The 72,089-nt window shown below is 49.0% G+C and overlaps 1 protein-coding gene across 1 annotated transcript; it reads left to right on the forward strand.

The window, feature by feature from the left end:
• The first annotated feature begins 10,199 nt into the window (after window positions 1–10,199).
• On the forward strand, window positions 10,200–43,644 carry LOC148431494 (U3 small nucleolar RNA-associated protein 14 homolog A-like). Its single transcript, XM_088465988.1, has 15 exons — window positions 10,200–10,377; window positions 12,589–12,671; window positions 17,196–17,269; window positions 17,375–17,439; window positions 19,523–19,665; window positions 20,051–20,209; window positions 21,315–21,434; window positions 24,309–24,403; window positions 24,763–24,886; window positions 24,971–25,048; window positions 26,995–27,370; window positions 27,496–27,959; window positions 28,563–28,756; window positions 42,408–42,507; window positions 42,618–43,644. Exons 2-15 carry the CDS (start codon window positions 12,612–12,614, stop codon window positions 42,909–42,911), a joined length of 2,346 nt encoding a protein of 781 aa, XP_088322114.1. The 5' UTR covers window positions 10,200–10,377; window positions 12,589–12,611; the 3' UTR covers window positions 42,912–43,644.
• The last annotated feature ends 28,445 nt before the right edge of the window (window positions 43,645–72,089 follow it).

Raw genomic sequence — 72,089 nt, forward strand, 5'->3', positions numbered from 1 at the left:
TCTTCTGCAGTTTCACTCTCCTTTTGCTTGATTGTGAAAATTTTGTTCCAGTTAACTACTACTGGAAAATATATACCCAATTGAGTTACAATGCGGGAAATGTTACCTTGGTTTACTTGGTCTGTTAAGGGAACGTCGCCATCCAATACACAATCCGTGATAAATTTTGTCACGTCGGTATTGCGTGGCAGACAGGCCCTTAACACCACACGCCAATCTTTATTAGTGGGCTCATGAGAACTACCCAAATTTCTCAAAAATCTTTGACATTTGGCTAGTTCCTTTTTTGGATCAGGAAATCATTTATGATGGAATTTAGTTCTGCTCTTGTCCAGGGACAATGCATTACTACTTCCATAATGGGCACTACACCGTTCGCGTCTGCATTTCCATTCGGAACAGTTATCGTCCGAATGGGATGCAGACCGGCAGCGCTGCTACCTTTGACCTGGTTACCTGGCTGGGGGTTTAATCTACTGCTGCTACGTGTGGTATGAACAACTTCATCTACGGGTGCAGAGGGTGTTAACACTTCCCTTGCTGTTACCGATGGAGATGGCGGCACCACCCGTGATTGTGGTGATGCAGATATCATTTGCACAGCATGGGAAATGGCAGACATTACAATAGGCTCATCATCCACAACATAAACATTTTCTTTATGGTTGCTTAAGAGAGGGTACAAGTTGCTTGTTACATTTTTATGGGTATTTTTGGTAACTGTACTTGCACCTCCATCCTCATAAGGTGGAGGAGGTGAGCGTGAACTGCTGGCAATACTCTCCACGACGCTACCGTGCCACACGTGCGCGCCATTTTGCGGCTCGCCCGTATTGCAATTTAGCGTCGCGGATGTATTCTCTGGCAATGTGCTCGCGACGCTAGTTTGCGTCGTTTGCACATTTTTAAGCCACGCATCCCCTTCATGCTGCCACAGTTTTAAACATTCATAATATTTAACCTTTTTCTCTCGGGAGCGCATCAAACTGATGTGATCCCGGACATTGTCTAACACATTTTTGTCAAAACTACCAATTCTGGGAAACGGTCTAACACTCTTCCCCGTCATATTAAACCATAAATCACAATACCTTATTGCATAAGTACCGTACTTAGTATGCATGATACGACGGGCCGATCCGATCGGCGCCTCCATTAGCAGCACATCATTGTCTAACATCTCTACTGTTTCCGCGGCTCCTATTCTGAGACAACTCCTACGCTTTTCAATAAAGATTTAAACTGGTGAAAGACAATCAAGATACTTTCACTTACCTGTGGACGATTTAAGTCGGCGGCGCCCACACACCTGGATAAGATATGAAAAAGGCAACTTCCACACCCGGATAAGATTTAGTAAGGCAACTTCCACACCTATGAGAGTTTATTTGTCGGCTACTCCCACGCACCTCTCTACAACAAAGACAACATGTACACCTGCTGTGTATAGAACGGTAAAGCTACTTACCGAGCGGCTAGACTAACCCTTGCACCTAGCCCTTAAGGATCATACGATACCCTTAACTTTGTTCAACAAATATTCACTGTTACACACTTTTTTCCTGAGCAGAAAAATAAACGTTAACCCAGACATTGGTAACAATTGAAAAAGGTAAACCTCAACGGCTTTGTTAAAACACGTGGCAGCAGAACCGGAAGTGCGTATACGCTATTGTGCGATCAGCCACATACACAATAATGCGACTACCACACAACCGTATAATGACTTTTTAGCTGCGTACACAAAGTGCGTCTTTGCTATGCGCAAACCTGCAACTTAGCCGCGTACTCAGTACTGCGGCACCCCTTTAAACGTAAGGTTCTATCAACAGAGGAAAACAAACTTTTTCCTCTCTTGTCCCTGGATTCTAGTCAGCTTCCTTAATTCACACGGAGATGGATAGCGATCTTTCAGCACAAAGCAGTTGCAGGCAAACCCTGCATGTGGCCACTCCACCCTTTGCTGAAATATCGATAGACGTATGTACCGTGTGAGCAGGTAAGTGACTTCACTACGAGCCCCCAACTAATGATATTAAAATGAACCTCTATATACCCCTGCCTGTACCTTCTAAAATCCTTCCTATAAACCTCTAAGGATGACGCTAATTTGCGTACGCAGTCATACTGTAAATAAAGACTTAGGCCTGGGATATGTGGTTCCAAAGCACAAGTGTTATTCAAGTAAAAGTTCAGACAGTTACACGCAATTGATCTAGACACAATTTAGGTGCAAAAGGAATTATACAGACCCAAGTACAGTATACATACGCAGCGCTTCCGAACCCGAAGATAGGCATCAGCAAGAGACCCCTCGTCATTCAGCACTCAGCACGAAGACTAAGAACCTAGCGTTTGAGCACACATATTTATACCCCCCCAGAATAGACAGGACAATAGAGAAGTTTGTTGTCGATGTCATTGGTTCCCAGGGGAGAAGAATCTGTTACAGAGCATTTAACAGGCTGGTTCAAATAGACTCTCCCTGCCTCTAACAGCTGGGGATCTTTCCCTTCCCACCCCTGCAACATTCTAACAGTTGTTCATGAAATATACATTTTGTTGTTTGTAGTCTCTGCGATCCATATCTCGAGAATGCATGATGCGATCTCCCCACCGATAACACCGGAATACTGTAAAAAGAGTACGCATCAGTATGAAACCAAACACGACTTGTTTAGCATGTGTAAAACCTTAGTTATCAAATATCTTTATTTCTCAGCATTTAAACTAACTGAACCAACTTAAATCATATACTTTAAAGCTTATTAAACCTTATGTGTGAATATGTAATGTGTGAGTATTCAGGGTTTGATATAAGGACGCTAGTTAACTTGAGGCAGATGCGTGCGCATAAAGCTAATAAAACAGCGGTTTCATACAAAGTCCTATGCATTCGCTAATATGTGACTAGTTAACAGCGCAATTGTGCATATTAATGTGTGTATGAGAAATGGTGAAAGATGCAATTGCATGGTGCTAATAGTTTTATCGCCACATGGACTAAAATGTGAGTTTATCTAAAATGGCGCTTAGGCGGCCATTCGCAAAATGGCGTCTTGCAATCTCATTTTCAAGATGGCGTCTTGTGGCCAATCGCAAGATGGCATCGTCACGATTAAATCTTAAACTGAACTTGTCTCAGCCAATTATTCAGCTTCGACACTTCTCTATCTATACATAGTATAAAATACAGTCCCTGGTAGGCGTCTGTCTGTGTGTTCGGGCTAATCTCGAGAACCACTGGTCGGATTTTGATGCAGCTGTCAGTACTATATAGAGAATTTGCGGAGGAAGGTTTAGGTGTATGATACATTAATAGGGAGCTGAGCAGTGATGATTGTAGTGAAGCAAGTAAAGGAAAAAACAGACATCTGATCACTTTCTTGGCTTACGCTGCCTAAATCGTTACATATATATCACAATGATGGACTTTATTTTATACCATGTAGAGATTGATACATATTATCTGGTTTCTCCAGAACAATTGATGTGAGCCCTGTTTACTGATACAAGATTTCAGTTGTTCCCTTGTTTTACGGTTCCTATTTCATATATGTGAGAAACGGTTCTTTAATTTTAAAAGAGTCCAATTCCCGGTAAGAGTCTTCTCTGGCATAACAATAAATAAAGCACAGGGACAGACACTTAACGTGGCTGGAGATGACCTACTATTACTGTTTTTCTTGTGTGCTCATTTATGTACTGTGTAAGGCGCTGCGGAACCTTTGTGGTGCCATATAAATAAAGAATAATAATAATAATAATAATAATAATAATAATGTTATGGTTTCCTAGGCTGATCCGTGTAAGCTTCCTAGAACTCAGGCTATCGAGGTCTTCTACCTTTAACAGCCACCCTCTGTTCCCTTAGAACTTGACACATTCACCGGTACTTAGATGGCCATCTAGTAGTAGTGGTTTGCACGGTTTACCTATGGGAACCAGAGGATAGTATGAGATATTAGACACTAGAAGAAAGTCAATGGTATGGCTAGGGCTGATACTACAACTTGGAGAGGTGGCAGAATGGCTTGAAAGCTGGTGGTGTGGCTTTGAGAGCTGGTGGTGTGGCTTGAGAGCCGGTAATGTGGCACAGAGCTGGTAGTAGAAATTGGTGAGGCTTGAGAGCCGGTGAAGTGGCTTTCAGAGCGAGTTGTGCGGCTTTGAGAGCCGGTGATGCGGCTTTGAAAGCCGGTGATGCGGCTTAGAGCCGGTAGTAGAAATTGGTGTGGCTTGAGAGCCAGTGATGTGGCTTTGAGAGCCAGTGATGCGGCTTTGAGAGCCAGTGATGAGGCTTGAGAGCTGGTGATGCAGCTTAGAGCTGGTAGTAGAAATTGTTGCAGCTTGAGAGCCGGTGATGCGGCTTAGAGCCGGTAGTAGAAATTGGTGCGGCTTGAGAGCCAATGCTGCTTGCGGCTTTGAAAGCCAGTGTGAGGCTTGAGAGCCAGTGATGAGGCTTAGAGGATAGTATGAGATATTGGACACTACAAGAAAGTCAATGGTATGGCTAGGGCTGATACTACAACTTGGAGAGGTGGCAGAAAGGCTTGAAAGCCGGTGGTGCGGCTTGAGAGCCGGTGATGTGGCCCAGAGCCAGTAGTAGAAATTGGTGAGGCTTGAGAGCCGGTGAAGTGGATTTGAGAGCCAGTGATGTGGCTTTGAGAGTCAGTGATGTGGCTTTGAGAGCCAGTGATGCGGCTTTGAGAGCCAGTGATGCGGCTTTGAGAGCCAGTGATGCGGCCCAGAGCCGGTAGTAGAAATTGGTGAGGCTTGAGAGTCAGTGAAGTGGCCTTGAGAGCCAGTGAAGCGGCTTGAGAGCCGGTAGTAGAAATTGGTGCGGCTTGAGAGCCGATGTTGCAGCTTGAGAGCTGGTGATGCGGCTTGAGAGCCAGTGTAACGGTTTAGAGACAGTAGTAGAAATCGGTGCCGCTTGAGAGCCGGTGAATCGGCTTGAGAGTCGGTGGTACTTTGCACGGTGGCGGAGTAGTTGGAGGGCCCATGGAACGACCAGAGAGCTTGTAGCAGCCTGCAAGCTGGCGGAGTGGCTAGGGAGCCGGAGAAAATGGAGTACGCTGTAAACTGGGGCAACAGATATACTGACCATGCAGCCAAGTCGAGGGATCCACAGGAAACGCTATAGTCGGCGAGGCAGCAAAAGGTCAGCATGCACAAATAGGGGAAGGAACCAATCATGCCGTGTTGTGGACAGCACGTGACATCCTGCGGCGTCCAGATCACTTAGCAACCAATGGAACTGGAACCATACTGCCAGAAGGAGGTACATTACTGGAAAGAGACAAGCCGTGATTGCGACTTTTAACACCTAAGTGGAGACTGTCACGTCAAAACTAAATCTTTTCTTGTTGACATCAAGGGGAAAAATAACTAACGTCGTCTACAAGGCAATCTTATAAGAACTCGGTTAAAAAAGACTGTTGCCGTAAATTCAAAATTGCTCCCGTGAGAAGCCAGGGGGTCACTAGTTTTATTCATAAAAAAGCATTGAGATCGCCAGTGGGAAGGTGACGTTAATGTGTATTTGTTATATGATATAGAACATAGTACTGAGGCTGTAAAGCAGAGATAATTAACTTTATTGCATCATAAATGAGAGTCCAGGTCTGATCTATGTCACATATATGGGCACTATGATAAACTTGGATCCAGCTCGTGCCTTCCTCTCCTTGGGACCTATTTAGCAAATTACATCTGTCCTTTAAAACAAAATTAAGTATCCAGCCTATTTAACACAGCTATAAAACAGGAGATGTCTCCAGCTTTCTAAGCTTGCAGCAGACGTTCCCATAGTTCCCTATGGAGATGACATTACTGGGGCTATTTCACAAACTGCTTGTTGCCATTTGAAGATGGAGTTAATCCGCTTTACGCCTACCTAACAGCCCGACCGGAGAGGGATCTTCTGATCCTCCCAGAAAGAGATGTGTGGTTCGGCTTTACTCGTATTTTAAAAACGGCATCGTATTGACTATCCGACTGTCACGTGTTTTGGATAGCCAATAAGATAAAGCCGAACGTATCCGAACTTGCAGTAATGTGGCGAAAAGAACAGAGTAACTCTAAACCCGCACATCTCTACTCCCAGATGGTTGGAGCTCATTGCTATGCGCATCACAACTAGTCCACTTTGCACGTGCGCAATTTGAAGGCTATGCCCTCTTGTTCCTCCTTATCCAGGTCACTATCTGTGTTTGCATCGGGGGTTAATCCTCTGCATCGCCGCAGTAGCCGGAGCTAGTCAGGGGCTGCAGCACAACACAACTAAACAACACATTTGTACATGTCCTGGCGCCTGGCTGACTTTCCTGGGTACCGGAACTTTAACCATTAACCTGCCCCAGCCGCTAGAGGTGATCTGGGGCTGCGGCACATTGCATCACAAATAAAAAAAACATCTAATTTAATATACAATGATATGGCGCCCAGCACTAGCAGTCCATTTGAAACCGGCGCAGAAGCACGAGTGTTAACCCCTTCCGTGCTGTGGTCGCATCTTGGCCACATGGGGGGAGCCAGCAACAGGACAGGGACCCAGCCACTCCTGTCACATAACACCGTGGTACATCAGTGACTGCCATATAATACAGAGAGCACCAGTGACCGCCATATAATACAGAAGTGTGTGACCGCTATATAATACAAAGGAGTGTGACCACCATATAATACAAAGAGCACCAGTGACCGCCATATAATATAGAGGAGTATGACCACCATATAGTACAGAAGAGTGTGACCGCTAAATACTACAAAGGAGTGTGACCACCATATAATAAGGAGAGCATAAGTGGCCGCCATAAAATACAGAGAGCACCAGTGACAGCCTTAAAATACAAAGGACTGTGACCACCATATAGTACAGAAGAGTGTGACCGCTACACAGTATAATACAGAGGAGTGTGACAACCATATAATACAGAGGAGTGTGACCGCCATATAGTACAGAAAAGTGTGACCGCTATATAACACATAGGAGTGTGACCAACATATTCTACAGAGAGCATCAGTGACCACCATATAATAGAGAGCACCAGTGACCACCATAAAATACAGTGGAGTGTGACCGCCATATAGTACAGAAGAGTGTGACAGCTACACAGTTTAATACAGAGGAATGTGACCACCATAAAATACTGAGGAGTGTGACTGTCATATAATACAGAAGAGCGTAACCACTATGCAGATGAGTGTGACTGCGTGTGACTGCTATAAAATACAGAAGAGTGTGACCACTATATAATACAGAGGAATGTGACCACCTATAATACAGAAAGCATCAGTGACCACCATAAAATACAGAAGAGTGTGACCGCTATATAATACAGAGGAGTGTGACCGCTATATAATACAGAGGAGTGTGATCGCTATATAATACAGAAAGCATCAGTGACCACCATAAAATACAGAAGTGTGTGAGCGCCATACAATAATTATTTTTCGTTGCTTTATAATATATAATTACCCCTCCTGAAAATCACCTAACTACCTCAGTATCATACTAAGAACTCCATTAAATTAACCCCTTTACCATAATTACATTAATAATTCCAGTAAATAAAAAAGAAGACGACATAGAGCCACGCAGCTGACAAAACCAGTTTAATCATTTTTCAACTCACATTTTTTTACTTAACTTTGCACATTCAGGCCCTGATTGAGAGCCGCTTGCTCTGACAGAGCGCTCACTCTGAATCAGGGCCGGGCTTTTTGTTTTGAACGGCCTCCTGGCCGCTCGCATAGCTGTGGGTGACCACCTACAGCTATAGCGAGCGGCCAGGAAGTTGGTCGCGATGGTCAAGACCATCTTGGCCATCGGGCTTGCGACGAGACCCTTGTGGTAGGGTCTCGTTGCCGCAAGCCCCAGAGAGATTTCGGCTCTAACAGAGCCGGAATCTCTCCACTGACATCACTCGTGATGTCAGTGGGGCAGGCCCCAGACTGAGGCGTTCACATGGGAACGCCTCCGTTTGGGCAACCACTCCCCCAGCCCGCCCACCAAAGGAGGCGTGCTGTCATGCAACATCGACAGCACGCCCCGTTTGTTGTGAGACCAGGAGCAACGGAGTGCCTGTCGCTTTCCGGGTCTCGCGCATGCGCACTGGCCCACCATCGACGCGGTTGCGAGCGCACATCGCTTGCGACCGGGTCTGAATCAGGCCCTCTGTCTCTATTTAAAAAAATATATATATATTTTTAAATATATTTCACTGCGTATCGTGTGAATTAGCTAATTTTAATTCAATTAATAAAAGTTAAATGTCCTATATCAGTGTGCACCAGATACAGACTTCTTTTCTGAAACGTAACCATCGGTACGGATGCACAGTCGGATACATGACTGAAAACATCGTCCGTTTGCGTACGACATCGCCGCTGTGTGCACCTCTGAATCAGGGCATAAGTCTAAAAAAAAAAATCATCCTAATTAACCTCATTATATCATTCACGTCTTACCCCCTTATTTATTCAAATTAGCTACCAAAAACTATACCTCCCCCTCCTAAACCCTAACCCTCCTGTTGCAGCTCTGTGCTCAGGAAGCGTCAAGCAGTTGTCTGTCAGGCAGATCCCGCAGAGGCTGCCGCCATGAGGCGATGCACATTGGTAGAAGGTGCAAACACATGTCGGGCCGGCGCTCACCATCGGACCAGACACCGATTTTTTAAATACCATCGGTGGCATCCCATCGATGGTGGAAACACACTCATCATCACCATCAGACCATTGATTATTATTAACCATCGATGGTCGATACCCAGCAGCCATCAACTGCCACCCCTAGGCCGTGTAGCCCATGCACCCATGCTGCACAGATACAACTTGTAGCCACAACAGATCAGTCCGCTGTAGGGGGCTGGGGCAATTAATGTACGTTTAATTATTTCCTGTGGGGGCTGATGTGTATTTTTTTCCTGGGGAGGCCAATGTATTATTTCTTTTTTATGCAATGTGATTTTGTCTGCGCGTGTGTCTGAGTTACACCGCGCATATATCCTGACGGTATTCGTAAAGAGCAGGGCCGGCGCTAGGCAGCGCTGCGCCCAGTGGCGTCCTCTGTTGCCGCCCCTTCCCTCCTCCACTCCCTCCCCGCCGTGCTTAAATATATCCTATACCGCCGGGCAGGTGGTGGGCGTTTCCTGCGCCCCCCGGAAACAGTAGCGCTTCGGGCGACGGACCGGCTTGCCCATGCCTGGAGCCACTACTGGTAAAGAGGACCTGAGGGAAGAGTAGTAAGTAAACCCGATGGTTTGCTTACTATTCCAATGTTAGAAGATTGGCGCATGCGCAGGATCTTTTGCAGGTCCGCCAAAGCTGCATCAGCAGTTTAGGAGTAGGGTTGGGGTTGGGGCGGGTCTCCGTTCTAGAAAACGAGGGCGCGTTGTCCCTGTTTTTTGGGAGTGCCGAGGTCAGCATAATCCGAAGCACACTCCCAGGCCTAGACTATAGAGCTGCAGACCCGAGTGTTACTCAGATGGCCGATGGTACTCGCAGAAGATCCGATGCTGAGTCTTGGGATGCAGCACTCGGATCTGTGATGCTGTCAGGTGGCTTCTATATACACGAAGAAGCGTATTAGAAATGCGTTGGGCGCCCCTGGGCGGTTACAGGGGATTGGCTAATCAGACGCAGATGTAGCGTAGTACGGACGTGTTATTAACGTGACACGGGTGTGCGGCTGAAAGTGGTTGAGTACAGAGACGCCGAGTCGCTCACATTGGATGAGAAGACTCACCAGGCGGTAACGCAGCGTATATAAGCACTGACAGCGGGCGGCTCACTCCTCGCACATTGGGACACACAGATGTACACCAGGGAAGGGCTGCAGCAAAAGACGCAAGGAATGGTAATTATGTGCTGATAAACTGTTATTGGTCTATATGTTCACCCCGTACAGTACTGCGTACACTTTATGGCGCCTATTAAATACAAAATAATAATTATAAGTTATATATAGAATGAGTGTAGATATTTTTATTGTAAGGAATGTACTAGAAAAAATGACACACACACAAATTCTGTGGCTAATAATACACATTATTATATTTTCTTTTAAATAATAAATGTCAGGAAGTCTATGGATATTAGATATACCTGTCTGTGGGGTATTACCTGCAGCAGGTCGGTCACCTGAATACACCTGTATGACTGGCAATGAGCCGGTCTCGCCTAGTCCTGCTGTAGGCTCGGGCGCCATCGCGTGGTCAGATTAGAGTACAGCACCCTCCTACCGCTGAGCTGTGGGCGCTGGAAGCCGTAGTGCGACAGTACTGGCAGGAGAGGAAGCGCAGCGCTTTACGGTACTCCGTACCCACGTGTAGGGAAGCGAGTGAGGAGTGGGGAGAATACTCAGAGAAGCCGGTGAGTGAGGACTCTGAGTGCCGCTGCCTCTTTTAACCATTCTGGTTCAGCTGCTGTAGAACTAGAGGTCGCAGCATGTCCGGTCAGCCTGTTATATCAGAGTCTCTGGTGATCATGCTGGAACTTGTAGTTCCACAACATAATGAGGGGAGCATTAGATTGCATCACATGATACAATGTTACCACTGAGAGACAGAGGGGAATGTGGGGGAGGGTCACTGAGAGACAGAGGGGAATGTGTGTGGGGGTCACTGAGAGACAGAGGAATATGGGGAGGGGGGACACAGGGGAATGTAGGGGGGCTCACAGACAGGGGAATATGGGGGGGTCACTAAGTGATGGGAATGTGTGTGGGGGTCACTGAGAGACAGGGGAATGTGTGTGGGGGTCACAGAGACAGAGGGGAAGATGGGGGGGGTCACAGAGAGAGGGGAATGTGTGTGGGGGTCACAGAGACAAACGGGAATGTGGGGGGAGGTCACTGAGAGACAGTGGAATGTGTGTGGGGGTCACAGAGACAGAGGGGAAGATGGGGGGGGTCACAGAGAGAGGGGAATGTGTGTGGGGGTCACAGAGACAAACGGGAATGTGGGGGGAGGTCACTGAGAGACAGTGGAATGTGTGTGGGGGTCACAGAGACAGAGGGGAAGATGGGGGGGGTCACAGAGAGAGGGGAATGTGTGTGGGGGTCACAGAGACAAACGGGAATGTGGGGGGAGGTCACAGAGAGAGAGGAATATGGGGGGGTCACAGAGATAGAGAGGAATATGGGGAGGGGGTCACAGAGACAGGGAAATGTGGAAGGGGGGACACAGACAGGGGAATGTAGGGGGGTCACAGACAGAGGGGAATATGGGGGGGTCACTAAGAGACAGGAATGTGTGTGGGGGTCACTGAGACAGGAGAATGTGTGTGGGGGTCACAGAGACAGAGGGGAATATGGGGGGGTCACAGAGAGAGGGGAATGTGTGTGGGGGTCACTGAAAGACAAACTAATGTGGGAGTGGGGGGTCACAGAGACAGGGGAATGTAGGGGGTTCACAGACAGAGGGGAATGTGTGGGGAGGTCCCTGAGAGACAGCTGAATGGGGGGATCACTGAGAGACAGGGGAATGTGTGTGTGGGGGGGGTCACTGAGAAGGGAATGTGGAGGGGGGTCACAGAGACGGGAATGTGGAGGGGGGTCACAGAGACTGGAATGTGGGGAGGTTACTGAGAGATGGGAATGTGGGGGGGGGTCACAGAGACGGGAATGTGGAGGGGGGTCACTGAGATGGGAATGTGGGTGGGTCACTGAGATGGGAATGTGGGGGGGTCACAGAGATGGAGGGGAATGTGGGGGCATCACAGAGAGAGGGGATATGTGTGTGGGTCACAGACGGGAATGTGGAGGGTCACTGAGAACCGGGAATGTGGGGGGGGGATCACTGAGAGACAGGAATGTGGGGGGTCACTGAGACTGGAATGTGGGGGGGGTCAGTGAGAAATAGATGGGAGTGGTGGGGAGTCATTCAGAGGCAAAAGGCAGTGTGCGGGCCACGGTCACTGAGAGATGGGAATGTGGGGGGGAGTCACTGAGAGACAGAGGAATGTGGGGGGGTCACTGAAAGGGGAATATGTGACCCACAGAGACAGAGGGGAATGTGGGGGGGGATTAGTGTGAGACAGGGGAATGTGGGAGGGTCACTGAGAGACAGGGGAATGCAGGTGGGGTCACTAAAAGAGATGGGAATGTGGGGAGGGGGGTCACTAAGAGACAGAGGGGAAAGTAGGGGGTCACAGAGATGGGAATGTGGGGGGATGATTACTGAGACAGGTGAATGTGTGTGGGGGTTGTCACTGAGAAACAATGCGGAATGTGTGGGGTCACTGAGAGATGAGAATGTGGGGTGGTTACTGAGAGACATTCATTTATGTGAGATGGTCACTGAGAGACAGTAATGTGAGGTCAGAACGTTATGGGGGTGGTTCACGTAGAATTTAGAGGTTGATAACAGATTTATGGACAACTATGGGGGAAGCAATCACTGACTGTCAGATAAGAATTGTTTGGGTGGGGGTCACGGACTGACGGACAGGAAAAAGGGAGAAGGGTCTCAGACTGACGGACAGGAAACGGGGAGGAGGATCTCAGACTGATGGACAGGGAAGGGTCTCAGACTGACAGACAGGAGTGAGAGTTTTGAATTCTCGTTTCTCTGTCCTTTGCAGCAGCCTCCTGACCCAGAGACATTATGGACGTAGAGGAAGACATCTTTGTTACCGAGGCCCCAGTGAGCGCCAGCGACCATGAGGTAGGGGGCTTCGTCCATGTATACAGATGATAGAAGCGCATACGCTGTCACCCTGACCTGAGAGTCAGCAGAGTGTTAGCCGTTCCCAGTGTAGCGTTACGCACATAGCATCTCATAGCTGGCTGTGCACCCTGCTAATTCCATATGTCCGCTCTCCCCCGATTGGAGGACGTATTACCCGCTGTGATCCAGTAGACGGCAGAAGCTCCTCCAATATCTTTAGCATAGTGTCCTGATGGAATCCTGCTCACTGACCAGCCTCTACCCGTGTATAATTCAGCCAATCCCTGCAGTACCACATCTAAGTAACTGTAGTCGTGGGCAGCCACGGAAGCCATGATTAATACCTTCTGCTAATATGGTGGGGACTGTGGGTCTGATTCAGACCTGGTCGCATGCGCTGAGCGCTCGCAACCGGGTCGATGTTAAGGCCCTGCGCACGCGCAGCGGCCGCACTGCGTGTGCGCAAGCCCCGGAGCGAGAGAGAAATTCTCTCGCTCCGGAGCTCACTACAAAAGGGGCGGGGGGGTGGCTACACAAATGGAGGGTACACAAATGGAGGCTACACAAACGGAGGCGTTCCTTAAGGAACGCCTGCCGTTTTGTGGGCGGCCGCACTGACATCAGCAGTGATGTCAGTGGGGAGCTTCCTGCTCGATCAGAGCAGGAAGCTCCCTGGGGCTTGCGGTTGCCGAGACCCAACCTTAGGGTCTCGTTGCGAGACCCGATGGTCGAGATGGTCTTGACCGTTGCGAGACCCGATGGTCGAGATGGTCTTGACCATCGCGACCATCAACCTGGTCGGTCGCTAAAACTGTTGGTGGTAACCCACAGCTTAGCTAGCGACCAGGAGGCCGCACTAAAAAATACAAGCGGCCGCCCTCATTCAGAACGAGCGCTCGCTACTTGCGATTTTATATCGGCAACCGCAATCGTTGTCATTAATATCGGCAGCTGCACCAGCCCCAGTTTAGGTGTAAGAGATCTGTCAGACACAGGTCTCCCTTCCCCATACGCACAACTTAGAATCACGCAGCGCTTTAGATACGCGCCCACAACTCTGTAAAACGAACAAAGAGAAAAACCAGCACTAAAAAGTAAAATAATTCTTTGATGGACGGTTTCAAAAATAAAACCTTTAACTTTTATTAAGATCTCACATTCAAAGGATCATGTATATGAAGGTTAGTGACCGCAGGAGCTCATTCAGACCCGGACGCTAAGCTGCGCTCTCACGCAGCTAAAAGGGGCCGGGTATGCAAATGCCGCAATCGCACTGTCTGGTGTAAGGACGCCCTCTATGCCTTAGAGAGCGACAGCATAGCAAACGCACGCCGGTATAAAGCCGCCCACCTATCTCTCTTAGTACACGTCATCTCCAGGAAGTGTCTAAACAATCGAACCCATCGAGAGCCATCGGAGCTGCGCGCAGCGCTTGAATTAGACCCTACCCCTCCGCAAGCACTGCGATCACTGCAGGCTGAAAAACAACCAAGTGACGTCTACAATGATGCTACTAATTATACACACCCATAAAACGCCGTTTAGACGCCAAGACACGCCTACGTTTGCAGCACCACTCTCCCATTCACAAGCACCTTCCCCTGTTACCACCCCCAAACTGCGCTGTCCGTCACTCAAAATAGCGTCCAGTCTGTGTACTACGAGCGCACAATTCCCGGCCACAGTGACTGGTTCGCACATGTGTACTTTGACGCATACACTAACGTGCGTTCGCAGCTTAGCGAACGGGTCTGAATCAGGCCCACATTCTAAAAAATACACAATTCTGAAAAGCCTAATTAGCCCACATACTCCTGTGTAGTTGGTATAATACTTAAGGTGCATACACACACAACGATTTTTTGAACGATTATCGTTAACAATATTGTTCAATCGTTGAAAAAATCGTTCACTTTCCCCTGAAAAATTGAACGAAAATCGTTACTAAAATCGTTCATTTACTAAATGTAATGAACAATTTTTTTGAACTACAAACGATTTTTGCATATTCCCTTAAAGAAAATCGTTGAGTTGGTCAGTCTGACTAATCTACAAACGTGAATGCGTATGAACGATAATTATCGTTATCGATAATCGTTCAAAAAAAAGCTTTGGGGGTCATTCAGACCCACTCGCGAGCGGCTGTCCGCTCGCAAGTGGGTCGATGGTCCCCACTGCGCATGCGCACAATGGAGGGAGCTCCGTCATGCGCATGCGCGAGACCCGACGAGCGAAGGACTTTCCTTCGCTCGGAGTGTCTCATCAAAGGGGGCGTGCTGTTGATGGTGACTGACAGCACGCCCCCTTTGGTGGGCGTGCCGGGGGCGTGCCTGCTAGACGTAGGCGTTCCCAAGGGAACGCCTACCGTCTGAAGCCGGCCCCACTGACATCACTAGTGATGTCAGTGGGAGTGATTTTGGCTTTGATAGAAAGTGATGTCAGTGGGAGTGATTTTGGCTTTGATAGAGCCAAAATCACTCCTGGCCTTGCGGTTGAAAAACCCAACCGCAGGCTTTTGCTCGCAGTTTCGATGGTCGCGGTGGTCAAGACCATCGCGGCCATCATCCTGCACGCTCGTATATGCTGTGGGTGGTGACCCACAGCTATACGAGCGTCCAGGAGGACGCTCCATATTAATGGAGGTGGGCCCTGATGCAGAGCGAGCGCTCTGGTCAGAGCGTCCGGCTCTGAATCAGGGCCTTTGTGTGTGTATGTACCTTTAGGACGCTCCCTTTGTGTCCAAATAGAAAGAGTTTTTAGCAGCAGGCTGTTACCATTCCATGGAGATGTATGTCCCTAGCATCCAAGGTTCAATTTCACAGGCTGAAGGAAAGTCCACTAGGTGTCCATTAACGCTGCAGATCGTATTCAGGAGGGGTCATGGAGGAACTTGCTATTAATGTGCTCTCTGATTGGTCCAGTTTGGCTCATTACATGTGTGGGGGCAGAACCCTAATTACCTGTTCACCTGCACAATATTATCTTATTTCATTATTATTATTATCTTAAAAAAATAAAGGAATCCCTACTTTCCTGAGAGTCTGCCCCTGAGTTTATTGAAGCCAAATTGGGGGAGAGATCCCTCCATCCGTCCGTGGACTTTATAATGATTTCTGTAATGTTGGGGTTATTTTCTGGTGTTCCCATATGAACTGCAGAGAATAACTCTAATCAGGAGGGGTACTTCTAATGCTCTGCCCCCACCATCCCCTGCCTTCGGAAACCTTCTGTATTTAGTGCCTGGTGTGGGTGTAATACCATGTTACGCCCCTCAAAATTCCTGTATTCAAATATTGATACAAAAAGGGCTAAAGTCTAATGCTCCCCATCCACTACCAGACATGAAAATGACTGCAGGATTGCTACATTGTAATCGTTCAGTCGTTTGTCAGTCTGTGATGAGCCTGCACTGAGCGAGAGCAGTCTATCAGTGCAGGCTCATCAATCATCTGCAAACATGCTGAACCTGACGTTATCGTCATATTGTCCAGCATATTTGCCCGATGATAGATGTCTAAACGACCAGCGGGAGCGCGCATTGCTGGTCGTTTTAGACATTTTTGCAAACGATTGAACGATAACGATATCGTTCAATCGCTCAACTTAATCGCCTAGTGGATGGGAACCTTAACATACCATATTCTTCTTTTGGAAAGTGTTACCTCCCGATATAGACAGCTGATACTCCCCCCTGCACCTTTAGGACAGTGGGCCTGATTCAGCAGCGAGCGATTGTTAGCCAGTGCGCATGCGTATAAGCCACAATGCGCGCGCGCTGCAATCGGACTAAGATTACGCACGCACTGAGGAAGCCATCGTACGTTGAGTAACAGGCTGTGAGCATTTGAGGGTGGTGACGGGGGAGTGGTCGGAAAAAACGCTGGCGTGCCTCTCCGTTTGAATGCCGCTGCTTGGGCGTGCATAAATTAGCCGCATCGATTGCATATGCAGCTTGTCGATGGTACCAATGTTTACACAGGGGAAAGACAGAGGACGGATATGAGAAAGCAGAAGCGGGTGTCTTTATGTCGGCTGAGCCTTGGTGAGCATTAGCATATTTTTGCAGCTGCGAGTCAGGTCCTGTGTCAATAATGTGCACATTTCGGTCCATTGCACAGTATCCTTACGTTGGCTCTGTATGAATCCAACAATCTACGCAGTGCATCTCTGCAGGGAAAGTCCGCAAGATTGTCAGTCACACTTTGCCTGCTCAAATAAGTTCCTCCCTAATAACATGTAGGCCAGCGGCAGAGGAGTGAACCAGTGCACTAAGGAGGTAATTTACAAAATCTATATACGTGTGTGTATATATATTTCTTATCACTTCTTCTTAATTGAATTAATACTGTAGCTTTCATTCCTGTGATGGCTGCTTTCACTGTGTGTAGGGAAGAGCCCCGAAAGGTTAATGCACCATTGTTCAAGGCCTCCTCATCCTTCACTTGGCTCCGTGCAATATATTTTGGAAGGCTGCAGTAAAGTGTTCAGTGAGTCATTAATGCTGTTGCTTTCCTTACTCAGGAGGACAGTGACAATGAGGAAAAGCACCAGCAGCTGCTGGACACCATCTCCTCCCTGGATGGAAAGAAAAGAAGGTCTGTCCTATAATCTCAGTCGTTACAATTAGTGGCTCTGCTATTCTTTAGCAGCAACGGCTGTCCTCCTATCCGTCTTTAATTTGTCCTATTCTCCCCTCCCAGGCGGAAGTTGGCAGAACGGTCCGAGGCCAGTATCCAGGTGTCCGAGTTTGGCATCAGCTCCGAAGGTCGGGTCCATTTTTATTCCATTATTTTCCATTTATTATTTTCCATTCCTCCCGTGTTTCACAACCGGTGTTGTCAGGCATTGTTTATTGTCTGTTGCCCTGGGTAACGGCACAGCTCAGATGCGTTTTCTGCCTTGGATACAGTTGTATGGGCTTGCGATGATATAAAGTCATTTTTGAAAATCTCAGACAGGAATAAATAGTGTATTGAGTGAGAGTAGTGGTGGGGGGGGCTGTATGTAGATCAGTACATTTAATTAATTTGAATGGAAAATTCCATTTACAGGTAAAAACAGCAGCATATAAATAACCGGGTAACATTGAATTGTCCGACTGTCTTTTAGATTCAGCCCCTACAATTCTTCATACTTTAATGATTTTCTTATTTTATTTATCGCACTCTCCGCCCATAAAGCACCTAGACCTGTACAGATAGGAGTTACTTAGAGAGATTATTGTGCAGAAGTCATTGAGTTCTAGCCCATACTACATAATAAGGTATAAAACACTGTACCTGGCCCTATACCGGCATCAGGCTGAGTAAAGTAGTGATCATTCTAGCACCCTGCACCTGTCACAGCCCATGCAGTTCCTCTATTCTGCCTGGGGTGTCGCTCTCTGCTCTGGTGCTTCTAGCACACTCCGGTCTGTATCTCAGCTGTTTGCTGCATTAGCTGAGTGTGCTAGAAGCACCAGAACAAAGAGCGACACCCCAGGTAGGATAGAGGAACTGCACGGGTTGTGATAGGTGCAGGGTGCTGGGATGAACACTAGTACAGGACACGCGTGGTGTCGCCATATCTGGGAAAAGTGTCCGATTGCAATTTGGGATAAAGATTTCGGATCGCTATAATTGTGCCAAAGTAACAAAAAATGTATTTCAATATTCTTCCAAAAAAACCCCCAAAAAACAGAAGTAGAAAAAAAAAAAGTCAGCGCATAAATAAACCATCCGAAATGTTCCATTGGAAGTATTATAACAAAGGGTTGTACGTACCGCTTGGAGCCGATAACTATAACGCTTTGTGGGGCTGATTAAGAGATGTATCGGGTTTGCGTACATCTCCGCTGGTGGGGGGACTGTGCATGTAAGATCACACGCAATGCCCAGCAGCCGCAGCATGATTAACATGTTGTCACTGTTTGGAGACGTCACCACAGTTTTGTGGGCGTGTTGGGCTGTAACAGAAGCTTACTCAGATGGGCAATGACTGTGACCTACATGACCGGCGTCTCCTGCAGCATTAGAATATGTTAACATGGTTGCTGTGTCCTTGGGCGCAGTCGGGATGCTAGCAGCGTGCATCTCTGAATAAGGTCTTGTGATAGCAGCATATAGTCCTACATCAGATCACTGTATACTCGAAACTGGAGGATAGATGAGGTTCGGGCAAGCAACATTTAAATTTTTTACACTACAAGTCAGTCTCTCTAAAACCTGTAGACCAGCAGCCACTTGTAGGCCCATCCCAGAGAGTTGTTGGCCGCGCCTGACCTGGGGAACCATGTGCTGCCTCGCTTTGTGCTGTAGCCGTCACTTCCACAGCTGGTCATCAGGGTGGCACCAGGGGTGCGGAGGCTTCACCTGTACCGGATGGGGTGACTGTGATCAGGATGCAGCGTTATTGGTGTACGTGATATTGCGTTACTGCCGATCTCCCTCTACGTTCTTCTCTCATTATTATTTTTTTTACTTCTCTTTCTAAATGTTAATAATTATATTTAATTTATTCATGAGCACATGGGGGGCACAGATGTCTTGGGATTAAGTCGCATCCTCTTGAAGGCACAAAAGTTCGTCTTCCTCAGTTACCCCCCCCCACAAACCTGACGCCCCTATTAAACATGACACATTAGTTTACACTTATTCTGATTTAGAAATTAACTTTAAATGAGGGATTTTAATTAAGTAATTGACCATTACTACCACAAATGTCTTACCGTCTTTCAGTATGTTGTCTGCGTTCTGCTCTTTGCCCGTTCCCTAGCACGTCGTTCTTATTGCGCGGCACTGTGTCATATCGCGAGGTTTATGTTCCCCGGACTGGAAATTGCGCTGACCTTACTATTCTGCTTCACTCAGGTGCCGGGGAAAAGATCAACCTCTCCGACCTCATCGTACCCATCAAGAAAACCGCCTCGTTCTCAGCGGTGAAGAAGCAATTGAACAAGCTGAATGAGAAGAAGAGCGTGGAGCTGCCCCTCAGCAAGGAGGAGGCGCAGAAGGTGCGTGGAGGGTAGATTTATCTTCAGACAACATGTGGGGACGCTGGTGTTATCCCCGGGCCTTGGTGTAGGGTAACACTGACGATATATATGAAGCCGTTCCGGCGGCCAATAGTGGTCCTTTGAGTTTGTGAGCCTGAAATTGTCGCCAATTCCTAGCAACGTCTTCTCGTCCGATGTCTATCATCTGGACACGTGCGACCGCTGTCTGGCCGCACTCACTGGACATCAATACAAGTACTTGGACCTGGCGGCTGAATCGCCTAAGTACGGCTAATAAAGGATGGGGGGTCGATGTAAATGGGTGATGGGCATTAAATACAGGGAAAGACCATGTACAGTACCTGGATGTATAGAATTGTCTGGTTTGTCTTTATTCCAACAGATACAGAGAATCGTATCCTACAATAGCACCTCCGAAGAGGTGGCAAAGTGGGACCACATCGTAAAGCAGAACCGGAGGGCGGAGCAGCTGGTCTTTCCGCTTAACGACGAGACACTAAAGCCTGCTCCCATCGGGGAGCTGGTGACACGGTGGAGTAAAGTGAGTAACGCCGTTAATACCATGGCGCTGATTGCATGTTTGCGGTGTTACCTATGCCAGCCTATCAGACGTCTGTTTCATTAGACAAAATATGTTGTATTCTTTTCCTGCTGTTTGTCTGCAGTGTAATAGAATCTATCATTCGTGCCGCAGTCCGGAAGCTGTGTGTGCGTGCTAGTATCATTGTGTTCTGTTATAATTGTAATGTTGTCTCTTGGGGTTTGTATCATTTTGAGTATTCTGTGTTCTTGTGTCCGTATCCATTTGTGCAAGTGACTTAATCCTTCCATATGGCGGTGTGAGGGGTGGGGCTCCGTAACGCCACCAATGGCAGTGTGAGGGGTGGGGCTCCCTAACGCCACCAATGGCAGTGTGAGGGGTGGGGCTCGCCACCAATGGCGGTGTGAGGGGTGGGGCTCCCTAACGCCACCAATGGCGGTGTGGGGTGGGGCTCGCCACCAATGGCGGTGTGAGGGGTGGGGCTCGCCACCAATGGCGGTGTGAGGGGTGGGTCCCCCTAACACCACCAATGACAGTGTAAGGGGTGGGACTCGCCACCAATGGCAGTGTGAGGGATGGGGCTCCCTAACGCCACCAATGGCGGTGTGAGGGGTGGGGCTCCCTAACGCCACCAATGGCAGTGTGAGGGGTGGGGCTCCCTAACGCCACCAATGGTGGGGCCCCCTAACGCCACCAATGGCAGTGTGAGGGGTGGGGCCCCCTAACGCCACCAATGGCAGTGTGAGGGGCGGGGCCCCCTAACGCCACCAATGGCAGTGTGAGGGGCGGGGCCCCCTAATGCCACCAATGGCAGTGTGAGGGGTGGGGCCCCCTAATGCCACCAATGGCAGTGTGAGGGGTGGGGCTAATTGGATAGTCCCCCAGGGCATACATTAGGATACCGTCCTATGTATAGAAGCAGACCGGGCGTTATTATCCAAGGTCACGTTGGTCAGCGGCTGCCTTCTGCTCTTACTAAGCTTTCTGTAAAGTGTGACATTATTGGGGACGGTTACATTGTACAAGGTTCATGTCGCCCTATTTTATTGTGATAATATTGCGCCTATAAACGTTTATCCCTTTGCGCCTTCATGTCGCCGTGCAGGCAGCCACGCCGCTGGAGATGGAGATATTTGGCATCCTCCATAAAAACAAACAGCCGATAACGGACCCGCTGCTGACCCCCATGGAAGAGGCCTCGCTGAAGGCGATGAGCCTAGAGGAGGTGAGGCAGCGCTGATAGAGGGAACTAATATCCTGAGATAAATATTATTATTATTAGGATCGTATTGTTTTCTCCTGTATGAAACGTTACTTAGTGGTCTGTGCGTTTTCCTGTATGTGGGGCATAGGGGGCGCTGGCCGCAGGGTTGTGTGATTGGTGGAAGCCGGTGCCTGTGGGGGATCCTCTGCATGAAGGTGGCGGGAAGAAGACTTTAGTGATCTCTCTGGGGGAGATGAACTACCAGCCACTCAGCTCCTACCCGTCTTGTTACAGGCTGTGTTTGAAAAATGATAGTTAGGAGCTGATTGGTTGGTACTTTATCACTCTCCAGTTTATCACTTTCCAGAGTTTAGTACATCTGCCCCTCTTCTTTGTCAAAGTTAGGTATGAACTAATCCCCATAGTCATGGCAAAAAAACAATAGCCGTAATATGCTGACGCTCTATAAATGAATGTTAATAAAATAAATATGCCTCCTGGCTAATGGGTGATGACCCGCTGTTCCCCCGCAGCTGCTATGATAGTGTGCGATGGATAATAGCCCTGTGGCAATCCACTGCCAGAGCCATTGTAACTAGCTCCCAGTAATGATGGATCCTGAGTTTAGGCCTTCCAAGCACAGATCTTTAATACACTGTGTGGTATAGCACTGTACATGGGGTGGGGGTCTCCATTGTCCCTGGCTGATGCTTCAGGAGGATATTTGGGGGGGGCAAGTGGCTGGTATAGCGTGATCGGAAGACGCGCAGGAGGGGCGGGTACAATGTGATTAGAGGACACCCAGGAGGGGGCTGGTACAGTGTGACTGGAGGGTGCACAGGTTGGGCTGGGTACAGTGTGACTGGAGGGTGTGCAGGAGGGGCTGGGTACAATGTGACGGGAGGGTGCGCAGGAGGGCTGGCTACAGTGTGACGGGAGGGTGTGCAGGATGGGCTTGGTACAGTGTGACGGGAGGGTGTGCAGGAGGGGCTGGGTACAGTGTGACGGGAGGGTGTGCAGGAGGGGCTGGGTACTGTGTGACGGGAGGGTGTGCAGGAGGGGCTGGGTACTGTGTGACGGGAGGGTGTGCAGGAGGGGCTGGGTACAGTGTGACTGGAGGGTTTGCAGGATGGGCTGGTACAGTGTGACGGGAGGGTGTGCAGGAGGGGCTGGGTACAGTGTGACTGGAGGGTGCGCAGGATGGGCTGGGTACAGTGACTGGAGGGTGCGCAGGAGGGGCTGGGTACAGTGTGACTGGAGGGTGCGGAGGAGGGGCTGTGTACAGTGTGACTGGAGGGTGCGAAGGATGGGCTGGGTACAGTGTGAGTGGAAGGTGCGCAGGATGGGCTGGGTACAGTGTGACTGGAGGGTGCGCAGGAGGGGCTGGGTACAGTGTGACGGGAGGGTGCGCAGGATGGGCTGGGTACTGTGTGACTGGAGGGTGCGCAGGAGGGGTTGGGTACAGTGTGACTGGAGGGTGCGCAGAATGGGCTGGGTACAGTGTGACGGGAGGGTGCGCAGGATGGGCTGGGTACAGTGTGACTGGAGGGTGCGCAGAATGGGCTGGGTACAGTGTGACGGGAGGGTGCGCAGGATGGGCTATGTACTGTGTGACTGGAGGGTGCGCAGGATGGGCTGGGTACTGTGTGACTGGAGGGTGCGCAGGAGGGGCTGGGTACAGTGTGACGGGAGGGTGCGCAGGATGGGCTGGGTACTGTGTGACTGGAGGGTGCGCAGGATGGGCTGGGTACTGTGTGACTGGAGGGTGCGCAGGAGGGGCTGGGTACAGTGTGACGGGAGGGTGCGCAGGATGGGCTGGGTACTGTGTGACTGGAGGGTGCGCAGGATGGGCTGGGTACTGTGTGACGGGAGGGTGCGAAGGAGGGGCTGGGTACAGTGTGACTGGAGGGTGCGCAGAATGGGTTGGGTACAGTGTGACGGGAGGGTGCGCAGGATGGGCTGGGTACAGTGTGACTGGAGGGTGCGAAGGAGGGGCTGGGTACAGTGTGACTGGAGGGTGCGGAGGAGGAGCTGGGTACAGTGTGACTGGAAGGTGCGCAGGATGGGCTGGGTACAGTGTGACTGGAGGGTGCATAGGAAGGGGCTGGGTACAGTGTGACGGGAGGGGCGCTGTAGAGGTCTGGCTGCGGTGTGACGGGAGGGTGCGCAGGATGGGCTGGGTACAGTGTGACGGGAGGGTGCGCAGGATAGGCTGGGTACAGTGTGACGGGAGGGTGCGCAGGAGGGGCTGGGTACAGTGTGACGGGAGGGTGCGGAGGAGGGGCTGGGTACAGTGTGACTGGAGGATGTGCGGGAGGGTGCGCAGGATGGGCTGGGTACAGTGTGACGGGAGGGTGCGCAGGATGGGCTGGGTACAGTGTGATGGGAGGGTGCGCAGGATGGGCTGGGTACAGTGTGACTGGAGGGTGCGCAGGATGGGGTGGGTACAGTGTGACGGGAGGGTGCGCAGGATGGGCTGGGTACAGTGTGACGGGAGGGGCGCGGTAGAGGTCTGGCTGCGGTGTGACTGGAGTGCATGCTGGAGGGGGCTGGGTACAGTGTGATGGGAGGGTGCGCAGAATGGGCTGGGTACAGTGTGACTGGAAGGTGCGCAGGATGGGCTGGGTACAGTGTGACTGGAGGGTGCGCAGGATGGGCTGGGTACAGTGTGACTGGAGGGTGCGCAGGAGGGGTTGGGTACAGTGTGACGGGAGGGTGCGCAGGATGGGCTGGGTACAGTGTAACGGGAGGGTGCGCAGGATGGGCTGGGTATAGTGTAACGGGAGGGGGCTGTTATACCTTCTCTGGAATGATTTTTCCCAGCCTATTTATTTTATGGCACAAGTATGTGAGGTGTATTTTGTGTTCTGAATACAGATTCTTCTCCTGTGTTAGGCCAAGCTTCGTCGGGCTGAGCTCCAGAAGGCCAGAGCCCTGCAGTCCTACTATGAGGCCAAAGCTCGGAGGGAAAGGAAAATCAAAAGCAAGAAGTGAGACTTATTTTATTCTCATCGCTATTTCCCAGTAATGTAGGAGGCAGAGCGCTCAGGAAGGGGCGTGTTGCCTTCTCTGAGAGCGTTGGTCTATGACTTTCGGGATAGGACTGGATGAAGCCTGGTGACCAAACCACGTTGCCCATTATTTTTGAGTGATGCTTCCCCCATCTGTATGGAAATTCTCTTAGGATGCTCGATGTATGGACCTGAGTCTGAATGGCCGGTGGTTACATGGGCAGAGATGGTGGGGAGAGGGGTGCTCTGTATTGCGCTGAAGTACAGTCAGCAGCATTTTAGTCTTGAGCAACAATGTCTGTCTGCTTATTGCTCTGTATAACCACGTTTGGTTCTAGGTACCACCGGCTGCTGAAGAGGAGTAAGCAGAAGGAGGCTCTGAAAGCGTTTGAGGAGCTCAGGAAGAGTAATCCAGAAGCTGCTCTGGAGGAACTGAATAAACTGGAGAGAGCCAGAATGGAGGTGACCGAGGATCCCATATCCTGGATATTTCTCATTTACTGATACCGGAGCCGTGTGGCCTAATAAACCTTTTATATTTCACAGGAGCGAATGTCTCTGAAGCATCAGAACAGCGGCAAATGGGCAAAATCTAAAGCCATTATGGCAAAATATGACGAGGAGGTGAGTGTCCGCTCTGGGAAACCAGCAGGTTATCCCTGGGGACGGTTCTGAAGGCTGGAGCACGAAATATAATTTATAATGTTTGTTATAGGAATTGGTCAGACATTGGCTTTCAATATTCAGAGCAAGTTATAGGAACTAATGAGACATTAACTTTCAATATTTAGAGCAGTAGGAGATGTTTCTATGGTGCAGATGTGTTGAGGGTAGGTAGACTGTTATTTGGGTCCATATTTTGGTTCTAGGTTGGTTTGCGGCCTCTGCAGCCTTATCTGTAGGACGTGGGTTCTGTGCATATGATAATTGATAGGCCCACCATGTTATGGTTCTGTTTGCAATGTAGGTGGCCATCAAACTGTAAACAGATAAAATTGTATCGTCTTAGGGATGTCCTTGTTCTCTTTGTGTGGGAGGCGTTTACATCTATCGCTGTATTTTCTTTCTTTATAGCTCGTTTGGGCTGTTTATGCTCTCGTAATGAATAATAGCTCTTTTTGGTGATTAAAGCTCTTTTTATAGCTCTTCTGTATTTAAGAATGTGTCCAAGTCTTGTGTTTCTAGCTGTAAACGGGGTTATATATAATGAGACTTTACATTAACATAAGTAGGGGTGTTTGGTATGTGTCTGCTAATCTGGTGGTGTGGGTGCTGAGTGTTAGTGCCCAGTTATTTGTGACGTGAAGAGGTGTAACAGGATTTCCGGGGGGCAAAACACCGCTTTCTTGTGCTGAAACTTTTATGACGGGAGAAACAGTTGTAAAATGTAACCGGCTGAGAGTTCTGTAGTGGAAGTAGCAGAGTCCCCCAGCAGGTGCAGAGTAATGAGGCTCTGGTCAGCACCACCTCAGCAAAACCAATTTCATACATCCAAGTCCAACTCCTAACTACTTCTACTGGGAGCTTGTCCCACACCTCTGTCACCCTCTCTGTAAGCAGGAGCGTCTCTTTCAGTCTCCCTTCAATTTAGGCCCGTATTCAATTTGAGGCGAAAAGTCAGTTTTCACGTGTTTTTGGCGGAAACTTTTCCCCGACGACGTCATTTTCGCCTGTTTTGGTTTTACCCCGTATTCAATTTGAAAGACTTTCCGCCTAGGCGGAAAGTCAATGCATTGTAATAGGCGGAAAAGTTTCGCCTATGAATAGCAGGCGGAAAAAAGTGCAGAATTGGGGTTTTGGGGTGCAACGTTGCGGGAACCCCCCTGCAGCCTTCAGACAGTCCCCCAAAGGTAAACTGTGTCAAAAAAATAAAATTTTGAACACCCCAAAACAATCACTTTCATTTTGGGGGCAAAAAAAAAGTTGGGGTACAAAGCTAAAAACTAACAAACTTGACTCTGGGGGGGGGGTCCCCAAGTATGCCCCAAGTGTTTTTTTTTCATTGCAGGTGTTTGCGGCAGGTGGATTTTTCACGATTTTTCAACTTCGCTTTAGCAACTGTTAAATATGCTGACCCCCATTTTCAAGTACCCCAAATTAGCTGGGATAAGTTATTTTCATAAAAAAAACCCTCCCTAATACTATTCTGCACCACGTATAGAAAATCGCTATTTAGCGTCTATTAAGCCCGTTTAAAAACACCAAATACCTTCAGCAAGCCAAATCGGAAGGTATCATAGCTGACCCCCATGTCGGAGCATCTTTTGGGGGGTGTCAGGCTGATTTCCCCAAATCTGACAGTACTTTCCACCTGTTCAAGTTTCGCCGGGTCCCGTTTTCGCGTACTTTCAAATTGAATACGGGGTTAAAGCAGGGACAGCCGCAATACTTTTCCGCCTACAAAATACACAATGTAGGTGGAAAGTCTGGGACGTGAAAAAGTATTGCGGCTACTCAAATTGAATACTGCTCTTAGGCTGTAACCTCTCCTAGAAATATTCTCTAGTAAAGTAGTTCTTTACACTTTTAATTTGCCGTTGTGGTTTTTTTTCTCTGTCACGCTCGTCTAGGCTCGCAAAGCCATGCAAGAGCAGCTGCAACAGAACAAGGACCTGACGAGGAAAATGGAGGTTCTATCCGAGAGCGAAGAAAGCGAGAAAGAGGAGGAGATCATCCCGGATTTTGTCAACGAGGCGCAAATGACCCTGGAGGGGCCAAACCCCTGGATGACAGGAAAACTGAGGAATGATGAGAAGGATTTGGGGGTTAAGGAGGGAGAGGGGGAGGAGCAGATAGAGGCGGAGGTGAACACCCGGACTGAGGAGCCAGACGAGGTAGAGGATGTGGATGAGGAATCGGAAGAAGAGACTTTGCTGAAGGAATTTGAAGACAAAAGGCGTCTTCGGAAAGAGGAGGAAGAACAGGAATCATTGGACAAGGAGCAAAGTAAGTAACAATCCTTATAGATGTGTTATAGGAGAGTAATTGTGTGATCTCGTTAGTCCGCATGTGAGACCGTTATATTTCTGGTAGCCTGTCGCGAACACTGTCACATCCTGCTTCCTCTACAGGGAACAGCGATCTTGTTGTTGGGGAGGACGTCGCAGCGAAACAGGCGTCGCAGTTCAACAGTCTCTTCCAGAGGCTGGTGGAGCAGAACAGGAAAGACAAAGCCGCGACGAGGAAAAGCGCAGTGATTGAAGCAGACGAGCCTGAGGAAGTAGGCGCAGACGAGCTGGAAGTAGCCGCAGCAGAAGGCCCTTTACTGATCGCCAGTCTGGAGCGCAGTCAGAGTTTAGGAGCAGTAGAGGCCCTTGGGGAGCAGGAGTTTAATGATGAGGAGGTAACTCAGCCGGAGCCCCCTCGCAAGCAGAAACCCAAAACTAAGCCCTCACAGCCAGAGGGTAGGAAGCGCGCTAAGCAATCTAAACTCATCGACCATAACGAGATTCTGCCTGTGAAGGCGCGCAGAGTCCAGACGCCGTTACTTCCCACCACCGTGGAGGAAGAGGAGGAGGCGAATGTCAGCAATACAGTAAGTTTCATGTAACCATAAACTCTAGATATTTATAAATAATGCACAATGCGTTACTTTGTAGCTACCTATCTGTTACTCCTCTGCAATTTGCACGGATAATCCTTTACGCAGATGGTAGTTAAGATCCTATATCGACTGATTTGTTTCCTCCCCACTTTTTGAATATTAAAGCATCAAGTAGGGTTCTAAATGCTGGAACCTGATTGGCTATTGATCAGAACGATCGGTCTTCTAGAACATACAAGTACCGTGGCCAATTATTCTACAAAGGCGTCAACATCTGTTAAGTGCGGCAGCGTTCTGTGAGCAAAAAAAGTTGGGGAGAACATACAAACTCCACATATTGCCCTGGATGAAATTGAACCCATGACCCTAGTGATGCGAGATCGAAATGCTAACCACTGTACCACCTAGCTACCCACGTGCTTATCCATTCCCTCTATATATTTATACTTATTAGGTAAACTGTACAGACCCGTTGTGCCATCGCTCACTCTGCTGCCGTGGGTATACTCGGCGGAGACAGAACACACCTAGATCTAACGTCCTACCTTGTGTATATATTACCCGTGCTATTCTTTTTACCCTTTCCTTACACAGGAGGACGACGGGGAAACAGAACAGAAGATGATTATAAAAGAAGCGTTTGCTGGTGATGATGTCATCAGCGACTTCCTAAAAGAGAAGCGAAATGCAGAGGAAGCTGGGAAACCGAAGGACATCAGTCTGGTGCTGCCCGGCTGGGGGGAGTGGGGCGGCACGAACCTTAAAGTCAGCAAAAAGAAACGCCGAAGGTGAGTGCCGACGGTGGTGTCATTTAGAAGTTTGAGAGAGGTTTATTAATCATAGAGTCTCTGGTTTATATCATAGTATGTCATTTATCCTCGGTTTTAACACTCTCTCTGCATAAAATAAAGCACTTTCTGCAGCTGATCTACCAGTCTACTGAGGGAACCCACAGGGTTATGCAGTATTTGGGTATGGGATCTCTGTCAGCATACCAACACCAACATCCACAGCCGCCCCTTTTGGATGCGAGCGCCGGAGCAAGTGATTTCTCGCTCGCTCGCGCACGCTGCGCGTGCGCACTGCCCGCCCATTGACCTGCTTGCGAGCAGGTCTGAATCAGGCCCTTAGTGCCTAACCCTAACCTTCCCCCTAATGCCTAACCCTCCTCCTAACCCAGGGGTCAGGGAACTTTTTTGCCTTTTACCCCAAAATATATTTAGATACGCCGACGTTACCCCCTTGATTTGAAAGGAAGGAAATCGTATAGTAGTGCCCCCATAGTTATGCCCCTGTAGTAGTGCCCCCATAGTTATGCCCCTGTAGTAGTGCCCCCATAGCTATGCCCCTGTAGTAGTGCCACCATATAATGCCCCTGTAGTAGTGCCACCATATAGTGCCCCTGTAGTAGTGCCCCCGTAGTAGTGCCCCCATGTTATGCCCCTGTAGTAGTGCCCCCATGTTATGCCCCCGTATAGTGCCCCTGTAGTAGTGCCGCCGTATAGTGCCCCTGTAGAAGCGCCGCCATGTATTGCCCCTGTAGTAGTGCCGCCATTTAGTGCCCCTGTAGTAGTGCCGCCATTTAGTGCCCCTGTAGTAGCGCCCCCATTTAGTGCCCCTGTAGTAGCGCCCCCATATAATGCCCCTGTGGTAGTGCCCCCATATAATGCCCCTGTGGTAGTGCCCCCATATAATGCCCCTGTGGTAGTGCCCCCATATAATGTCCTGTAGTAGTGCCCCCATATTCTGTAGTAATGCCCCCATATAATGCCCCTGTGGTAGTGCCCCCATATAATGGCCCAGTGGTAGTGCCCCCGTAGTAGTGCCCCTGTGGTAGTGCCCCCATATAATGCCCCTGTGGTAGTGCCCCCATATAATGCCCCTGTAGTAGTGTCCCCATATAATGCCCCTGTAGTAGTGTCCCCATATAATGCCCCAGTAGTTGTGCCCCCGTAGTAGTGCCCCCATATAATGCACCTGTGGTAGTGCCCCCATATAATGGCCCCGTAGTAGTGCCCTCATATAATGCCCCGTAGTAGTGCCCATGTGGTAGTGCCCCAATATAATGCCCCCATGGTATTGCCCCAATATAGTGCCCCCGTAGTAGTGCCCCCATATAGTGCCCCCTGTAGTAGTGCCGCCATATAGTGCCCCCGTAGTAGTGCCGCCATGCAGTGCCCCGTAGTAGTGCCGCCATATAGTGCCCCCGTAGTAGTGCTGCCATATAGTGCCCCCATATAGTGCCCCCATATAGTGCCCCTGTAGTAGTGCCCCCATATAATGCCCCCGTAGCAGTGTCCCCATATAATGCCCCCATATAGTGCCCCTGTAGTAGTGCCGCCATATAATGCCCCTGTGGTAGTGCCCCCATATAATGCCCTGTAGTAGTGCCCCCATATAATGCCCTGTAGTAGTGCCCCTGTAGTAGTGCCCCGTAGTAGTGCCTCCATATAGTGCCCCTGTAGTAGTGCCGCCATATAATGCCCCCGTAGTAGTGCCGCCATATAGTGCCCCGTAGTAGTGCTGCCATATAGTGCCCCCGTAGTAGTGCCCCCATATAATGCCCCCGTAGTAGTGCCCCCATTTAGTGCCCCTGTAGTAGTGCCCCTGTAGTAGTGCCCCCGTAGCAGTGCCCCCATATAATGCCCCCGTAGCAGTGTCCCCATATAATGCCCCCATATAGTGCCCCTGTAGTAGGGCCGCCATATAATGCCCCTGTGGTAGTGCCCCCCATATAATGCCCCCATATAATGCCCCCATATAATGCCCCTGTAGTAGTGCCCCCATATAATGCCCCTGTAGTAGTGCCCCCATATAATGCCCCTGTAGTAGTGCCCCCATATAATCCTCCTGTAGTAGTGTCTTCATATAATGCCCCTGTAGTAGTGCCCCCATATAATGCCCCTGTAGTAGTGCCCCCATATAATGCCCCTGTAGTAGTGCCCCCATATAGTGCACCTGTAGTAGTGTCCCCATATAGTGCCCCTGTGGTAGTGCCCCCATATAATGCCCCTGTGGTAGTACCCCCATATAATGCCCCTGTGGTAGTGCCCCCATATAATGCCCCTGTGGTAATGCCCCCATATAGTGCCCCTGTGGTAGTGCCCCCATATAATGCCCCTCTGGTAGTGCCCCCATATAATGGCCCCATGGTAGTGCCCCCATATAATGGCCCCGTGGTAGTGCCCCTGTGGTAGTGCTCCCATATAATGCCTCTGTGGTAGTGCCCCCATATAATGCCCCTGTAGTAGTGTCCCCATATAATGCCCCTGTAGTAGTGCCCCCATATAATACCCCTGTGGTAGTGCCCCCATATAATGCCACTGTGGTAGTGCCCCCATATAATGGCCCCGTAGTAGTGCCCCTGTGGTAGTGCCCCCATATAATGCCCCTGTGGTAGTGCCCCCATATAATGCCCCCGTAGTAGTGCCCCTGTAGTAGTGCCCCCATATAATGCCCCCGTAGTAGTGCCCCTGTAGTAGTGCCCCCATATAATGCCCCTGTGGTAGTGCCCCTGTGGTAGTGCCCCCATATAATGCCCTGTAGTAGTGCCCCCATATAGTGCCCCTGTGGTAGTGCCCTCATATGCCCCTGTAGTAGTGCCCCCATATAATGCCCCTGTGGTAGTGCCCCCATATATTGCCCCTGTGGTAGTGCCCCCATATAATGGCCCGTAGTAGTGCCCCCATATAGTGCCCCCATATAGTGCCCCTGCAGTAGTGCCCCTGCAGTAGTGCCCCCATATAGTGCCCCTGCAGTAGTGCCCCCATATAGTGCCGCCATATAGTGCCCCCGTAGTAGTGCCCCCATATAATGCCCCCGCAGTAGTGCCCCTGTAGTAGTGCCCCTGCAGTAGTGCCCCCATATAGTGCCCCTTTAGTAGTGTCCCCATATAATGCCCCTGTGGTAGTGCCTCCATATAATGCCCCTGTGGTAGTGCCCCCATATAATGCCCCTGTGGTAGTGTCCCCATATAATGCCACTGTGGTAGTGCCCCCATGTAATGCCCCTGTAGTAGTGCCCCCATATAATGCCCCTGTAGTAGTGCCCCCATATAATGCCCCTGTGGTAGTGCCCCCATATAATGCCCCTGTGGTAGTGCCCCCATATAATGCCCCTGTGGTAGTGCCCCCATATAATGCCCCTGTGGTAGTGCCCCCATATAATGCCCCTGTAGTGCCGCTTGAAAAAAAACAACAAAAACCCGCTTACCTTAATCCCCGCTCCTGCATCCGCTGCCGTCCTGTCCGCCCGGCTGCTCCTCGGAAGTATGGGAGAAACGTCATGACATCTCTCCCATAGAGCGCATGGAGAGAGGCGGAAGCTGGTGTTCAGAAGAGAACTCCAGCCTCCGGCTAACGCGGCGCTAAAGGGAAGGAGCCGGGGCGCCCGCTGGTAATAACATCTCAGCGGGCGTCCGGCTTAGAGCGTCCCTGCAACACAGCCGGGCATGCACATGATTCATTCTATATTATAGAATGATTCATATGCATGCCCGGCTGTCCGTCCATTACCCCCAGGAATTTCATTTTATACCCCATGTGGGGTAATTTACCCCTGTTCCCCGACCACTGTCCTAACCCCTGATACTTATTTTCTGAATGCCGGAGGTCAGGATTCTGGAGCTGGGATCCCGTAGTAGTCAGGATTCTGGTGCCGGTATTTTGACTGTCTGCACTCCGCACCCCGGGATGCTGACTAATTCCCAGATGGGGGAACAGGGGGGAGGGAGGCTTAAGGGGGGAATATACCCCATAATCCGTCTCTCTACTGCCTCAGAGAAAATAGTTTTACAGTACATTTGAAAGACCCCTTCTATTAGTATTTGGGTAAGAATAGTCGCTAAATGAGTTGAATTGAGACTAATCTTAAAGTGAAAGAATCAGTCTCTAATTGGGTGGAAATACCTGAGAATTTTATAGTGGTCATCTGGTCACTATCCGGCAGCCAACAAACCACTCCTCACATTTACAAAGAATGACTGTAACTTTGATAGCAAAGGGCTCAGCAGCTAATCTACCCACTGAGGAGTTTTTCACATTTTATTTTCTTACATGGGGTCAGAATGGATTTATTTGGGAATTATTACCAAATAACGTTCTCTTCTATTGAAAGTGAATACAGGTTTTTCTTAATTACGCATAAAAACCATCAATAATTGATGACAAAATGATTCACCCTCTGAGCTGAATAGAAGCCCCTATTATCTGCAATTACGGCTGTATGCCTATTTAGGTATCTTGCCAGCTTTGCCCATCGGGACACAGCAGTTGTCTCTCATTCTCCTTTGCACCGTTGCTGGAGCTCCATCACGTTGGATGGGGACCTTCGGTGAACAGTCATTTTCAAATCATTCCAGATATTCCCAATGGGATTGAGATCTGTGATGTAATTGGGTCTATATCTCATTCTATCCATTTTGTCCTCTGTTATGTAAGGTTTTGATAGTTCTGTTAGTGTTATGCTCCAGCCATCATGTTTCGCTATAGGGGTCGGTTCTTGGGTTGATGAGCAAGCTCAGACTTTTGCCAAGAATTGTACCATAGGATCTAGCACGGAGGGTCTCCCACAATCTCTAGTTGAGAATAAATATGGGTTTCTACTTCAGGGTCCATAGGGGGTCCACAGGGTTGACCTTGGGGTATAGGTTGGGAACCAAATCCGGGCACCACGCAGTTAAAGCTTTTAGCTCCCAGGATGCACTTGGGTCCACTCTCCCTATAACCCCACCCCCCAGCCAGAGGCACCTCAGTTTAAGTTGGTGCCCGGCCGGAGTTGGGTCACCGTTACTGCAGGGGGGCTGCTTAGCAGCCCCTAAGCTTAAAAGAGTTTTATTTTATTATTTTTTTTTTTTTTACTACTCTTCAGAGCGGCAGCATCAGACTGTCCAATGGACGTCTGAGCTGCCGCTCCTACACCCCGCCGGCGCTGCGACGCCAGTACAGATCTGGGGATCGCAGCGGGACCCCAGAGTCTGTACTAGCCAGGCTCTGGAGGAATCCCTGGGCTGCTGCCGGATCGACGGGGACAGGTAAGTCGCGTGGTCACCGCTTGCGGTGATCCACGTGTGAATATGCAGCCTTATGCCTCCGGTCTCTGGGGACAGACCAGAGGCGCTAGCGGTGGCGGCGGGCTCCCCCTCCATGGAAGCATACCCCGCGTGTCCACAGCCCACCAGGGATTATAGCGGCAGCGGGAGCCGGCATCCCGGGGGGTTAATTGCTAGCCAGGGGAGGAAGCCTTCCCTGTCTAGCGGCTCCTCCCCTCAGCTCAGCGCGCCTTTCAATAATACAGTCTGGCGTCGCTGAGCTGCTTCCTCCGCGGGCCACGCTTCTTCTGAGGGCTCCAGCGGCCATTTTCTCTCTGTGGTGCTGCAGAACTCTTAGGATGTCAGTGAGCCCAGTCCCCCTGCGTACCTGGCCATTTTGGGTGAGTGTACACAGCGCAATAGCCTTCCCAGACACTGAATCTGGGCAGTTGAATGTAGCGACATTGTGCAGTATATTATATGTCATGCTTATGTATGTATATATATTTTTCTGCATTGTATGTGACTTATGCTAGTGCTGACTGTCTGCTTTTTCTCTCACCTGTCAGTGTATATCTATCCCTTTTCTTTATCTGCCCTAATACACTATGAGATCCACCCGCTGGGCAGAAAACGGGAGATGTATGATACAGGTGCAGGATCGACATTCTTTATATCCAGAATGAACCTGGCTACCAGCCCCAAAGCAGGGATAATAATACTTGAAATCGGCTCCCCCCATGTGAGAGGGAAAGAGCCGAATATACCATCCAGTTCACGGCAGAGCCACTGGTCAGTAACCACAGGGCGTATATCACGCCAATTAGTATTTCGTATAAAACGACATCCACCAGGGTGGCCGTTGTGGTAATCCCTGCAAGGGGAATGACAGACCGATGTGGTATCAGAGGTAATTCATGTACTGTGAAAAACCCCGGCGGGGAGCGACAGTCTGTTGCACAGGGGTAAATTGCAAGAAATTGCGAGATAACCCCAGAGTTCAAAAGGGCAGTATGGTGAAGTAACTCCAAGCGAGTGACGACAATGGGGCCCGCCCGGCGATCCTCAAAGGAGAGGATCCTGAGAAATAAACCGCCCTTTCTGAGTTAAAATCCTCCGCACTAATTCCTGCAGGCTATGACTTGCAGGATAGCAATAATGGGTGCAGTATCGTGTGCAATCTCCTGGTCAGATATATCTGACTATCTTGACGGAAATATTAAGCAGCGCCATACCGGTCCTGACTGACGCTAAGATTAGCTGCAGGGACCCATTATCAGCGTATGCAACTCACAGTTCCATCTAAAATATGGCAACGTGCAGCACGCAACAGTATGTGACAAACCTCACAGATATTAACAAATATATATATGTGAGGTCTCAGGACCACCCCAGGTACATGGCTGTCACCAGATACGAGGAGTCACAAAGGCCTGTTTCCCATTCCCTGAGGGTCCTCACAAGTAATGGAAATCCCCTTCTGGGATGGATTTGTATGTTAATCATCGGGTTACAGGCATTAATACGCCTCCCATCCCGGCCTGGACGGATTTTACGGATCCGTAGGTGGTAACTTTGCCTGAAATCAATGTACTCGTTTTCAGGGCCTGTTGCCCGTCCTACCATGGCCATCGCATGGTGATGCTTTTGTGACGTTTTTCCCCTCCAACACGTCTGAGGTTCAAATATCTTTTGCCGCTTACATAAAATATGCAGTGGTCATATGTGGGATTACCTCATGGGATGCCGGTCTTCTAACTTTCAGGGTTTCGGCGGCGTCTGTATCCGCCGCAGTACCCTATGGCTGCGTTATGGGAAAGCAGAGGTGCACACTCCTTCCATGGGGAAGATCTTGTTTGGTCCTGACCTTGACAAGATCGTTGCATCATTGGCAGTATCACTAATGGGGAGATACCGTCTTTAGCTACTCCCACTACATTCGGACTAACTCTGTTAAGTCTTTTTGTCCTCAGGGTCAGCCTAAAGGCCTGTTTTTTCCTAGGCTGTCGGGCTCCATGGGGGCCACCATATCCAGTACCGAGCAGTCCTGGACTTCCGGACGACCCTGTTTCTACACCTGAGGATATACCCTCAGCCTGACGGGACAGGTCTACATCTGGGGAATTTCCAGAGTGAGGTACTGATTCTCAACGGCCTCTCATTGCTCAGGCAGCCTCCTCACAGGCATTGTTACACGGGCCCTTCTTCAGACCTGATCAGGGCCTTACAATCCCAGAAAGCTATACAGTCTTTGTGGTAAGCAGAGCTATTTCGGCCAACCTCACTATCTCAGTGAGGGACTGGTTGTTCTACTTTCTTTCTGGGGCGGTGACCGACTGGTCCTCATTTGCCTATACTCTGTCTCAAATCCCTGAATCAGATTCCAACGGTGCCTGGACTCAGGTGGAATCGTCCATGCTCCATCATCCGACGTTTGGAACCTGGGGATTTTAGGGTATATCTGAGTATTCAGGATACGTACCTACGGGTACGTACAGAGCCCTCTCATCAGCATGGGTTCAGGTTTGCTGTGCCACAGCAACACTTGTAAGTTTCGGGCTCTGCCTTTTGGGACTGTCCTCAACTCCACCGGGGTTTACCAGCCTTATGGATTTTCTGACAGTTCACCTGTTCAGGGTATCCGAATGCTCCTTTCTCTGGACGGTCTCCTGCTTTTAGCAGGATCACCAAGGTACTTTACCGCCAGGTCAGGATAACCGTGGCTTCTTCTCGGCACAGATAATTAGTCAACGGAGAAAAAGTCCTCCCTACATCCCTCACAGGGTTTTCTTCATCTGGGAGCACTGCTGGATTCTCAGACTCTGAGAATTTTTCTGGCGTAAGACAAGATCTCCACTCTTCAACTTGGAGTGTGCAGATATCTACGCATTCGACATATGTCATTACTCTTTGTGATGCGCGGTCTACCAGAGTGTCTACCTTTTGGTAGGGTGGAATGTGCTCAGTTCCATTCCAGGCCTTGCCATAATTGACTCCCCTCCAGATGGATCGAGTTTTTCCCATCGGATCGCTGTTCGAACGATGATACTTTCTCCGGAGGCGAGTTGGTCTCTGTCCGGGTGGCTATGGCCATCTCGTCCAGGGTGTTCTTTGCTACAGACAGTGTCTGGTCCGCATTCGTTTCGGGGCAGTTGGATGTCTGTCGTTTCTGCCCTGCCACTTAACTTGTTGATACTTTAGGCTGTCTTGGACCTTCACTCTGGCCTAACCCATATGTCACGGTAAACCTGAATAGGTTCAGTCCGACAGTGTCACAACAGTGACTTCCATCTAGGCAACACTGGTAGTTGGGTGGCAATGTCAGGTATGTCATCCATTCTGACATAGTCCAAGGGTCTTCTCCTGGCCAACTCTGCAGTGTTTATTCCCGGAGCTCTCCATTGGGAAGCGGGCTTCCTCAGCCATCGCGACGTGCATCCCGGGGACTAGTCTCTTCTCCAAGAGAGGTTTCAACTCCTGGTGAGCAGAGGGGGCCTCCCTGAGGGGATTGATCCTCATGGCCTTCTGACTTGATCACACATTACCGGTGTTACAGTCCAGCTCCAGGAGTACTGAAGCTACCTTCAGTGACTCTTTGTCAGTGAAGTGGTCCTTCCACTTTGTGTACCTGTGTCCTCCGGTCTCCCTTCTTCCTCGAGGTCTTCGGAAGTTTAATTCGAGACGGAGGGGCTTTCCTTCTGGGGGCTCCAGTTCGTCCCAGACATCACTGGTACTAAGATTTTCGGAGTCTCCTCATCGATACTCCGTTCCTACTGCTTCACTATCTGGACCTGTTGTCTCAGGGTCCTTGTTTTTCCCTGGACCTGGATCGTTTGTCTTTGACTGCGCCCCTACTGTGGTCCTAGGGCTTCCCTGGCTCTGTCTTCATTGAGATGTTTAGAGCAGATAGGCCAGACTTTGCTGGGATCTGCCACAGACTGTGGCATACATAATTCTTATGGTATCGTACCTGTCGATACGATCCTCCGGTGTCCAGGATTTTCAGATATTCTGGCATTCCTTCCGGCTGGCTTGGGTTTCACCCTTGGCCTGGCCTTCCTGACAGTGCGGATCTCTACACTGTCGGTATGGTTAAGATACGGAATTGCTCCGCTCTGGTATCCAGTTCATCCTTTGGAGTGTTTTCTGGATTATGCCTCCACTTGTCCTCCCTAGGGACTCCTGGGGAGTTAGTAGTGGTTCTTTGTTCCCTCCGGGGACAGTCAATGGAACCGCTGGTTGTGATAGCCATTACATGGTCTATTGTTTAAGCTCTCTCTCTCTCAGGGTGTTTAAATCAACCAGGAGAGTGTCTGAATTGGGAGTGTTCTCATGTGGCTCCCTCTTCTGGAGGGCATCATGTCAGGGTGTGAGTTGCTCTCGCCCTGTATTTCTTCTTAGAGTGGTTTTTAGGTTCCATATTATTCTGGAACTTATGGTACGGCCATTCAGTCCCCAGTCTTCTCGGCTGGTGTGGCCTCATTGACTGTGGTCCGGCCTCTTTGGCTTTATATGATCCGTTCAAGTTCCTTATGGTAATCGGACTCCTTATTGGTGGTCTGCGGTTTCTGGTTTTCACAGGAAACGATGGCCGGCTTATAATGAAATGTTGGCTGGATGGCCTCGTATGTCTTCCTCAGGGGCCTACCCATGGGTAGGCATTTCTGTCGTTGAGGCTTGTTTTTTCTCGGGCCATGTAACCCTCGTGGGCGGCTCGTTGTGGCGCCTTGGCTGTTTTGCCTTACTAGGTGTCCACGTGGTCTTCTGTCCATACCTTTTTAAGGTTCTAGGCATTGGTTTCCTTTGCCTCTCAGGATGCTTCCTTTTTGGCGACTGATTCTCCTCTCAGCACAGGAGCGTCCCCACCCTTGGTTGAACTGCTTTGGGACATCCCCAAGGTCAACCCTGTGGACCCCCTATGGACCCTGAAGTAGAAAACAAGAGATATGGTAAGAACTTACCTTTGTTATATCTGTTTCTACGAAGTTCATAGGGTCCACAGGGCGCCCACCCTGACGCACCTGGCTTCATATGGGCTGTGTTACTGGTCACCGGTTTCCCGTCTCCTTTTCTGTGAGTATGGTTCTAGAGTGTTCCAGTTTTCTCTCTCTCTTTCTCTCCTCCTCCGGCCTTTGGCTACTTACAAACTGAGGTGCCTCTGGCTGGGGGGTGGGGTTATAGGGAGAGTGGACCCAAGTGCATCCTGGGAGCTAAAAGCTTTAACTGCGTGGTGCCCGGATTTGGTTCCCAACCTATACCCCAAGGTCAACCCTGTGGACCCTATGGACTTCGTAGAAACAGAGATAACAAAGGTAAGTTCTTACCATATCTCTTGTTTTTCTCTACCAGTCTCCACTTGTTTTGTTGGAGCCTCAAAAATAAACCCTAATGTTGTTCTATGGACAACTTCTTCAGTGTCTACCATCAAAGACCTGCAACCACAGACCTCCTGGTGGCCTCCCTAACAAGTAGCTTCCTCTCACCGGTGCTCCGTTCAAGTCAAGTTCATAGCCTCCCTCCTTTGTTATAATGGACCTGCCTGTGTGCTGGGGAATATTCAGTCTGTATCATCTTCTTACATAGGAAAACAATCTGACGGTAGAGAAGACCAATTGGTCCATCTAGATTGCCCTCTGTTTATTTTTTCTGGAGGGTTGGAGGAGTTTTCTGAGGAGGCTCGGTTGGGTCACCACCACAACTGCTGGGAGACTGTTCCACAGCTCTATCATCCACTCAGTCTTCCTTTCTTCCAATGTGGATGTATTTCCCCTTGTTCCAGAAAACCTCTTCTTGCTATAAATACCACCTTCCTGATCGATATTATACTTATCTACCATAACCTCTGTCCCTTCTCTCTGCTAAACCCAACATGTTCCAGCTCTTCAACTCCTTCCTGAGTTTTGCACCATTTCAGTCGCCCTTCTCTGATTTGTTTTCTATTTTATTAATAGGTTCTGGGACCCCCAGATCTGTACACAGTGTTGGGGGTGACATGGCCTTTATAGCGGCACTATGTCCCCCTCTTCCTATAAAACCTAGGGGTCTATTTACTAAGCCTTGGATGGAGATAAAGTACCAGCCAATCAGCTCCTAACTGTCATTTTTCAAACACAGCCTGCGACATGGCAGTTAGAAGCTGATTGGCTGGTACTTTATCGCCGTACACTTTATCTCCATCCAAGGCTTAGTAAATATACCCCGTTATCCTGCTACTGACGACACTGGTCGCTGACCTCCGTAACGTCCTCATTTCCTCCCTGTGTCTGGGGCTTCTCGGCAACCTTCTCTCGCACTTGCTTTGAATATTTCCTGAATCTCTTGATGAAGTTCATGTACTAACCTCTCTGACCGATGCATGTCCAAATCAACTGCAATACTTTGGGCGCTCGGACGGTGGCGACGAAGACGACTAATTAGGGTCACAAAAGCTGGGTACACATTGGGCGATATAACGGGCAACATATCGCACATGCACAGGCGGGTGTGTACCCACAATATGTCTGTGAACGACTATGTTCCGTTATATCGCTTCGGCTGTGCAGCATAGCCGATGGCCGATATATCTGCAGATATAACGATGCATCTGCTGGTACACGTGTACGGGAGACATACTGATCGCCCGTTCACGTGTTGCAGGGTCCCAGCGGTGATTGACAGTTCAGCTGGGCGGGCAAATTTAAATGCCCACCCAGTTGTGACATCAGGCCTGACACATCGGGCGGACGATTGGGAAGCGTATATGCACTTACCAATCGTTAGATAGGTCGGCGGGTCAGGTTAGATCAGCTTGGCGAGAATGGATGGAACTTTTAAAACGGAATTTACAGTAAAAATAGGAAACAAAGAGGAGTGATTCTAAAAGCATCTGCGGTTCTCTTGCTTACAATGTCATTAGCGAGTTGGCGTGTTAGCCTGGGCCAAAAATCGTCAGGAGGGACATTACGCAAACAGAATTATTGTAAAATAATAAGCCAGTGCCCTTTCTATTTCCTTATCGTTCCATATCCTGTAATCTAACAGGTTTTCAATAACAGAGTAAGGACAAGCATGAACTTTTTTCAAGTAATACTTATTATTTCAAGGGTTGGTACATTTCCACTTTGAAAATAATTTAATTTAAATTGCAGAGTGAATAAAATCCAGGTTTAAAGTGTTCGGATGGTAAGATCTCTCCCCAATGTGCACGCTTTAAAGGATGCCTGGATTTTCTAATTATTACTTACCATCTCTGCATTTCAGAATAATTCCTGGCGGGCCTCCCCTAACATTAATGTGCTTATAAAGTATATTTCCGCGCCCCCTGAAGAGTTCCGCGTGGCAATGTTGTGTCTCATTATGTGCTAGATTATTGACTTTGTTGACGGTGACTCTTCAATTCAAATGAAGTCGTTGCTGCTTGATCAAGCAAATTATTGAACCAAGCAAAAAAAAAAAAAAAAGTTGGGATTGTTTTATCCTGAGAAATGTCTGAAGTGAGCGCGACGATGTCGCCTGAGCCCAGGCCTCTCTCCGCTGCCTCTTACTGCAGAAATAACAAACACACATTAATATGAATATTGCTGGTTCCTGGAAATACTTTGGGGACCATAAAAGCTGCTAACGGTAGCATTTTGCTTTGGAAAATAACTTGAACATAAATTAGGAGGATTCCCATGTGCGGCTGCTTAGCTGGTCTCTCGTTGCACTCCGGTTAACACGCAACACCCGGCGTACGGGGAAATGCTTGTTCACCGGCGCCTGGGGAGTTAAAGTCAGTGTTTTTTTTAGGTTTATTAATTAGGTAGAGGTGAGTTCATGGTACGGGAATTTGCGACAGGAAAAAAATGGGATGCAGAAAGTGAATTAATAACATTTATCTCATGTTAACACTATTACTACTGAATAGGAAGAACGGGGTGAGTGCGCTGTCATTTACTGGTCTGCCGATCGCAAAGCTTATTTAATCGCACAGCACGACCGCGTCCTAGCACTCACTAACCAAGCGGCTGTTAGCATTTAACGTGCCGGAGTCCACACCTTGTGATTCAATCATTAAAGGGGTCTTCTGCCTTGGGGAGGACGCCTAATAACACAGGAGACTATATGCTAGCCAATAAATGAGACACACGGCTTTTATCTTCCTGTCTACATTCTGTGCCTGTCAGCTATGTCGTCTCATCATCCGGCAGAGCGGTTTATCTTTCATTCAAAGCAGCTTTTTTTTTTGGAGACAAAGGTAACTAATACAGAGAACATAGCATAGCTGCGTCGTATCCAAATAGACAACTGTCACTGATGATACGAAAACATTGCTGAAGAGCGCAGAGGGACACAGCAGCGCAGTTCAGTTAAAGTGGCAGAGATTCCTGTACAGTCCAGGAAAATGAGGTTGTGCAGAGGGTTATATTTCATTTGTTTGTTTTTTTATTTAGGTTTATTATTAAAGCGCCCCCTGCGCCTCCGCGAAAGGATCAGCGCCTACCGAATGTCATCATCAGCGAGAAGAGGAACATCATGGCTGCAGCGCATCAGGTGGGGGATCTAGGTCACCTGCTGTGGTCTGTTATTGTCACCCCCCCCCCCCCTTTTGGGGGGGGTTAATGGTGCTATTGTCGTTTGACCTGTCCGTCTCTCTCTCGCAGGTCAATGAACTCCCGTTCCCATTTAATTGCCGGCAGCATTTTGAGAGTAGTATCCGGGCTCCTGTGGGCAACACCTGGAACACCGAGAGGTCTGTCCAGAAGCTGACCGCTCCGCAGGTCATTACCAAGCGGGGACACATCATTGAGCCCATCACAGAGGACGTCTTCCAGAAGCACAGCTCGGCCAAGGAAGCGGCCGTCAAGGTCAATAAACCAAAAACTGAATCGCACCCCCGACCCCAAAAAGGGTCAAAGAAGCAGAAGAGCAAAGTTGTAACGGACAGTAGAAGGTAACGCGGCGGCAGTTCCTGGTGAAGCCTCAGAAGATCTGCAGGGGGGCTTATTACGGGAGTGTTTGGGTGACCAGGAGGAATATCCTGACCAGGTGCAGCGATCTGCAGACCAGACCAGTGCCGGGAAAACCTCGATGACTCTGGTTCTCGAGCAGTGATCATCTTGAATTCGGCCTCATCAGCTGCTTTCTGACTTGTCCTGTTGGGAATGCCTCGACCTATAGTGGGCACCCTTTTTATTTCCCTTCACCCGTATATAATAATGTTATAACGAACCATCTTGATTCATGTCATAGATAGAAAGGAGCCTCTATGTCACCAGCTTTTGTGAAACTACAAGTCCCAGAAATTAGTGCTAGGTTCCACTTTCTGCCCTCCCCACAGTGTCACGGCTCCCCGTTTACATGAAATAAATCTTATTAATCCCAAATATTCGTTCTGATCCATAGGAATATCCTGGAGAACTACTGATACAGCCCTTCATCCAGTTCCTGGCTAACCGTCCATGCCACGTGGTCTGACATTGATCCATTGTACATTACGGAGCAGGGTCCGGTCATTGTAAGATATATAAATGAGATTATTTTATGTGCCCACCACAATATTAGAGGAATGATGGACAAGTCTTCCGATGGTCATAACTTAACCTCCTACTCTCCATCTGCGTAGGAAAAGCTTTTTCAGTCAATGTGGATATTTCTGAAAATGTAATAAAGAGCCATAACTAGAAATGATGATTAGGTTTATTGCAGAGATTTATTATCAGCGATAATCTGATTTTGTGCAGATAGGATGCAGCGTGTATGAGAAGGCTCCCTCCGTCGCTTCGCCGCGGCCCAGGAACCGGAGGCTGAATCCATCATCCATCACGGCCAGTGTTCTATAGGATTCCAGCAGCTAGAGCACTATGTATATGAATAAAAACAATGGATGATTCGTGAGACAAATGCTTAGTTCGTAGTCTGTGTATAGGAGAATAGGTTATGTATGGAAGTTACCGGGGTAGATCATAGTTATCGGGGCGGTTTGTACAATTCGGCTTTTGTCCTGTCTTGTCTGCAGCTGAACATTAAGATGTTATGTATGGTCCTCCTCGGATCTCGTTCCAAGCCTCAGAGGCAGAGCAGTGGCAGCCCGGAGTCTTCGGCTCAGCCGCCCTCAGTGACACTGTGCAACACAGTGGCGGTGTCACCAGGAACAGAAGTGGGCGCGGCATGCGTCCTCATCGGTCCGCTTGTGAGTGGGCGCAGCTGTTGAGGGAGCAGGCTGACGTGGGGCTCCACTGGGTGACCTAGGCAGCTAGCCTGCCGAGCCGCACGTCCTCTTTGCGAAGTGCCCAGCGCCGCCCGGCTAAACTGCTCATGCGCATATTCAATCCTGGTAATCCCGAGAATGGAAGCACCAATCCAGGGTTACAAAGCCCTGCGTTTTTTGCCCACTATCCCAACATCCCGACAATCCCGATCCCGTGATTGGCTTCCCTAGTCACAATCTTATCTTAACTCACATAACATAACAGACCACAGATGGCAATTAAGGGGTCCTCCAACCTCTTCAGAAGAGCGAGTGAGTGGTGTCAGGCAGTTGCCATGTTCTAATTTTATTTAATGTTTGAAATGTAATAATGTATCAAAGTTAAATGTAGTTTTCTTGCCCAGTAATGACTCCTGGATCTGGCTGGTAGGGCGCCTGCAATGGGACTCTGACCAGTAGAGCTGCTTTAGTGCCGCATGGAGCCGCCAAAGGACCCTCTTGTCCCTGCCGCCTGGAGTATCTGGGTAGCTGTACACGATCTCCTGCCAGCAGCCCCTCCAGTGATGTCACAGGTTTGGGGTGCTGGGCGTCATGGAGCCCTGTCGCTATGAGAGTTACATGGTGGAAGGAGCAGCGTCTCCCAGCTCTGCCGATGTGAGTAATATGAGGCTCCTGACATACAGTACTGAAACCAAATGCTCCTGTGTATGAAATACAGCTCACAGATAGCTCTGTTGTATTGTATTGTACAGGAAGGGTGCATTGAATTTCATGGTGATTTACATGCACAACAGACACTTTCATATACAGCTTTAGATCTAGGCGCACGCCGTAACGGCTACACCTGAGCCCAGGCAACGGATCTATTCAGTATACGGGATGTCATATTTAGTGGCCATTGTTATATTATAGAGCAACATCGTCACTTTTTTTTTTTTTTTTTTTTATCAATTATTGAATTTTATGTCAGCTATTCAGCATGTTAGTAAGCGGGGACAGCGGTTGCGTTAACACCTTGTCCCTGTGAAGTTTCAGTCGGCATTATTTTCAGAATTCCAAAAAACAAAACCTTGTTTTTTCTTTTTCTGTGCATGCTCGGTCATGCGCTTACTTAAGTTTGCGAATAGTCTCCTTCCGTGCGTTATGGCGAACGGTGAGTGTTTGTCCAGCTCCAGGTTCCCAGGAATCTGTATGAGATGCCGACGCTAGATTGCCGAATGGTGCAGAATCCCGACAGGTGCAGGTAAAGACCCTAAACCCCCCCCACCCTCCTCCCCACCTCTAACCCTCCGCAGGGGGTGCCTAACCCTAACCTACACCTAGTGGTGCCTGACCAGCCCTTCCCGCACCCTAAACCTAACAATCCCCTTTCCCGTAGCCTGATCCTCCCCGGGGGGTGCCAAATCCTAACACTCCCCCCCCAACCATCCCGGCTAACCACATACTTACTGCAGTCCTGACGTTCGGCATTCCTGTGGTTGGGATGCCGACACCGGTATCCTGAGTCGTTCGGGGTATCGGCGTTGCTATTATGCCGGGCGTCAGGATTACAGCATCGGCATTTCGACTGCCAGCATATAAACTGCATCCGGCCTCCCAAACGTTTCTAATTTGATTGAAATGTGTTTTTGATTGAAATGTGTACATAGGCTTTATATTAGAATATATTTATGTGCTTTTATATTTAAAATGTATATATACATTTATATTTAATAAAAGCACATAAATATAAATGTATATAAACCCTATGTATACATTTCAATCAAGTTAGACATGTTTGGGAGGCTGGAGCGGGACTAAAGCTGGGTACACATGTAAAGATTATCTGTCCAACCATCCAACTAGTTGATCGGTTGGAATGAAAATCTGGTAACGTATGGGAGTAACTGATGATCAGCAATTTGCTCCTAAATGCCAGAAAACATATGAAAATTTTCGGTCAGACAAGTTTGTTAAATGTTTAATCTAAACAATTTGTTCAAACAAGTTTTTGTCCATTTTCCGGCGTTTGGGAGCAAATTGCTGATTGTCATTTACTTTCATTCCTTACCAGGTTTTCATTCCAACCAATCACCTAGTTGGCTGGTTGGACAGATAATCTTTAGTAGTGTGGCCAGCTTTACAGTCACCGTTCGCCACAATGCATGGAAGGAGCCTGGGGCAGAGTTTCAAGATCCTGCAGGGACTTATGGGAAAATTTCCCTCTGTTCCTGCAGTTTTCAGGATATTTAAGGATTTGCTTCATATAACGCTATTCAGAGATAGCGATGGCGTTCTGTAAAGTAAAGATTTATGGAGTATTTTAACGTTTTATTTCTTGCTGAATAGCAAAAAAAACATGAAAGCACTGTGGAGCGCAATGGCCTGCTCCCTACGGTGCGATTCTCTGGGGGATGGGAATTAGCGGAGAAGTTAATTGCCTTACCGTCTCCGGTAACTTATTGCTGAATAGTGAAAATATTATAAGAAAAATGCAGAAATGATCGTTTCCGCATTTAAGTAAAAAAAACAATTATTGCTGAAGAGAGTCCTTTATGTGGATGGGGCTTTAAAATATATATATATTTTTGTAATGTGTATATATGGCAAGTTGTGATGTCATTACTGGGATACGTTTAGGAAGCCGGCAGCTGCAATACCGACCGCCGGCTTCCCGAATCCTCAATCCTGGCTAGGGTTAAATGACAGACGTCTAAAATCTAGACACCTGTCATTTTCCCGACGCCAGGAGACAGGCGCCCGGCATCCCAATCGTAGGGATGCCGGGCGCCACAAGCGGACAGCCGCAGGGGGGGGAGGGTTAGGGTTAGGCACCCCCTGGGGGAGGGTTAGGCTATGGGGAGGGAGGTTTAGGGTTAGGCACCCCCGGGGGGACATTGTTAGGCACCCCCCCGGGAGACTTAGGTTTAGGCAGCGGGTAAGGGGGGTTAGGCACTTAGAGGGGGAAGGTTAGGGTTAGGCACCCCTAAGGAGAGGACTAGGGGGGTTAGGTTAGTTTTGTTTTTACTTACCTTAGGGACGATCAGTATTTCCAGCGCTGTTGGGCTTCCGCTGCCGGGCTCTGCTGTTTTGTTGGGCTGCCACTGCCGGGAATCGAACTGCCGACCATGCGGCAGCCGGGATTTCATACCGAAAACGTCATTACTTATCTGTCCACTTTTTAGAATACCTAATGATTCCCTATGAATATTAGAAGACCTATGGGATCTAGCACAGGTCTAGCAGGCTTGTGCCATTATATATACAGTATTGGGAGAATGTCGGTGACCGCATTAGCCTCATAGGATAAGTTACGGTATTGGTGTGAGTGATACGGTAACATCAGAGAGAGGAGAGTCATTTAGGGTAGATAAATATTTTTTTCTAAATATTCAGTTTCCAGGTTATGGATGTTGCGTACGTTGGAACGCTATACCTAAAATATATTGTGACATTTAAGGTGCATACACACAACGATTTTTTGAACGATTATCGATAATGATATCGTTCAATCGTTGTTAAAATTGTTCACTTTCTGAGTTAAAACGATGACCGATTATCGTTCAGGCGCGTTCACGTTTGTAGTTCAGTCAGACTGATCAACTTGACGATTTTCATTAAGGGAATATGCAAAAATCGTTTGCAGTTCAAAAAAATCGTTCATTACATTTAATAAATGAATGATTTTAGTAAATGATTTTTGTTCATTTTTCTCTTGGTAAAAATGAACGAAAATCGTGTACTAAAATCGTTCATTTACTAAATCGTTGTCTGTGTATGTGTGTATGCAGCTTTAGAGCTATTCCAATCTTTCCCCATTCTGGTCTTGCCATCCCCCTATGTAATAATATGCTTAGCAGTGCTTGATATAATGGTATTATACACGAGGGAGCACATATATTCTATTGTAATCCTACATCTGTATAAACAATGCGTTTAGATGTTGCCGCTTCTTTAGAATAACATCTTATCTAAGGCATAACACACTCACTACTGTACGTTATAATGGCAATAAGAAACCACCTCTATTCCCGGGACCTGTATAAAAGCATTAACGCATAGCTTTGTGCACACATTACAATGGAAGCCGGGAACGGCTATAGAGGAACACCAGGCCACATCATAAGCCCTCGGCTGAGATAGTCTGATGACATTGTTACTTGTGCCATTGTTTGATCTCTTATCTTGTATCACATCAGCAAGATTTTCTTACATTAACTTTTTTTTTTTTATCCGGCTCCATAAAGCCCGGCTGCATTTATTTTATTGTATCCACACAGACAAAAAAAAAGTAAAAATGGATTACTGTAAATCCTTTCTTCACTAATATCCCCTTGCATGAAAAGGTCTCATGTTCCGCTGGATTCCTGCAAGTTTTAAGTGCTTGTATTATTGGGCTAAATATAATCCCTATTTATATTTTGTTTTGCAATACAATTATGTGTTGCATGTTTAAATTGAATTGTGCTATCTCATCCTGTTGGGTTTTGCTACATTAAAATAGCACTTAAAAATGAACCATATGCTGTGTGCAGCGTGACTCCAGATTATTGTAATAGCAGCCGAGGGCGAGCGCGCAATCTCGCCACAGCTTGATTGGCTATTTCTATAATTCTGCAGAATAATCTCCCGGCTGAAAGCTTTTGTAACAAGATGATGAAGCCACGGGTCACGTTGGATGTCGTTATAAAACAATATTGTGTCGGAGAGAGACCTGCACAGTAGAACCCAGCAGCTGTCACATTGGACAGACGCAGCGCACTGCGATTTCCCCCTCGCTGCACAGGTTATAAGGCGGATGTCCCTGCTGTTCTTGAAATGGGTTCAGGGAATTAAACTGCCCTTAATACCCATGCAACTAACCCTAATCTGTTCTAGAGACCCCGTTGTGGCTGGAAAGGAAAATCCTGTAAAGGTGAGAAAATGGTTCGGATTCTCGGCCTTCAAGTTTCCCAGTAGGGCAGGTTTTCGGGATTTCCTGATTTGTAAATGCGGGACGTGTGTCAAAACACAAACTGTAGGCTTTAAACCAGGTTTAGGAATTCTGAGGCTCTACAGTAGACTGGATACTACCAGGCCAGCGGGCAGGGCATTCTGGAACTTGTAGTGTCAGAAACAAATGAAAAAAAAAACAAAGAAAACATAAGCCTATATTAAGGCCTGGTTTTCAGCAAACCCACCCCAAACACTTATGAAACATACGTGGTTTGGGGTATATTTACTAATTGGGGAGTTTAACATATGGGGTTTAAAGCACCAATAATATTGACGACAGAAAAAGACGTGGTTTGAAGAGCTACCGCTTGTGTTTATTATATTCTTAACCGCCTGTGATGCTGTATATGCCATATACGCAAGGACTGAGGACTGGATTTTCTCATCAATTTCTCAAAATAAAAGAATGCCCCCACTGAGTTCCTACGTAAAAGAATATAACCTTATTGTAAATAATGTGATTGTATACGTCAGTGATTCCCAACCTTGGTCCTCAGGGAACAGTCCTGGTTTTAGTGATATCCATGCTTCAGCACAGATGGTTAAATCAAAATAACTAAGCTACTAATGAAGTCACCTGTGCTCAACTATGGCTATCCTTAAAACCTGGACTGTTAGTGTGCCTTGAGGACCGTGGTTGGGAACCCCTGGTATACGTGGTGCTAGTTTGCGGCCTGTTCGGGCCCTGGAGTTTGGCATTTCCCCTAAAAGCCCCTACACTAGACGATGTTTTGAACAATATGGTCGATTCCGGTGCATCGGAACAACAAATCATCAAGTGTGTACTCACTATGCGCGCTCCCGTGGCATCGTCCGTCACATCCTCAGATCATCTCTACATGCAGGAAGATCTGTGAATCGCGTTAACGATTCCCCGCAGATCGCGCAGTGTGTGCGCACTACCAGACGACCAGGCGATAGGTTACATTATATAGTTAACGATCTAACCCCCAAACAATGCAACACATATCGTTTGGTTGATTGTTAGATTGCACAGTGTGTCCGGGAGCTCAAGGGTTAATTGTTGATGATATCACATCGTCTACTGTGTACCTGGCTTCAGTGATGAAAGAGGTGCATGGCCACACCTATGTCCAATATAGTGGAGGCGTGCCAAGAGGCTGCAACTTACCAGACAAAAGCTTGGTGAGGAGTGTGCCCAGGGTAATACTTGCCTATTCTCCCGGGACTGTCAGGAGCCTTCCAAAAATCGTGTGCCGCTCGCATTGTCCGCTGGCCCCCTGCGCCTGTATGTGAAAGTGGGCGGTACGGGGGCAATGATGTGAATCGGCGCTACATTGCGTCATTGTTGCCCCCGCCCCTGCTTTGTAATGCCGGTAATATCTGCATCATAAAGCGGGGGCAGGGCTGTGAATGCGCAGACATGCCCCCACTCCGCCCACTTTAGCCGCCTCCCCACCCACCCTGCTGCACCGACCTTGCAGCCCCCGCCCGAAGAGCAGAAAAGGGAGGTATCGCTCGGCTGCCACAAGAGACTGCTCAGAGAGCAGAAAAGGGAGGTATCGCTCGGCTGCCACAATAAGAGACAGCTCAGAGAGCAGAAAAGGGAGGCATCGCCCAGCCGACACAATAAGAGACAACTCAGAGAGCAGAAAGGGAGGTATCGCTCAGCCGCCACAATAAGAGACAGCTCAGAGAGCAGAAAAGGGAGGTATCGCTCAGCCGCCACAATAAGAGACAGCTCAGAGAGCAGAAAAGGGAGGTATCGCTCAGCCGCCACAATAAGAGACAGCTCAGAGAGCAGAAAAGGGAGGTATCGCTTAGCCGCCACAGTAAGAGACAGCTCAGAGAGCAGAAAAGGGAGGTATCGATCAGCCGCCACAATAAGAGACAGCTCAGAGAGCAGAAAAGGGAGGTATTGCTCAGCCGCCACAATGAGACATCTCAGAGAGCAGAAAAGGGAGGTATCGCTCAGCCGCCACAATAAGAGACAGCTCAGAGAGCAGAAAAGGGAGGTATCGCTTAGCCGCCACAGTAAGAGACAGCTCAGAGAGCAGAAAAGGGAGGTATCGATCAGCCGCCACAATAAGAGACAGCTCAGAGAGCAGAAAAGGGAGGCATCGCCCAGCCGCCACAATAAGAGACAGCTCAGAGAGCAGAAAGGGAGGTATCGCTCAGCCGCCACAATAAGAGACAGCTCAGAGAGCAGAAAAGGGAGGTATCGCTCAGCCGCCACAATAAGAGACAGCTCAGAGAGCAGAAAAGGGAGGTATCGCTCAGCCGCCACAATAAGAAACAGCTCAGAGAGCAGAAAAGGGAGGTATCGCTCAGCCGCCACAATAAGAGACATCTCAGAGAGCAGAAAAGGGAGGTATCGCTCGGCTGCTACAATAAGAGACAGCTCAGAGAGCAGAAAAGGGAGGTATCGCTCAGCCGCCACAGTAAGAGACAGCTCAGAGAGCAGAAAAGGGAGGTATCACTCAGCCGCCACAATAAGAGACAGCTCAGAGAGCAGAAAAGGGAGGTATCACTCAGCCGCCACAATAAGAGACAGCTCAGAGAGCAGAAAAGGGAGGTATCGCTCAGCCGCCACAATAAGAGACAGCTCAGAGAGCAGAAAAGGGAGGTATCACTCAGCTGCCACAATAAGAGACAGCTCAGAGAGCAGAAAAGGGAGGTATCGCTCGGCTGCCACAATAAGAGACAGCTCAGAGAGCAGAAAAGGGAGGTATCGCTCAGCCGCCACAATAAGAGACAGCTCAGAGATCAGAAAAGGGAGGTATCGCTCAGCCGTCACAGAGACAGCTCAGAGAGCAGAAATGGAGGTATCGCTCAGCCGCCACAATAAGAGACAGCTCAGAGAGCAGTAAAGGGAGGTATCGCTCAGCCGCCACAATAAGAGACAGCTCAGAGAGCAGAAAAGGGAGGTATCGCTCAGCCGCCACAATAAGAGACAGCTCAGAGAGCAGAAAAGGGAGGTATCGCTCAGCCGCCACAATAAGAGACAGCTCAGAGAGCAGAAAAGGGAGGTATCGCTTAGCCGCCACAGTAAGAGACAGCTCAGAGAGCAGAAAAGGGAGGTATCGATCAGCCGCCACAATAAGAGACAGCTCAGAGAGCAGAAAAGGGAGGTATCGCTCAGCCGCCACAATAAGAGACAGCTCAGAGAGCAGAAAAGGGAGGTATCGCTCAGCCGCCACAATAAGAGACAGCTCAGAGAGCAGAAAAGGGAGGTATCGCTCAGCCGCCACAATAAGAAACAGCTCAGAGAGCAGAAAAGGGAGGTATCGCTCAGCCGCCACAATAAGAGACATCTCAGAGAGCAGAAAAGGGAGGTATCGCTCGGCTGCTACAATAAGAGACAGCTCAGAGAGCAGAAAAGGGAGGTATCGCTCAGCCGCCACAGTAAGAGACAGCTCAGAGAGCAGAAAAGGGAGGTATCACTCAGCCGCCACAATAAGAGACAGCTCAGAGAGCAGAAAAGGGAGGTATCACTCAGCCGCCACAATAAGAGACAGCTCAGAGAGCAGAAAAGGGAGGTATCGCTCAGCCGCCACAATAAGAGACAGCTCAGAGAGCAGAAAAGGGAGGTATCACTCAGCTGCCACAATAAGAGACAGCTCAGAGAGCAGAAAAGGGAGGTATCGCTCGGCTGCCACAATAAGAGACAGCTCAGAGAGCAGAAAAGGGAGGTATCGCTCAGCCGCCACAATAAGAGACAGCTCAGAGATCAGAAATCTGGGAGGTATCGCTCAGCCGTCACAGAGACAGCTCAGAGAGCAGAAATGGAGGTATCGCTCAGCCGCCACAATAAGAGACAGCTCAGAGAGCAGTAAAGGGAGGTATCGCTCAGCCGCCACAATAAGAGACAGCTCAGAGAGCAGAAAAGGGAGGTATCGCTCAGCTGCCACAATAAGAGACAGCTCAGAGAGTAGAAAAGGGAGGTATCGCTCAGCTGCCACAATAAGAGACAGCTCAGAGAGCAGAAAAGGGAGGTATCGCTCAGCTGCCACAATAAGAGACAGCTCAGAGAGCAGAAAAGGGAGGTATCGCTCGGCTGCCACAATAAGAGACAGCTCAGGGAGCAGAAAAGGGAGGTATCGCTCAGCCGCCACAGTAAGAGACAGCTCAGAGAGCAGAAAAGGGAGGTATCGCTCAGCCGCCACAAGAAGAGACAGCTCAGAGAGCAGAAAAGGGAAGTATCGCTCGGCTGCCACAATAAGAGACAGCTCAGAGAGCAGAAAAGGGAGGTACCGCTCAGCCGCCACAATAAGAGACAGCTCAGAGAGCAGAAAAGGGAGGTATCGCTCAGCCGTCACAGAGACAGCTCAGAGAGCAGAAATGGAGGTATCGCTCAGCCGCCACAATAAGAGACAGCTCAGAGAGCAGTAAAGGGAGGTATCGCTCAGCCGCCACAATAAGAGACAGCTCAGAGAGCAGAAAAGGGAGGTATCGCTCAGCTGCCACAATAAGAGACAGCTCAGAGAGTAGAAAAGGGAGGTATCGCTCAGCTGCCACAATAAGAGACAGCTCAGAGAGCAGAAAAGGGAGGTATCGCTCAGCTGCCACAATAAGAGACAGCTCAGAGAGCAGAAAAGGGAGGTATCGCTCGGCTGCCACAATAAGAGACAGCTCAGAGAGCAGAAAAGGGAGGTATCGCTCAGCCGCCACAGTAAGAGACAGCTCAGAGAGCAGGAAAGGGAGGTATTGCTCAGCTGCCACAATAAGAGACAGCTCAGAGAGCAGAAAAGGGAGGTATCGCTCAGCCGCCACAATAAGAGACATCTCAGAGAGCAGAAATGGAGGTATCGCTCAGCCGCCACAATAAGAGACAGCTCAGAGAGCAGGAAAGGGAGGTATCGCTCAGCCGCCACAATAAGAGACAGCTCAGAGAGCAGAAAAGTGAGGTATCGTTCAGCCGCCACAATAAGAGACAGCTCCGAGAGCAGAAAAGGGAGGTATCGCTCAGCCGCCACAGTAAGAGACAGCTCAGAGAGCAGAAAAGGGAGGTATCGCTCAGCCGCCACAAGAAGAGACCGCTCAGAGAGCAGAAAAGGGAGGTAACGCTCAGCCGCCACAATAAGAGACAGCTCAGAGAGCAGGAAAGGGAGGTATCGCTCAGCCACCACAATAAGAGACAGCTCAGAGAGCAGAAAAGGGAGGTATCGCTCAGCCGCCACAATAAGAGACAGCTCAGGGAGCAGAAAAGGGAGGTATCGCTCAGCCGCCACAATAAGAGACAGCTCAGAGAGCAGAAATGGGAGGTATCGCTCAGCCGCCACAATAAGAGACAGCTCAGAGAGCAGAAAAGGGAGGTATCGCTCAGCCGCCACAGTAAGAGACAGCTCAGAGAGCAGAAAAGGGAGGTATCGCTTAGCCGCCACAGAGACAGCTGAGAGAGCAGAAAAGGGAGGTATCGCTCAGCTGCCACAATAAGAGACAGCTCAGAGAGCAGAAAAGGGAGGTATCGCTCAGCCGCCACAATAAGAGACAGCTCAGAGAGCAGAAAAGGGAGGTATCGCTCAGCTGCCACAATAAGAAACAGCTCAGAGAGTAGGAAAGGGAGGTATCGCTCAGCCGCCACAATAAGAGACAGCTCAGAGAGCAGAAAAGGGAGGTATCGCTCAGCTGCCACAATAAGAGACAGCTCAGAGAGCAGAAAGGGAGGTATCGCTCAGCCGCCACAATAAGAGACAGCTCAGAGAGCAGAAAAGGGAGGTATCGCTCGGCTGCCACAATAAGAGACAGCTCAGAGAGCAGAAAGGGAGGTATCGCTCAGCTGCCACAATAAGAGACAGCTCAGAGAGCAGAAAAGGGAGGTATCGCTCAGCCGCCACAATAAGAGACAGCTCAGAGAGCAGATAAGGGAGGTATCGCTCAGCTGCCACAATAAGAGACAGCTCAGAGAGCAGAAAGGGAGGTATCGCTCAGCCGCCACAATAAGAGACAGCTCAGAGAGCAGAAAAGGGAGGTATCGCTCAGCTGCCACAATAAGAGACAGCTCAGAGAGCAGAAAGGGAGGTATCGCTCAGCCGCCACAATAAGAGACAGCTCAGAGAGCAGATAAGGGAGGTATCGCTCAGCTGCCACAATAAGACAGCTCAGAGAGCAGAAAGGGAGGTATCGCTCAGCCGCCACAATAAGAGACAGCTCAGAGAGCAGAAAAGGGAGGTATCGCTCAGCCGCCACAATAAGAGACAGCTCAGAGAGCATATAAGGGAGATATCGCTCAGCCGCCACAATAAGAGACAGCTCAGAGAGCAGAAAAGGGAGGTATCGCTCAGCTGCCACAATAAGAGACAGCTCAGAGAGCAGAAATTGAGGTATCGCTCAGCCGCCACAATAAGAGACAGCTCAGAGAGCAGAAAAGGGAGGCATCGCCCAGCCGCCACAGTAAGAGACAGCTCAGAGAGCAGAAAAGGGAGGTATCGCTCAGCCGCCACAATAAAAGACAGCTCAGAGAGCAGAAAAGGGAGGTATCGCTCAGCCGCCACAATAAAAGACATCTCAGAGAGCAGAAAAGGGAGGTATCGCTCAGCCGCCACAATAAGAGACAGCTCAGAGAGCAGAAAAGGGAAGTATCGCTCAGCCACCACGATAAGAGACAGCTCAGAGAGCAGAAAAGGGAGGTATAGCTCAGCTGCCACAATAAGAGAGAGCTCAGAGAGCAGAAAGGGAGGTATCGCTCAGCCGCCACAATAAGAGACAGCTCAGAGAGCAGAAATGGAGGTATCGCTCAGCCGCCACAATAAGAGACAGCTCAGAGAGCAGAAAAGGGAGGTATCGCTCAGCCGCCACAGAGACAGCTCAGAGAGCAGAAAAGGGAGGTATCGCTCAGCTGCCACAATAAAATACAGCTCAGAGAGCAGAAAAGGGAGGTATCGCTCAGCCGCCACAATAAGAGACAGCTCAGAGAGTAGAAAAGGGAGGTATCGCTCAGCCGCCACAATAAGCGACAGCTCAGAGAGCAGAAAAGGGAGGTATCGCTCAGCTGCCACAATAATAGACAGCTCAGAGAGCAGAAAAGGGAGGTATCGCTCAGCCACCACAATAAGAGATCGCACAGAGAGCAGAAAAGGGAGGTAACGCTCAGCCGCCACAGTAAGAGACAGCTCAGAGAGCAGAAAGGGAGGTATCGCTGAGCCGCCACAAGAAGAGACAGCTCAGAGAGCAGAAAAGGGAGGTATCGCTCAGCCGCCACAATAAGGGACAGCTCAGAGAGCAGAAAAGGCAGGTATCGCTCTGCTGCCTCAATAAGAGACAGCTCAGAGAGCAGAAAAGGAGGTATCGCTCAGCCACCACAGTAAGAGACAGCTCAGAGAGCAGAAAAGGGAGGTATCGCTCAGCCGCCACAATAAGAGACAGCTCCGAGAGCAGAAAAGGGAGGTATCGCTCAGCCGCCACAATAAGAGACAGCTCAGAGAGCAGAAAAGGGAGGTATCGCTCAGCCGCCACAATAAGAGACAGCTCAGAGAGCAGAAAGGGAGGTATCGCTCAGCCGCCACAATAAGAGACAGCTGAGAGAGTAGAAAAGGGAGGTATCGCTCAGCCGCCACAGTAAGAGACAGCTCAGAGAGCAGAAAAGGGAGGTATCGCTCAGCCGCCACAATGAGACATCTCAGAGAGCAGAAAAGGGAGGTATCGCTCGGCTGCTACAATAAGAGACAGCTCAGAGAGCAGAAAAGGGAGGTATCGCTTAGCCGCCACAGTAAGAGACAGCTCAGAGAGCAGAAAAGGGAGGTATCGCTCAGCCGCCACAAGAAGAGACCGCTCAGAGAGCAGAAAAGGGAGGTAACGCTCAGCCGCCACAATAAGAGACAGCTCAGAGAGCAGGAAAGGGAGGTATCGCTCAGCCACCACAATAAGAGACAGCTCAGAGAGCAGAAAAGGGAGGTATCGCTCAGCCGCCACAATAAGAGACAGCTCAGGGAGCAGAAAAGGGAGGTATCGCTCAGCCGCCACAATAAGAGACAGCTCAGAGAGCAGAAAAGGGAGGTATCGCTCAGCCGCCACAATAAGAGACAGCTCAGAGAGCAGAAAAGGGAGGTATCGCTCAGCCGCCACAGTAAGAGACAGCTCAGAGAGCAGAAAAGGGAGGTATCGCTTAGCCGCCACAGAGACAGCTGAGAGAGCAGAAAAGGGAGGTATCGCTCAGCTGCCACAATAAGAGACAGCTCAGAGAGCAGAAAAGGGAGGTATCGCTCAGCCGCCACAATAAGAGACAGCTCAGAGAGCAGAAAAGGGAGGTATCGCTCAGCTGCCACAATAAGAAACAGCTCAGAGAGTAGGAAAGGGAGGTATCGCTCAGCCGCCACAATAAGAGACAGCTCAGAGAGCAGAAAAGGGAGGTATCGCTCAGCTGCCACAATAAGAGACAGCTCAGAGAGCAGAAAGGGATGTATCGCTCAGCCGCCACAATAAGAGACAGCTCAGAGAGCAGAAAAGGGAGGTATCGCTCGGCTGCCACAATAAGAGACAGCTCAGAGAGCAGAAAGGGAGGTATCGCTCAGCTGCCACAATAAGAGACAGCTCAGAGAGCAGAAAAGGGAGGTATCGCTCAGCCGCCACAATAAGAGACAGCTCAGAGAGCAGATAAGGGAGGTATCGCTCAGCTGCCACAATAAGAGACAGCTCAGAGAGCAGAAAGGGAGGTATCGCTCAGCCGCCACAATAAGAGACAGCTCAGAGAGCAGAAAAGGGAGGTATCGCTCAGCTGCCACAATAAGAGACAGCTCAGAGAGCAGAAAGGGAGGTATCGCTCAGCCGCCACAATAAGAGACAGCTCAGAGAGCAGATAAGGGAGGTATCGCTCAGCTGCCACAATAAGACAGCTCAGAGAGCAGAAAGGGAGGTATCGCTCAGCCGCCACAATAAGAGACAGCTCAGAGAGCAGAAAAGGGAGGTATCGCTCAGCCGCCACAATAAGAGACAGCTCAGAGAGCATATAAGGGAGATATCGCTCAGCCGCCACAATAAGAGACAGCTCAGAGAGCAGAAAAGGGAGGTATCGCTCAGCTGCCACAATAAGAGACAGCTCAGAGAGCAGAAATTGAGGTATCGCTCAGCCGCCACAATAAGAGACAGCTCAGAGAGCAGAAAAGGGAGGCATCGCCCAGCCGCCACAGTAAGAGACAGCTCAGAGAGCAGAAAAGGGAGGTATCGCTCAGCCGCCACAATAAAAGACAGCTCAGAGAGCAGAAAAGGGAGGTATCGCTCAGCCGCCACAATAAAAGACATCTCAGAGAGCAGAAAAGGGAGGTATCGCTCAGCCGCCACAATAAGAGACAGCTCAGAGAGCAGAAAAGGGAAGTATCGCTCAGCCGCCACGATAAGAGACAGCTCAGAGAGCAGAAAAGGGAGGTATAGCTCAGCTGCCACAATAAGAGAGAGCTCAGAGAGCAGAAAGGGAGGTATCGCTCAGCCGCCACAATAAGAGACAGCTCAGAGAGCAGAAATGGAGGTATCGCTCAGCCGCCACAATAAGAGACAGCTCAGAGAGCAGAAAAGGGAGGTATCGCTCAGCCGCCACAGAGACAGCTCAGAGAGCAGAAAAGGGAGGTATCGCTCAGCTGCCACAATAAAAGACAGCTCAGAGAGCAGAAAAGGGAGGTATCGCTCAGCCGCCACAATAAGAGACAGCTCAGAGAGTAGAAAAGGGAGGTATCGCTCAGCCGCCACAATAAGCGACAGCTCAGAGAGCAGAAAAGGGAGGTATCGCTCAGCTGCCACAATAATAGACAGCTCAGAGAGCAGAAAAGGGAGGTATCGCTCAGCCACCACAATAAGAGATCGCACAGAGAGCAGAAAAGGGAGGTAACGCTCAGCCGCCACAGTAAGAGACAGCTCAGAGAGCAGAAAGGGAGGTATCGCTGAGCCGCCACAAGAAGAGACAGCTCAGAGAGCAGAAAAGGGAGGTATCGCTCAGCCGCCACAATAAGGGACAGCTCAGAGAGCAGAAAAGGCAGGTATCGCTCTGCTGCCTCAATAAGAGACAGCTCAGAGAGCAGAAAAGGAGGTATCGCTCAGCCACCACAGTAAGAGACAGCTCAGAGTGCAGAAAAGCGAGGTATCGCTCAGCCGCCACAATAAGAGACAGCTCCGAGAGCAGAAAAGGGAGGTATCGCTCAGCCGCCACAATAAGAGACAGCTCAGAGAGCAGAAAAGGGAGGTATCGCTCAGCCGCCACAATAAGAGACAGCTCAGAGAGCAGAAAGGGAGGTATCGCTCAGCCGCCACAATAAGAGACAGCTGAGAGAGTAGAAAAGGGAGGTATCGCTCAGCCGCCACAGTAAGAGACAGCTCAGAGAGCAGAAAAGGGAGGTATCGCTCAGCCGCCACAATGAGACATCTCAGAGAGCAGAAAAGGGAGGTATCGCTCGGCTGCTACAATAAGAGACAGCTCAGAGAGCAGAAAAGGGAGGTATCGCTTAGCCGCCACAGTAAGAGACAGCTCAGAGAGCAGAAAAGGGAGGTATCGATCAGCCGCCACAATAAGAGACAGCTCAGAGAGCAGAAAAGGGAGGTATCGCTCAGCCGCCACAATAAGAGACAGCTCAGAGAGCAGAAAAGGGAGGTATCGCTCAGCCGCCACAATAAGAGACAGCTCAGAGAGCAGAAAAGGGAGGTATCACTCAGCCGCCACAATAATAGATTGTTTCATAGTAATGAAGATCTACTCTTACCGCTGCAAAAACATTTGATGTAAATAGGCCTCTATGCCTGAAGTTCCCAATCACTGTCATTGCAGTCCAGGTTTTAAGGATATTCATGCTTAAACACAGGAGGCATAGATAGCCCTAAACCTGGACTGTAATGGCAGTGATTGGGAACTTCTGACCTATGCCCTTGAGCTGTGTTAATTATTTCCAGCTATGACTAAATTCAGCCATTGTTTTGTATGCCCACACATCCTGTTGGTATGCCGCGGTAGTCATTTGGGATTATACCTCAATTCTTTCATGGTTTCTGCAGGTTTTTACGCCATTTGACACTTTTGCTGGATTTAAACTGCTGAGTCCTGGGATGCAGCACGGAGGCCACTGGGCGGTGAGCCACGTGCTGAGCTAACTATACTACTTAATCCTTTTCATTTCATGGTTTAGGGCAGAGGTTCCCAAATGCGGTCCTCAAGGCACCCCCAACAGCTCACGTTTTGGAGATATCCATGGTTGAGCACAGGTGGTTAAATCAAATTGACTGAGGTACTAATTAGGTCACCTGTGGTCAAGCATGGATATCCTTAAAACCTGGAATGTTAGAGTGCCCTGAGGACTGAGGGGGCGATTCAGACCCGGATGCAACGCAGCGCACTTTCGCAGCCGTCAGGGGCAGGGTATGCAAATTCTGCGATCACACGGCAAGGCTTAAGGACGTCCTCTATGTCTTAGAGAGCGACAGCGTAGCGAACGCACGCCAGTCTAAAGACGCACCCTTTTCCTTCACACTACTCGTCATCGTCATAAAGTGTATGTAATATCAGTAACATTGAGAGGCATCGGAGCTGCTCGTAGCCCTTGAGGTAGACCCTACCCCACCGCAAGCACTGCGATCACTGCAGGCTGAAATACAACCAGGTGACGTGTACAATGATGCCTCCATGATAATTGTGCAAGCCCATGAAACGCCGTTAGGATGCACAGGCACGCCTACGTTCACACATCCACACCCCCGTTTACATGGACCTTCCTCTGACACCACCCACAAACGGCTCTATCTGTCACTCAAAGTAGCGCTCAGTCTGTGTGCTTTGAGCGCTCGATTCCCAATCGCTAAGACTGGTTTGGGCACCTGCACTACGGCTTATACGCATGTGCAGGATGCGAATATCGGCCAGTTATGAACGAACGCTGCGTTGCGTCCGGGTCTGAATGAGCTCCTGAGTTTGGGAACCTCTGGTTTAGGGAATGACTGTGATCTGCTGCTGGTAGTGGATTGCCAGCCCCAAGGCTTGTTACCACAAGTTCAGGTTTATATAAACCGCTTCCTGTTAGAAACACTACGTCAATTTATTGAACCTGCTCCTCTGAACCATTGCCTCTAAAAATGTCCTGCACTGTTTGCTTATGGCTTTGTTTAATTAGATTTCTGGCTATTAACCATTTTGGCGTTAGACTACCTTCCGTTTTCTCTTGACCCGGCCAAGGATACCCTTTGGAAGCTTGTACTGGTGGCTACATATTACACATCTACTTCAGCTGACAAAGGTTTATATTGTACATGTACTGGAGAAGACTGTAATTCTACATCTGTGCTACTGGGGTTTATGAGTAAATATTTTTATACCAAACGAAGTGGATTCTCTCTTGAATCCATTAGTTATACTTATTCAGACCTTATTGGCCCAAATCTAACTGGATCTTAGGCTGATCTTCTACTTTTCAAGGGAAGGGGTTTTACAAAACCAGTTTCTGAAGGGATAAGTGTTGTAACCATATAATCGGGAAACAACTATAATTTGAGCCAGTGACTGGATCAGTTGTCAACTCTAGCAGAGGTTCCCAGTATAAGTGAGGACTGTGGGCCTGATTCAGAGCCGCTCGTAAGCGGCCGCTCGTTCGCTCCGAGCGATGTTCGCACATCTGCATGCGTATGGGTCGTAATGCGCATGCGCCAACCAGTCAGTGCGGTCGGAAATCGAGCGCTCGCAAAATAGCGAGTGCCTGCTAATTTGAGTGACAGGATGAGGCGTTTGTGGGTGGTAATGGGAAGGTGCTTGAAAACGGGGAGTAGAGATCCGAACGCAGGCGTGCCAAACGGTCAAAATGGGCGTTTAATGGGAGTGCATAATTAACAAAGCAGCGTCATCGACCACGTCACTTGGTTGTTTCTTAGCCTGAACTGTTCGCATGATTGCGGTAGGAAAATCCTACCACAAGCACTGCGAGCAGTTCAGACGCCTTTCGATGTACTCGATTAATCAAATAAATAGCGGAGATGACGTAGGATGCGAGCGGCCAGGGGGCGTCATTACAAAATAGCGAGCGCATGTTTCGTTCGCTCGCTTAGACATAGAGGCGTCAACAGACCGCAAAGAGCGAGCGCTCAATTTAAATAGCCGGCCCCTTTTTCTGAACGAGCGAGCGCAAATAGTGTCCGGCTCTGAATCAGGCCCTGTTTTCACTACCAACAGGTTGTTCAAATGATGCCAAAATCAATGTGCGGTGTGATAGTAAGAACCATTGCTGCTGAAAAGAGCTCAGTGATTCATATACCAGCGCTGAATGGTGAGCGGATCCGGACGTGGGCGCCTGATAGCAGCAGGCAATGGGAACTTCATGCAGATTTCAAGTAAATAGAAACAGTTTCTTTAATGCGTTTCTCTGCATGCTCCTGCAGTTCGATATACAGTACGTTCATAATGTCGACATCGCGAATGTTGATCACCAGTTTTTTTTTTACAAATTTAGGGTTAGGTTGCAGCATGCTCACCTCTGCAATGGAAATCTGCACATCTGTCAACATGTTAAAGTCAACATTTCACGTGTCGATGTCCAATCCATGTCGAAATTCGGAACATTTTGGATGGTGACATATTCTACCACACCCATAGGTACAGTTAATTGGACATTTTAGGCTATAATGAGATGCATGTTAGGTGAAGATGGAATGTTTAATGAAAAAAGTGGAATTAAAGTGGTGGTGGGGGAGTGCGCCTCATTGCACTTCTAAATTCTGGGGGTGTCTTCTGAGACAGGTGTACAGCTTTGCGTGCCCTCGGCAGACCATTCAGTGAAAAGCCAAGGAGTTTGGCGGTGTAGGAATGAGCTCCAATGGCTTATTTCTGCTTGTGGCAGCTTTAAGGAAATGGTTACTACATAAGTATTCACTTTCTTAGGGCCTGATTCAGACCCACTCGCGAGCGGCTGTCCGCTCGCAAGTGGGTCGATGTTCTGGACTGAGCATGCGCACGACGGCGGGAGCTCCGTCGTGCGCATGCGCCAGACGCGACGAGCGAAGGAAAGTCCTTCGCTCGTTGTGTCTGATCAAAGGGGGCGTGCTGTCGATGTTGATTGACAGCACGCCCCCTTTGGTAGGCGTGCCGGGGGCGTGCCTCCCTGATGGGGGCGTTCCCACGGGAACGCCTCCCGTCAGAAGCCGGCCCACTGACATCACTAGTGATGTCAGTGGGAGTGATTTTGGCTCTGATAGAGCCAAAATCACTCCGGAGCTTGCGGTTGAAAACCTCAACCTCAGGCTCCGGCTCGCAGTTTCGATGGTCACGACCATCGCGGCCATCAAAATGCACGCTCGTATAGCCTGTGGGTGGTGACCCACAGCTATACGAGCGTCCAGGAGGACGCTCCATTTTCATGGAGGCCGGCCCTCATTCAGAGCGTGCGCTCTGCTCAGAGCGTACGGCTCTGAATGAAGGCCTTTGTTTTTACAACCAATGGTTACTGGGTGCCACAGTGCATATTACTTATAGACGAGAAACAGTCCTCTCAACTGTCCCGAATTTTGCAGTACATCCCCGGCTCACAGTCCTCGATAGAGCAAGAGTTCAAACCAAAAAATGGTGGATCAGGATGGAAAATGGACAGATTAGAGGTGGGGCTTATTTTGTCATGATTTTGCAAGCGTAAATGTTGGGAGGTAGGAAATAAGATGGACATTATACTCGGTTCGGTTAAAGAATGTATACTGTAGCTCACATGAAACTAGTGTGGGCAGAAGTAGGGAATATACTGGGCCCGGATGTGGAAGGGGCCTGGAGATACTGAATCTCCCACACAAGCTGTGCTCTCAGATGAGCAGCGCAGGTCCTCTAGTAAGTACGGGCCAACGGCGTAATTAGAAGATCTTCCATTATGAGAACAGAGCTGGGGCTCTTCAGGCTGGACTGGACTGGAGTGGCATAGCCGTGCAGTTCCCCAAATTGTGCCATGTTCCTGGTGATGCAATGTTCTGCCCCTTGTTGCCAAATTTAGGAAAAACCTTTCAAATACTCCATATATCAGAATCCTAGTAACTGATCAATGGCGCATTTATAATAGGTGCAGGGTGTGCAGTGCCTGGGGTCCTAAACCCATATATAGTTATACTTATCTCTCTGTAGTCTCCAGAGCGCCGATCCAGTGTTGCAGAGCATCAATAATCACTGGGAAAATGGTGGCAGCCATTTTCTCTGTGATTTTTGCATGTGCAGTAGAGCTCACCCTGGGACTGACGCCATTTCTGTGGAGAGTCTACTGCATTGCCAGAGAGGAGGGGGCCCGCGCTGAGGGCCTGATTCAGAGCCGGACGCTCTGACCAGAGCGCTCGCTCTGAATCAGGGCCCTCCTCCATGAAAATGGAGCGTCCTCCTGGACGCTCGTATAGTTGTGGGTGACCACCCACAGCTATAGCGAGCGTCCATGATGATGGTCGCGATGGTCAAAGACCATCGCGACCATCGGGCTTGCGACGAGACCCTGCAGTAGGGTCTCGCTGCCGCAAGCCCAGGAGTGATTTTGGCTCTATCAGAGCCAAAGTCACTCCCACTGACATCATTACTGATGCCAGCGGGGCCGGACTCAGACGGTAGGCGTTCCCATGGGAACGCCTCCGTCTGGCCGCCACGCCCCCGGCACACCCACCAAAGGGGGCATGCTGTCAGTCACCATCGACAGCACGCCCCCTTTGGTGCGAGACCCCGAGCGACGTATTTCTCATCGCTCGCCGGGTCTCGCGCATGCGCACGACGTAGCTCCCTCCATCATGCGCAGTGTCACAACATCGACCCGCTAGCGAGCGAAATTTGCTCGCGAGCGGGTCTGAATGACCCCGAGTCTGCACAAATGTATCACTGTGATTACGGCTGTACAAGAAACTTCTACTACACTTCAATAAACCTCTCACCTGGTTAATTACTTGGGCTGGTTGGTGTATCTGGACTCTGCAGTTTTTTTTTTTTTTTAGTCTCCGTCCTCACCTGGGGGCCAGGAACCAATAGCTTCCACTGCAGCTCATGCCTCCATCTTACAGTCCGTTCGGTACAGGACGATCCGTGTGCCGGATTCAGGAAAGGGGGAGGCCTTGGGGAGGGTGGTTTGTGTCGTTGGAGCACAAACGTGGCATGCATGGGCGAGCCGAGCAATAGTGGCGTGAGCAAGACATCTGGGAACACACATGCACAAGACCTGAGGGAAAAAACACACAAAATGTGAGGGAATAAACATGCACAAGATCTTGGGGAACACACAGAAGACGTCAGGGAACAAACACACAAGACGTGAGGGAACAGAACAGATACACACACAAAATGTGAGGGAATAAACATGCACAAGATCTTGGGGAACACACAGAAGACGTCAGGGAACAAACACACAAGACGTGAGGGAACAGAACAGATACACACACAAAATGTGAGGGAATAAACATGCACAAGACGTGAGGGAACACACACAACGTTCAGAGGATGAGCTGAATATTATGAATTATTTGAAGCAGTTGTCCAGGAGTAATGCAGGCCTGCAGACCACCTTATAGTTACTTGTGGGGGTCCGGGACATTACCTGGGCGACGATTCTTGTAAAGCTCAATACTGCTGCTGCTTTTCTTATTTTGTTTGCTTTTTTCACATTAATAACATTTGTCCCTATAATCAAAGACCCCCGACAGGAGGGGGCTACAAAGTATTATGGTGGGGGCCGATGAAGCTGGACGATGGGTTAGGGAAAGTCACTGTCCTGATCTATAGCTTTCTATTGGTCCACGTGGGGGCACGCCATCTTAACGCGCGTCCACCCTGGCCTGGCTTTAAGAATCAGAAAATTGTATGTGTCAGAAACATCTTTTGACATTGCAGCTAAGTTGCAGAGTATGTGCAGATAGATAAAATTATTGAATATATGTCAAGGAATGAGTATGTCTCAGATCGCCTCAGCTGAAGCCAATCAATAATCACAGCGCGGCGTACATGCCTAGTACTGAGGATGGCAGTAACACTGAGGAACATGCACACTCAGTGTCAGAACTAGGGGTGTGCACCGGCCACTTTTCGTGTTTTGTGTTTTGGTTTTGGATCTGGATCTTTCTTCGTGTTTTGGATCTGGATTGGTTTTGCCAAAACCACCCTTCCGTGTTTTGGGTTCTGGGTTTTGTGTTTTGGATCTGTATTTTTTTGAAAAAAAGCATAAAAACAGCTAAAATCACAGAATTTGTAGGTTTTTCTGCTCCTATGCTATTATTAACCTCAATAACCTTAATTTCCACTCATTTCCAGTCTATTCTGAATACCTCACACCTCACAATAGTGTTTTTATGTCCAAAAGGTTGCACCGAGGTAGCTGGATGACTATGCTAAGCGACACGAGTGGGCGGCACAAACACGTGACCCATCTAGGCGTGAAACTGCAGTGGCAGACAGGATGGCATTGAAAAACTAGGCCCCAAACTGTACATAATGCAAAGAAAAAAAAGAGGTGCAAGATGGAATTGTCCTTGGGCCCTCCCACCCACCCTTATGTTGTATAAACAGGACATGCACACTTTAACAAACCAATCATTTCAGCGCCAGGGTCTGCCACACAACTGTGGCTGAAATGATTGGTTCGTTTGGGCCCCCACAAAACAAGCTGGCAATTAATCTGTCCCTGCACAAACTGGCTCTACGGAGGCAAGAAGTCGTCCTCATCCTCCTCATCCACAGATTCCTCACCCTCTTCAGTGTTATGTACATCCTCATCCTCACAGAGTATTAATTCGTCCCTGCTGGAACCACAGGTCCCTCTGTACGTTCTGGAGGCTGGTCTCCCTGGAAGAGTTGATCATTCATTTTATGAACATCATCTTCTCCACATTTTGTGGAAGCAACCTCCTACGCCTTTCGCTAACAAGGTTCCCGGCTGCACTAAACACTCTTTCGGAGTACACACTGGAGGGGGGGCAACTCAGGTAAAATAGAGCCAGTTTGTACAGGGACCTCCAAATTGCTTCTTTTTCCTGCCAGTACAGGTACGGACTGTCTGACATGCCTACTTGGATGCTGTCACCGATGTAATCCTTTAACAGACAGACGCACGCTTGTCGCTGCTGCTTTGAGGATTCAAGTGCGGCTACAGCCCACACAATTCACAAAGACAGAAAAAAAAAAAGAATATTTTTATTGTTTGTGGAGCACACTTTGAGGGTTACACCACCCTCTAACAGACAGACGCACGCTTGTCGCTGCTGCTTTGAGGATGCAAGTGCGGCTACAGCCCACACAATTCACAAAGACAGAAAAAAGAAGAAGAATATTTTTATTCTTTGTGTAGCACACTTTGAGGGTGTCACCACCCTTTAACAGACAGACGCACGCTTGTCGCTGCTGCTTTAAGGATGCAGGTGCGGCTACAGCCCACACATTTCACAAAGACCGAAAAAAAAAGAACAATATTTTAATTGTTTGTGTAGCACACTTTGAGGGTGTCACCACCCTTTAACAGACAGACGCACGCTTGTCGCTGCTGCTTTAAGGATGCAGGTGCGGCTACAGCCCACACAATTCACAAAGACAGAAAAAAGAAGAATATTTTTATTGTTTGTGTAGCACACTTTGAGGGTGTCACCACCCTTTAACAGACAGACGCACGCTTGTCGCTGCTGCTTTGAGGATGCAAGTGCGGCTACATCGCACACAAGTCACAAACACATAAAAAAAATAGTTTTTTATTTTTTGGAGCACTTTGAGAGTTACACCACCCTTTAACAGACAGACGCACGCTTGTCGCTGCTGCTTTAAGGATGCAGGTGCGGCTACAGCCCACACATTTCACAAAGACCGAAAAAAAAGAACAATATTTTAATTGTTTGTGTAGAACACTTTGAGGGTGTCACCACCCTTTAACAGACAGACGCACGCTTGTCGCTGCTGCTTTAAGGATGCAGGTGCGGCTACAGCCCACACAATTCACATAGACAGATAAAAGAAGAAGAATATTTTTATTGTTTGTGTAGCACACTTTGAGGGTGTCACCACCCTTTAACAGACAGACGCACGCTTGTCGCTGCTGCTTTAAGGATGCAGGTGCGGCTACAGCTCACACATTTCACAAAGACCGAAAAAAAAAGAACAATATTTTAATTGTTTGTGTAGCACACTTTGAGGGTGTCACCACCCTTTAACAGACAGACGCACGCTTGTCGCAGCTGCTTTAAGGATGCAGGTGCGGCTACAGCCCACACAATTCACAAAGACAGAAAAAAGAACAATATTTTAATTGTTTGTGTAGCACACTTTGAGGGTGTCACCACCCTTTAACAGACAGACGCACGCTTGTCGCTGCTGCTTTAAGGATGCAGGTGCGGCTACAGCCCACACAATTCACAAAGACAGAAAAAAGAAGAATATTTTTATTGTTTGTGTAGCACACTTTGAGGGTGTCACCACCCTTTAACAGACAGACGCACGCTTGTCGCTGCTGCTTTGAGGATGCAAGTGCGGCTACATCGCACACATGTCACAAACACATTAAAAAAATAGTTTTTTATTTTTTGGAGCACTTCGTGAGTTACACCACCCTTTAACAGACAGACGCACGCTTGTCGCTGCTGCTTTAAGGATGCAGGTGCGGCTACAGCCCACACAATTCACAAAGACAGAAAAAAGAAGAAGAATATTTTTATTGTTTGTGTAGCACACTTTGAGGGTGTCACCACCCTTTAACAGACAGACGCACGCTTGTCGCTGCTGCTTTGAGGATGCAAGTGTGGCTACATCGCACTCAAGTCACAAACACATTAAAAAATTTTTTTTGATTTTTTGGAGCACTTTGAGAGTTACAACACCCTTTAACAGACAGACGCACGCTTGTCGCTGCTGCTTTGAGGATGCAAGTGCGGCTACAGCCCACACAATTCACAAAGACAGAAAAAAAAGAACAATATTTTAATTGTTTGTGTAGCACACTTTGAGAGTGTCACCACCCTTTAACAGACAGACGCACGCTTGTCGCTGCTGCTTTAAGGATGCAGGTGCGGCTACAGCCCACACATTTCACAAAGACAGAAAAAAAAAGAACAATATTTTAATTGTTTGTGTAGCACACTTTGAGGGTGTCACCACCCTTTAACAGACAGACGCACGCTTGTCGCTGCTGCTTTGAGGATGCAGGTGGAATCTAGACGGGATTTGGAACCGAGGACACACTACCTCCATCAATTGTCTAAATCCCACTGCACTAATGTTGGATACCGAACGCACGTCTAACACCAACATAGCAGTCAAGGCCTCAGTTATACGTTTTGCTTCAGGATGACTGCTGTCGTACTTCATCCTCATCGCTAGGGACTGTTGGAGGGTCAATTGTTTAGTAAAAGTAGTGATGTTCCTACTTCCTCTCTGGGATGATGAACAACTCCCAGCAGCAGCAACAGCACTAGTAGGAAGTGGTTCTTGATCTTTCCCTATTTTATTTTTATCAGAGAAAGTTTGGTCCAACATTTATGTTATATTGATATATATACGTGCGGCTAAAGCGCACACAAACACAGAAAATATTTTTTTATTTTTGCTGGAGAGTAGTGCACTTTGTGGGTTACACCACCCTTTAAGAAATGAGCCAGCCGGCTCTTTACTTATGGGACACAGGCGCACGCTTGGCGCTGCTCCTTTGTTGATGCACGTGCAGCCACAGTGCACACAAGTCACAAACACAGAAAATATATATTTTTTTGGTTTGGAGTGTACTTTGGGGGTTACAGAACCCTTTAACGGTCAAGCCAGCCGGCCCTTTACTTATGACACAGGCGCACGCTTGGCACTACTTTGTTGATGCACGTGCGGCTACTGCGCACACAATTCACAAACACAGAAAATAATTTTTTTTTTGGTTTGGACTGGAGTGTACTTTCGGGGGTTACAGCACCCTTTAACGGTCAAGCCAGCCGGCCCTTTACTTATGACACAGGCGCACACTTGGCACTACTTTGTTGATGCACGTGCGGCTACTGCGCACACAATTCACAAACACAGAAAATAATTTTTTTTCGGTTTGGACAGGAGTGTACTTTGGGGGTTACAGCACCCTTTAACGGTCAAGCCAGCCGGCCCTTTACTTATGACACAGGCGCACGCTTGGCACTACTTTGTTGATGCACGTGCGGCTACTGCGCACACAATTCACAAACACAGAAAATAATTTTTTTTTTGGTTTGGACTGGAGTGTACTTTCGGGGGTTACAGCACCCTTTAACGGTCAAGCCAGCCGGCCCTTTACTTATGACACAGGCGCACGCTTGGCACTACTTTGTTGATGCACGTGCGGCTACTGCGCGCACAATTCACAAACACAGAAAATAAATTTTTTTTTGGTTTGGACTGGAGTGTACTTTGGGGGTTACAGCACCCTTTAACGGTCAAGCCAGCCGGCCCTTTACTTATGACACAGGCGCACGCTTGGCACTACTTTGTTGATGCACGTGCGGCTACTGCGCACACAATTCACAAACACAGAAAATAAATTTTTTTTTGGTTTGGACTGGAGTGTACTTTGGGGGTTACAGCACCCTTTAACGGTCAAGCCAGCCGGCCCTTTACTTATGACACAGGCGCACGCTTGGCACTACTTTGTTGATGCACGTGCGGCTACTGCGCACACAATTCACAAACACAGAAAATAATTTTTTTTTTGGTTTGGACTGGAGTGTACTTTCGGGGGTTACAGCACCCTTAACGGTCAAGCCAGCCGGCCCTTTACTTATGACACAGGCGCACGCTTGGCACTACTTTGTTGATGCACGTGCGGCTACTGCGCACACAATTCACAAACACAGAAAATAATTTTTTTTTGGTTTGGACTGGAGTGTACTTTGGGGGTTACAGCACCCTTAACGGTCAAGCCAGCCGGCCCTTTACTTATGACACAGGCGCACGCTTGGCACTACTTTGTTGATGCACGTGCGGCTACTGCGCACACAATTCACAAACACAGAAAATAATTTTTTTTTTGGTTTGGACTGGAGTGTACTTTCGGGGGTTACAGCACCCTTAACGGTCAAGCCAGCCGGCCCTTTACTTATGACACAGGCGCACGCTTGGCACTACTTTGTTGATGCACGTGCGGCTACTGCGCACACAATTCACAAACACAGAAAATAATTTTTTTTTTGGTTTGGACTGGAGTGTACTTTCGGGGGTTACAGCACCCTTAACGGTCAAGCCAGCTGGCCCTTTACTTATGACACAGGCGCACGCTTGGCACTACTTTGTTGATGCACGTGCGGCTACTGCGCACACAATTCACAAACACAGAAAATAATTTTTTTTTGGTTTGGACTGGAGTGTACTTTCGGGGGTTACAGCACCCTTTAACGGTCAAGCCAGCCGGCCCTTTACTTATGACACAGGCGCACGCTTGGCACTACTTTGTTGATGCCCGTGCGGCTACTGCACACACAATTCACAAACACAGAAAATATATTATTTTTTTAGCACTTGGGGGGAGCACCCCTGATGGACAGAGCACCCCCTGGACAACACTACAGCACCTCTTTAGGACTGGGACACTGCACAGGACTTTGGAGTGGACACAGCCCCTATGGAGAACTGACTGCACAACACAGTCCAGCCAGCCCCTATGGACTTTGAAGTAGTGGACACAGCCCCTATTAACAACAGCAGCACAGCACAACACAGCCAGCCCCTATGGACTTTGAAGTAGTGGACAACAGCAGCACTACACTACACTACACTACACAGCCCTAACTCCCACCCTCCCTCTTCACTGTCCACAGCCGAGTGAGAAAATGGCGCCGACGTGGGTACCTTATATAGGATCCAAAACCCGCGAGACTCGGAAGGCGGGATGATGACGTTTTGCCTCGATTTCAGATCCGAGTCAGGCGGGAAAAGTCGAGCCTGATTCGGATCGGACTCGGATCGGGGGGGCTCGGGGGGGTTCGGATTTCAGAAATCCGAACCCGCTCACCCCTAGTCAGAACATGATAAAGCGGGAGCCCCAATACCCGCATCACTGGGGGCCACACAAATAAAGACTAAGGGGTACATTTACTAAAGTGAGAGTTTTTA

The sequence above is a fragment of the Taudactylus pleione genome, unplaced genomic scaffold, assembly GCF_031769625.1.
Source record: "Taudactylus pleione unplaced genomic scaffold, aTauple2 ptg002223l, whole genome shotgun sequence".
Lineage (NCBI taxonomy): Eukaryota > Metazoa > Chordata > Amphibia > Anura > Myobatrachidae > Taudactylus > Taudactylus pleione.

Bases quoted from the DNA above. Each gene is read 5' to 3' on its own strand.
- LOC148431494 (XM_088465988.1), top strand. From the start codon at position 12,612: ATGGACGTAGAGGAAGACATCTTTGTTACCGAGGCCCCAGTGAGCGCC. The intron at 17,270-17,374 runs GTCTGTCCTATA...CTCCCCTCCCAG, and splicing joins CTGGATGGAAAGAAAAGAAG to GCGGAAGTTGGCAGAACGGT. The intron at 25,049-26,994 runs GTGAGTGTCCGC...ACGCTCGTCTAG, and splicing joins TGGCAAAATATGACGAGGAG to GCTCGCAAAGCCATGCAAGA.